This window comes from Scleropages formosus, chromosome 22 (genome assembly GCF_900964775.1).
Source record: "Scleropages formosus chromosome 22, fSclFor1.1, whole genome shotgun sequence".
NCBI lineage: Eukaryota > Metazoa > Chordata > Actinopteri > Osteoglossiformes > Osteoglossidae > Scleropages > Scleropages formosus.
In genome coordinates this window covers 24,024,962-24,095,672 of record NC_041827.1, presented here as the reverse complement: position 1 = coordinate 24,095,672, position 70,711 = coordinate 24,024,962, and the positions used below count along the sequence as shown (strand labels likewise).

General features: G+C 47.4%; 1 protein-coding gene across 1 annotated transcript; it reads left to right on the top strand.

The window, feature by feature from the left end:
• Nucleotides 1-43,702: 43,702 nt before the first annotated feature.
• LOC108923368 (leucine-rich repeat neuronal protein 1-like) lies at nt 43,703-45,875 on the top strand. Its single transcript, XM_018734048.2, has one exon. The coding sequence runs from the start codon at nt 43,703-43,705 to the stop codon at nt 45,842-45,844; it is 2,142 nt and encodes a 713-aa protein (XP_018589564.1). The 3' UTR covers nt 45,845-45,875.
• Nucleotides 45,876-70,711: the final 24,836 nt, after the last annotated feature.

The following is a 70,711-nucleotide window of genomic DNA, read 5'->3' as shown; positions in this document are numbered from 1 at the left end:
TATCACCATTTGAAGCAGGATACAGCACATCAGTAGCTGCATATAGGCTTTTCACTTATTAAACTAGTAAAAAATAACAAAAGAAAACATACACGTGTATCTGACAGGTCTGATTTAAGTGATGTTTGAAGTCGTGACGTGAACGTTTCAAGTCACTCCTTCTGGAAGATGGCCTGCGCTTTCCAATGGCCTTCAGGCCCACTTGTGCTCGCGGTCCGTCTCAATAAAGCGGCCGTTTGGCAGACGGTCCAACGTGCGGAGCGGTAAAGGTTCTCTTAAGGCGCAAAGTGTTGCCCCTAGGGCTCCTGTGTGCCGGCAGATGCAAACGTGGCCGCCGATCAATTCTTTCTGCAGTAACGTGTTTAGATCCAGTTGTGGATCAGTCCTACCGGCCGTCGAAACGCTCCCTTTCATGCAGTCTGCCTGCGCCGAGGCGTTAGGCACATAATTAAAACTGGGCTCTGTGATTAAAATCGACTCTCCCTAATAATTATTGCGGGATTGTCAGTATGAGGGTGTGAGTAGTGCGGATCACGCTAATGGATATTACCGAACTAATTAGTGAACGCTAATGGAAGGGAACTTTAACTGCGAGCTGTAAGCGCTTCCGTCATTCCGCCCCATCGCTCCGCGATGGACTGGCGTCCCGTCCTGGGTGTGTCCCCTTCCCCTCCAGCCCTGCGCCCTGCGCTGCTGGGTTTGGCTCCGGTTCGTCGCGACCCCCTTGGGACGAGCGGCTTCAGGCTGCGTGCGTGCGTGCGTGCGTGCGTGCGTGTGTGTGTGTTCCTCCTCACTTATAACTGAAATGTTACAATTAATCCACTACTTGGATAATGAAGAACTGTAATTGTACTGTACTTTAGCTCTACAGAAGGATTATATTATGTGGTCATCGGTCAACTGTCTTCTTTGTTTTTTAGATCTATTCGTTTTTTTTTTTTTTTTTTTTTCCCCTTATGCCTGTGCTCAGCACTCTGCGTCACTGCGTGAGAAGAGCTCTACAAATCGAATTGAGTCGGACCACATGTTACCAGCTTTCTCATCCCTGCGTTGTTACATCATTTGTAGTTTTGCTTTAGGTGATGCGGTATATTTCCAATATAAGCTGCGATATCAGGTGCTTCTACGGCATCGAAGTCGTCGACGTCCTTCGACAATGTCCTTCGGAGCAGCGCTTCTCAAACTTTTTTGGCGGTGACCCCAAACGCTACTCTATGCACTGTGTGCGGGTGTGTGACCGATCGGCTACTCGTGTGAGACGGACACACGTTCGCATGGGGGATGCGAGCTGCTAACTGTACTTTAGAATCGCTCGTCCGCATCCCGGCCTTTCTCTTGATCGCTGCATTTTCCTGCGAGACGTACCGTGTTTTGGAGAGAAGCGTCTGCTAGATGAACAAATGTCCATGTGCTTAGTCGCATAGTTTTATGGACTTAATTACCACAACATAACGATTTACCTGTAAATGACTTTATTACACGAGTATTTTCACATTTCCTGCCGCTACGCTGCTTCATTTCATGGACGAGCTCGACTGACTTTGACTTTTGATTTGAAATTGGCCCAGCATCTGCGGTATCACATTGACAGGAGTCCCAGTCGCTCATGGGCTCCAGGCAGGTCTGCTGCACGTATGAGTGCTGGACACGAACACCAGCGGACGCTCTGCCGTCCACACTCCCCTACTTTTATTACCGTTTCGGCAGGTCTCGGCACGTCACGGTGACCATCTCCCCGTGAGAGAGAAACTTTTTTTTAAAAGTGTCCTGCGAGCCTCAGGAACACCCACCCACCCCCCCACCCCATGGTTTCGGGAGCCACTGCTGGACGCTGCGTGAGTTACACCGCTCCCTTGGAAAACGTAATTTGGTTCTGTTTTCTTTATAATGGGAACCTCTTAAATATGCCATTGTCAGACTGCTGTAGGTTTTGCCATCACTGCAGAAGAAGAGAAAGCAGCAACGTTTTGACTTCATCTTGCGCCGGTGTCCTTGGTCCGGTTCGCGCCGTGGCATCAGGCGAGCGCTTTGCAATGACAACCAACCGGCAGCATCACGCTTTTTTCTCGCGCTGTCAACTTTGTCTTTGCACTTCGAGACACTTCAAACATTTCAAGGTTTGCTCCTTCTGAATTCCTGAGTTCTTTCCACCGAGCACAAGCCTTTTTCTCTTTGGCGTCTTTGCAGCTCTTCGGTTTCTTTGCTGACGCTTTATGGAGAACATCTTACGCTTCCACCCATCGACCGTGTACGCAGCTGAGTGTTTTCCTTGGACTTTAACCATCAGCTCTCAAGTTACAGCGTCCATAACTATGAGGCTGAGAGAAGGATCGCATCAGAACGATCTCGCCACGTGAAGATGAAGGAGCAGCAGGTTCGGCGGTACTGCTTACTTTTTGTTTGCACAAACTGTACTTCTCCCCTGACCCCACATGACCCTTGTCCTCCAAAGGGATATTCAGCATTGAGATTTCTAAAATATAGTTGGGCCCTATAGAAGCGTTTTATAGAATTTGAACTTTTCTTTGCCTTTGGTGGGTTGCTCGTTATTGGGTTATGGATTATTGCCGGTTTAAAGGAGTGCCAAATATTTTTCGTGTTACTGTCCTGTTTTTTAGTTTTACCGCACTGGAAAAAATGAGCTGAACACCTCAGGAAAGTGTCAACTATTGAAAAGCTCAATGCAAACAAAGGAAACTGAGAGACTGATTCGCTGATGGACTAAGCAGCTGCAGTGTTTCCAGGGCGTCCAGGCGAGTTCCTTGTACAGCGGAGGGAAATAAGCGACAAGCGAAGAACGCGGAGCCCGGAAAGTGCGACTCGTCGTCGTCGTCGTCGTCGTGCTTCGTGTCTCGTTGGGTTACCCTGTTTTTACAGCGCTTGATCGAGCGACCTGTCAGAGTTGGGCAAAGTTTCCTCAAGTTTTCTGTGAAATGAACAAGTTCCTGTGAATCTGTTTGCATTCAGTGTTTTAATGAACAATGTTGTTACACCTGAGAACTGAGTGGATGGAAAAGTTACGTCGCTGATCATAGCTGTGCTACTGAATCCCACAACGAACGTACATTTCCAGTGTGACTTCGCTATTTCACCGAATCTTTTGCTTTTATGGACTGAGCATGGCCTGTTTGGGTCCATAAGCGCCACTCGGATTCCCGTTTCGTGTCAAAATGCTATTTGGCCTCCAAGGGTCCTGCTAGAAATTATTTTGTCAGAAAGCAAAAAAAGGGCATTGGTGACGTTTTCATCCGACGCATCGTCTCTTGCTTCACGCGTGCGTTCTCCTGGGAAAGCGATCCTCCCCGCGTGGCCCTGGAAATATACTGGATACGTCTTCAGCTTAAAAATATAGTAAAAGTATAGTATGGCACTTTTACAAATCAACACATAAGGGAGACAAGCATCGTGCAGCACCTTCATCACATTTGTTAGAAAAAATGAAAAATTTATCATTCTGAGAGCAAAGATTCAGCAGAAATTGCCAGCTGCAAATGTCTCAGCTTTTCTTCCTTTCTTTCTTTCTTTCTTTTTCGGGCTGCTGTTTGTTATGGACTTTGTGCCTGTTATTGTGCTGTTTATCTTTTTTCTTTTTTTTTTAACCTACATTTACAATGTTGCAACAAAATATCTAACAAAGCAATCAAGCGGGACTTATTAACACTTAGTGAATCCTAGTGAAACACGCACGTTGCTAAGGCTGCCCGCCAATCAAAAATTCCTTGTTGAAGAGCAACACGCGCGCTGGCGGTCGAGCAGCGGAGCGGGCTGCGGGACGGAGCACGGGCTTCGCTGCCCCTTGTCCTCACTCGTGCTCTTTCACGCATTTGCTCCAGGGAAGCTCGCCTGCCGTTCCGTTGTCCTCGCTGCGAACGGTGCCGGCGCGTTCGGGGACGTAGGAGTCCGCGCGAGTCTAGAGGAACGCGGAGCAGCAGGTGTGGCACTTCTTCCTGTCCAAGTCACAGCGGCAGTCCCGCGCTTTCTCTCAATAATGCATCGTGTGCTCGGTAATGCAGCGCGTGCTTTATACGAGTGCCATCCCTCTGGGCTCTGAATTATTGAGTTACTCCCGCCTTCTTCCGGGAGCCTTGCGCTGCGGGCGCTCCCAGCTGCAGAAGGTGCCGGAAAGGGTTGCGCTTTGGTGCCGGCTCTTGCCCGGACTATCCTGGAGCATGCTGGAATGACCCCGGAGTAACCCTGGTGTACCCTAGAGTGCCCCGGAGCTGCGAGAACAGGGTTGCTCACGTCTCGCCCCGTGAGAAAGCCCGTGTTTCCAGTCTGTCTCAGAGAACCCCGGTGGTGGGGCTTACGGGAAACTCGAGACAGTTTGTTATGAGAACCAAGAGCGAAAGCAGCGGTTCTTCTAGACAGTTTTCTATCAACGTAGACACACACGCACACAATGGGAGGATATTTCACAGGGGAATTTCAAATTAATATCTCATGAATGGAATGACATGAACGTTTGCTTTCTGCATTGAGGAAGCACATTTCCCCGAGACTTAATTGTTCCACCGCTGAAGCGAAAACCCTGTTAAGCCTCCCTTTGAAGGAACCTTATTCAATTAGTAATCTGCTCTTCTCTCTGCTCACGTGGAACACGCTGGAAGCGTTTGCGTTTCGGCTGGTCCGGGGGAATGTCGTGCTACGACAGGCCTTTCGGAAGCCCCGTCGAAGTTTAAATTATTTACTTTAAATATCACAAGACAAGCAGTCCATTGATGGCCACTGACAGCAAAGAGCTGCGACTCAGGCTTGCAGGAGCTCCACGGGAATAATGACATTGAGAGGCACAGAAGAGGCCGTGGTGGGACATACCAGCTATTGGAAAGTTGCTGTTGAGGAGGCCTACTGCCTACATCAGCCAGAGCTCCAAAGCTGGAGAGTCCAAAGACGTGCTTTCTTGTGTGTGTGTGTGTGTGTCCGTGTGTGTGTGTGTGTGTGTGTGTGTGTGTGTGTTTCACTGGCGTGCAGATGTGTGGATCACTATGAACTAGCGTATCTAGCAGTGTTCAGTTCCAATAGTGTTCAGTGGAACTTATTGCTCCAAAAGGGAGCTGGGATTCAATGTTTTCAAGCAAGACCCTCAAATGCCAAGGGTCACAACCGCACCTGCATCACAACCAGCAGCACCGACTCCGATTAAGCAGCTGACGGCAATCGGAGAGGTCGGCTATGAAATCCTTCCCCGGCTTCCCTTCGCAGTCGCTTAATCTGTTTGACGCAACCGGCCCTCCTGCGATCGGCGGCTCTTCACCACGCTCCGTCTGTTCTCCGCTGTCTACCTCCCTCCTCGTTCCCTCGCCCGTCTCCTTGTCCCTTTTCCTGTCTACTACGGCATCGAGCCTCGCGACGTCCTCGACGACCACGTCCTCGGATTCTCCCCACGTACAACGTCTGCGCCTCGGACTCGCCGCGACTGTCCCTGACTACGAGTACCGCCTTGTCTCGGGAACCTTCGCAACAAATGGTCCTGCTACTGCATCCACAGCCGTGTCCCCGGTCTGCATGAAGTGATGCCGAGGGTGCGTTCAAGTTGTCACCTGTGGTTTTTGCGCCCTGCAAACATGTCAGAACAACTGTAAGGTAGTGGAAGTTTGCAATAAAAAATGACCAACTGTGAGGGAAAAAACCGACCTAAAGTGAAAATAGTTGTGTTTTTTTTTTTTTGGTTGGGGCCAATTCGAAAAGCCCCCACGCACCCGTTTAAGGTACCACTGAAATGTCCCCCCCTCAGAAGAAACTGCATGTCACACACAGGGACAGATACATGAATGCATCCCATCAACACACACACACGATACCGCACTTCTTCTGTGGCATTTCACCTGTCGGACTTCCCTTCCAGGAGGGGGACCTGGCTCATGCGTCGAGTCCAGGTTCAGATGAATGACAAGTGGAGAAGGAGGAAAGTACGAGCACATCGTTATTATTATTATTTTATTTATTTTTTATAGAGCGCTCTTCTCACGCAGTGACACAGAGCGCTTTAACAGACATAAGGCAAGAAAAACAGATACAGACAAAGAAGACGGTCAACTAATGGCTACCATAATGAAGAACTTATTACAGAGCTACAAGTATACCTACTGGAACAAAAACTTCCAACTGAAAGTTGAGGGAGGAAAAACCTCTGGGGGTCCAAGGGCCAGTGGTTGCCCACCCCTCCTGGGCATTCTAGAAAATAACAATTTGTAAGCCAGTGTTTAACAAGTAATTATAATGTTGGTGAATGGCATCTTGGATCATCCCCGACATCGTCGCTCTGGAACCTCCCTTACTGCTCTTTCCACATCTGCCCTCTTGATCCCTCAAACAGGAGTGCGGGATGTCTCATGAACCCACGAGGCGGATTGCCTGAGCAGCGAGCGTTCAGCTACTGATGAGATGTTAAGAGGCTCAACGAAATGCTTTAGAAGTGACTTTGTGTGGAACATCACGTTCCGATGCTTTGTGCTGCAGTACAAGTAGCGAACCGCTCGGCCTCCCGGGCAAAGGCCGTGTCGGGATTTCGCTACTGCGCTTCGCTCCGCCGTGGGCCGAGACCCTTTTCGTCAAAAGGTCACTCACTACGTTGAGCTTAATGAACGGAAGTTGACTAACAATGGGAAGGAAGCGGTGCAATACAAGCGGCACCGAAACCCTTTACAGTGAAGAGCTGAGATGTGCGTCGCTTTGGAGAAAAGCGTCAATAAATGTAAATGTAAGACCTGCTCCTAAGAATTGCTACCACTGGTTTTTTTGTCAGTCTTTGAAATATATTTAATACTATATTACTCAGTATAGGTTTTCCAGAGCAGCGCTGGCTTGAAGACAAACTAAATGCTCGATTGTGTGGCGCAGATTTCATTCCTTCGCTGTTATTTGCTGTCATTTGGCTGATGCTGACGCACTTGTCCGAGACAACTTGCACAGAAGGGCAATTTTTGAAGCAGTTTAGGTGAAGTACTTATTTGCTCAAGGGTATAAAAACTTTTCTGACACCGATTCGCTCAGTGGTACTATGGCGGGAAACATGATTTGAACCCAGGTTCTGGAATTCTACGGTGATGCGCGTAAGTGTTTCACCACCCAGTGCCCTGTTTGAGTGTTTCCCCTGAACCGATTGGTCCCGTGAACCGTGCAACCCTTCGCACTCCTCGCTTCTTTTCCGAAACGGTATCTTCAACGTGGGGATTATTGTGATGCAATCGCAGCACATTTACTCATTTAGCTTAGTGTTAAGAAACGTACAACAATTTAGTCATTTACACAGCTGTATCCCCACTTCTCCTCTCTGCATTGGCTTCCTATCGCTGCCCGCATCAACTCCAAGACTCCGGTTACGGCCTGCCAATCCGTCGACGGATCTGCTCCCCGATATCCACGAGACCCGGTCACTCGCTATGGCGCAACACATTATGTTCCTCCACCTCTGCTTGACTGGTGGTCCCCACAGGCGAAAGGTCGAAAGCACGGAGGTTTTTGGCCCTGGCGCCGATGTGGTGGAAAGACCACCCTCTCTCACTCAGAGCTGCTGAATCTCTCTCAACATTCAAGAAGAGTCTCGAAGCTCATCTCTTTCAGTCTGACTTCTCCCCGATGTACTATGTTATGCTTTTAATAATAAAGAGGAAACGGCCTATGTTGCGCTGCTCTTGTGATGCATACCGGTTTCTGCGGCAGTACGAGACAAATTGACTGTACTCACTCGCGTATCTGCATTCAAGTCTCTCCTTCTGTTGGTGTAATGCACTTTTATTGTTCTCACGGATGTGCTTTGTGTCGCTTTGGAAACAAGCGTCTGCTACATGAGTAACTGTAAATGGAGGTCATTAGGGTTAGCGGTGGATGTTCTGTAGGAAGTCTGTATTCCAGTACCCATGAGTAGTGTGATGAGTGAACATCCTTTCCCACAGTTCCTGTACTGACCAGAGGGATGGCAGTGGAAAGAGACAGAGCAGCAGAGGACTTTTCCTGGGAAATGACACAAATCACTGCGGACTGTACCGTGGCATCAGTTAACAAGCTTTTTCGACAGCGGTTCAATGGCTGTATAGAAATGAGGCCGTCGCCACCGTTGAGCGCAGCCAGCGGAGTCCGAGTTCCAACCTCTTCCTTTACCAGTCACATCTCGGGAGCTCTCCTCCAGCAGAAACAAGCTTTTCCCGCACCGCTGAGTGGATGTGAGCAGTTTTCCAGGTTCCTTTATTTCCAGCTGGAATTTGTGAACATATTGTGACAAACTCTTTAAAGTCTAGCAACGTTTTGGCGTACCATGAGTACGAAATGGTCCATTAAAAGCAACCACAGTAGGGTGCATCAGAATCGTACCAGACTTGTTGAACACAGCTTCATTACCTTTCGTTCATCAGATTTACATCTTTTTCTGCTTGAATTCTCTGTCCTCTTAAGGTGTGGCTCTTCTATGCCATTTATCAATTTTAGATGTCTTTTAGATGCTGTGCTAAGTTATGTTCCTCAGAAAACTACAACACATTAGTCAATCAGCTCATGGATTGATTGGTCTGTTTTAACAGTTGTCTGAAAAATATCATATTGAGCTCACATCTGCATTATCGATGAAAAATGACCCCCTTTCCTCTGAGGACAGTGTTTCACTGGACCAGCATCAGATCTGAATGTCAGATCATTGTTTCAACATTAAAAAGTAAAAGTCCACTGACAGCTGGTTAAACACTGTGAAAATGAAAACAATGAAAGGAGTGATTTTCAGCCTTGCATGGAGTGCGTCGAGAGGAAAACCGTTGCTGCCGGCGGCGATGAGTCTTAGAGGCGAACGTCTTTGTTTAGAAATGGTGAAAATCAATTTACGCTTCCAATACCTAGCTTTTACCAAGTGACAGATATTAGTGAATTGCTAATAGAATTACTTAAATGCTTATTTGCTGTTAATTTAAATTATGTTTTAACCCAATGGAAGTGATCACTAGCGTGTTAAGTGCTTTTACTTGACTCAAAAGCAGCTGGACAGTTTAAATGTTGGTATTTTATTTTTTGTTTTCTGAAATGAAAAACAAATGATCAGGACATGATCAAATGATCTTGAAATAATACATTTCTCCTTGTGCAAAATACAGCATTCTGCCCTGATCTCTGAGGAGTGCAACAGAACTGAGTCGGCACACAGGATGTAGGAGCCAATTGCAGGATCTTTTACTGAGCACGGAAGGGGCGAGGCAGGTCTTGGGGTCGAGGGCAGCTGAAGGTTCTGGTCCCTCAGCAGATGTCGTAACAAGGAGGATCCACAGGTGAGGTCAGAAGAATGAAGAAAGAGGTCGTAGCCATAGGAGACGAGGAGCTGGGCAGGGGAGTGAGGAGCAGAGAGGCAAGGAAGAGGACAGGTAAAGTTGGAGGAGGTTCGAGAGGCATGGATTGGTGCCCTTTATACCCCGCTGTGCTGATTGTGGCCAGGTGCTCATGTCTGGGGTGAGGTTGTGGGTGTGAGAGTGAGACAATAAAAATAAAACTTTACTGAAAAGTTATTTTTATCCCAGAAATGGATGAGCTTTAGAAACTCTTTGTACAGCAAAAACAGATGCATTCACTAACTTCTAAAATTTGTCCTTCTTTCGATTACATTCAGTTCAGTTTATGATCATAGAGAATATTAGCGGTCTTCGTAGCTTGGGTTGATGGTTGAGGTGTTCGATTGTTCACCGAGCTTGGCATTTAGGTTGCAAAAGCTTCATCACCAGTCGAGGTGACGACATCAGTGCGCAAGTTGTGTGATTTGTGTTGGATGCCTCCTCCTTTATATGTAGCTTGATGAGTGGGATTGCCTGAAGCTTGGACGTGATTGGTTGGTTTCACGTGACCTTGAGCATGAGCGGTTCAGAACTTGCCAACAAAGAGTGTATACGAACTTTTGTGCCTATGTCTACGCACATACTTCAAATTCAATGGACAGATTTACGAACAACTGAAAGGAATGCTAATGTGATCTGGATTCATTGCAGAAGCTGTCATGCAAAAACTGGAGAAAACTGCCATACCGAAGATCAAACCGAAGCTATGGGTACGATATGTCGACGACACTTTCGTAATTTTAAGACAATCTGAGACAGACGAAGCCTACAATACAATCGACAACATCTTTGAGGACATAAAGGTCACAATGGAGAAAGAAAATAACAACAATCTGGCTTTTCTCGATGTACTAGTCAGATGGACAATTGCAGGAACTTTGGAAACATCAGTCTACTGGAAACAAACACACACTGACTAAGTGCTCAACTTCCACAGCAATCACCCGAATTGTCACAAGAAAAGTTGCATCCGAATCCTATTTCGAAGAGCAAAAATACACTGCAGCACCGACACTCAGAACCAAAGAAGAAAATGGCTATCCACAAAACTTTTTTAAAAGATGCTTGCTTCACCAAGACAAGCAAACAAGCTCCCACGAACAGCCTAACAAAAGAGTAGCTCTCCCATATATAAGAAATGTATCGGAAATTGACAGCCAGATTACTCGGGCCACATGGAATTACAGTAACTCACAAGCCAACAGCCACTCTGCGAAGCATCATTTCAAAACCAAAGGAACAACTCAAGAACGAAGACAGAATGAAAGTAATCTACAAAATCAACTGCAATAACTGTAACGAATACTACGTCGGCCAAACCAGAAGAAAATTATCAACTCGGCTCCATGAACACAAGCTGGCCACCAGGAGTCATGACCCATTGTCCATGATATCCGTACACCAGGATCAAGACATACATTCAATATGGACAATGCAGAAATCTTATCCCAGGCACATACAAAACATTCGAGGGAGTTCATTGAGGCCTGGTACTCTTCAGTCAATTCCATAAACAAACATATTGATCTGGACCCCATCTACGAGCCAATACAATGCAAGGACCAATGAGGGCCTAACCGGTATCAAACCGGTTCCGATTTGAAACCAGCAACCGACCAATCAGAAGTCAGAAGAATTGCTCATCTCAAGGTCACATGAAACCAACCAATCACGTCCAAGCTTCAGGCGATCCCACCCATCAAACTACATATAAAGGAGAAAGCATCCAACACAAATCACACAATTTATGCACTGATGATGTCACCTCGACTGGTGATGAAATGTTTGCAAGCTAAATGCCAAGCTCGGCGAACAACCGAACACCTCAATTCAGTTTATTTTTACTGAGGGCTCTTCTCACACAGTGACACAGACTGCTGCACAAAGGCAAAAGACAAATAGACAGACAGCTGGCTATATATTAAATGACTACAGTATCCATGCGGTTATTAAAGCTGTAAGTCTGCTTACTGGCCACGGAGGAAAGGAACAAAAAACTCCCAACCGAAAGGCAAGGGAGAAAAAGACCTCTGGGGCTCCAAGTGCCGGTGATGGACCCAACACAGAGCCCTGAGGGACACCATACTGAACCTGACATTCTGATCAGTGGTAAGATGTCAAATAGGGTGAACATGTCTGTCAAGCACAGCTCAAGAACACTGTTGTTGGGAGCAAACGTTTGCTCTTCCACGTGTTGTCACCTTGTCACCCCTCTGGGTGGCAGGATGACCAAATTAATGGCTTGGTCTGGGGCAGTGACCCCCCCCCCATTTGTTTTATGGTCTGTGACAATACATCTTCCCAGGGTGAAAAGATTCAAGACACAGCCTTCCTGTCAAGGGAAATGCATGAAGAAACGGCAGTAACACAGGTCACACCAGACATACAGTAATGGTATGCAGCCTGCAGTGACATTCCCAAATCACACGTGGGAAACAGAATTTTTGTGCCGTTGTATGTAAATTCACTTCAGTTTTCCTGTAGAAGAGCAAGAGCTGGAGGGGGGTCCGGTGGTACAGTGGTGCAGTGGGTTTGGCCGGGTCCTGCTCTCTGGTGGGTCTGGGGTTCGAGTCCCGCTTGGGGTGCCTTGCGACGGACTGGTGTCCCGTCCCGGGTGTGGCCCCATCCCCTTCCAGCCTCGCACCCTGTGTTGCTGGGTTGGGCTCCAATCTCGCCCCCCCAGGACAAGCGGCTGCTGATACTGAACAGACAGACAGACTGATGGATGGATTGTCTTTGCTGGGTCAGCTGTTATAAGGTCCCATTGTTTGTCCTTGAAAACACAGGGACATATCCCCATGGACATGTTATGCGAGAGGGAGAAAGAGAAATTCGAAAAAGGTAAATTATGAGTGGCAATTTAAATTTCCCAACAGAGATCTGTTTTCTATATGGCAGGTGATTGCAGTCTGTAGGAATGACGACAGAGTGGAAACATGGGCTTATCTGTATGATTTTCCTCGCGTTGTTTCATTTCATCATTTATCCTCATTGCTGGATCAGCAGTTCGTCTGTCTAGGAGCTCGGTGCTGGGAAGGGATCTCAAGACGAGTTTGGTGCAGTCCTCGGGGACGTTTGTTGCCGGAGTCGAGTTGAGCAGATACTGGCCCAATTAGGCATCTTTTCCAGCCAATGACCAGAGGAATACAAAGTACAAATAGTTCTCCATACAGAACTCCAGAGAAGCTGAATTCTTGCCTGGATTAATACTAATGAGCACTTTGGCTTCTAGAAGCACAGAGGTGTTGTGTGCAATGAGGACCTGAGAACTTAGTTCATCTGCCAAGTACAAAAGTGGAGGTATTGGAAGGACAGTGAGTGAAAACAGCGTTTTTACATGTGGTACATGCGGTACATTAACTGTCGAATGTGACAATAAGACACTGTAGATCACAGTAAGAAATATTTATGACTTTTTTTGAAGACATTGAATGTTTTTAGAAATGTTTCATCATTTCAAAGCATCACTGAGTGCGAACAGAAACTTCTTCTCATAATAAACTGATGACATACAGCATGTCAAAATGCCAAAATTAAGGCACAGTCTATCATAGTATTATTGTAGTATTACTGTAGTATTATTGTCAGGTATAACTGCTTGTTAAAGAAATTATCCTGCCTTGCAGCTTCTTATCACCTGGAAAAAAGCGCTGACAGCTTGCAGCCCAGCCATTACAAATATATTTTATTTTTCGAGAAGCTCGACTGCTCAGGGAACGTGCAGAAAAGCTTGCCAATAATACAGATGTCGTCAGTCACGCCTATGTATTTCTCATGAGTGTGAAATGATCGTTATAAAGTCAAAGTGATGCGTTATTGTATGTATTACTAAGGTGAAGGGACCTCTTCGTACCCGAAGGCTCACGTGAACAAGCAGGACGTGTCCAAACGAGATGAAGAAACCACAGAGCTTGTGGACATCAGCACAACACTCACACACCGTTTCTTTCACTTTTTCCTCCGTCTGCTCTCCAGAACCTCTCTTTAACGTGCCTGATTTTACCAAGTGAGTCTCTCAAGGGTCTCCCTCTTCCCTTAGTGTTCTCGTTTTGGGTACCACTCCGTTCATCACGCTGAAGCATAAGTGTTGAAAGGAACGAAGACCTGACCAGGAAGCACTATTTTCCTCCTTTCCAGTGTTTTTATATACGGTCGATTAGAAGAACTGTATATTCCCTGTGTATCTTTCTAAATGCGTTTGCTGAGCGAACACTCTAATGCCTTAAACGTGTCGCAGTGGCTGTAGAACAGCAGCCTGACCTCATCCCGCGTCCCTCGGGACCTTCGGCGTTTCACTGAATCGGGTGGCAGTGACGGTGCAGCAACGCCTTCCCTGCATTCGCGCCGCTTTACCCTCGTTCTCGGCTCTGCGCCACACCTCTAAGTAGGCCGGAAGCACTTTTCCACTCAAAGAATAGTGTGTGTTGTCGGTACAGAACTTAGCGAGATTTTTTAGAGGCACACAAAGGGTCACCTGTGTTTCCGCGCACGGCTCCACTTGCGGACGGTCAGGTCGCCGTGCTTTCCATATTTCTACCTGTTTCAGGGTTGTGCCTTCGAACACGTCCCTGAACTCGGCTGCATTTTGGTTTCTCAAGCTCCTCATATCTCCTTCGGCTCTTTCTCTCATCCACATGACACATTTCGTACAGTCTATTTAACGAGAACCTGACAAATCAACACCTGAAGATGAGAAATTAATTTTCTTGCTCTGCAAACAGAGGTGATATGTTAAAAATACATGGGTGCTCTTATGACCCTGATAACTGAAAAAGCTTAATTCATCAAACAGTGAGTAAAGTAAGTAAAACCCTTTTGTTATCGAGCAAAAACTGATTTGGTACAAACCGAAGTTCATCACTGAAATGAAACTTAATTCTACTTGTGATAAGTGAGATTGGGCAGAACTGGTCCATGATTTAATTTCAGTTATGCCCATAACTGGAATGTGTTCACATGCAAATAAATCCAATAGCAGTAGTTTTTATTATGTCCATTCTCTGGGTATTAAAATCTCCAGCATAATTTATTCTCGCCAGTGGGGAAAGTGCACACGCTAAGTAGTGGGGAAATGAGTTCACGACATTAAGAACATAAGTGCACAAGTGTGTTTGTGGACTGCCGGGTAAAAGTCTTGTCCCATCTACGATTGTGTAACAGGAAATCGTAACTGTATTGCACTGGCAGTGTGTGATCGATCAGTGTATCTGTATAGTTAACCTGTAATATGCAGGTAATGAATAAAGCTGAAAGTGGTCGGAAACTGACAACCATCACGTACAGTCCATATGGGACGAATCGATCAACGATCTGGGCTGATTAGGAAGTTTTGCAAATTATGGGTATTTTCAGTCATTTTAAATTCACTTTGGATTTTGCAGGAAAACTGACTTATGAATGGGATTCCTGCCCCATCTGGGCTCATAATACGTCTGTATGGAGCCAAGACATTGAAGCAAATTTTTCTTTTTTTTTTTATTTCTTATTATTTTTCCTGAAAATGATCCATTTTCCCATACCTTTCATTCACATATCATTTCACATACATATCATTGCTTACAATATATTATCAGAAGTAAACAATACACAGTGTATGACATAATTTGTCCTGATTCAGCCTTTACATAAACAAAAGGTAAAATTTCATTAAGGTTGTGTAGACTTTTTCAAGTCAGTATATAAATCTTACACATTTGGCCTTATCTGCATTTTTGCTGCACGCACCAGTTTTGCTGCTTTGGGCTCCGCTGCTCCGAGCAGAGAGCAGCAGCAGCAGCAGCAGCTCTTTCTTGACCCCCATTGTCTCCGCTGTAATTAAATACCCCTCGGTCAGCAAGCGGCTCACTCTGCTCCTCATGGAGGTGGGAGGGCGGAGCGAGATCCAGGGGGCATCGCATCTCTCTATCCACCTCTCTGCTTTTCGTGGGATGTTTGAAACCAGAGAGATTTTCTGCCATTATCACTCCTCTGAGAAGAAGCTCGTAGATAAAGCTGTGGTTTCGTACATGGGAGCCAAAGCCTCTTCACTGTTATCCGAGAGAGCAAAAGGATTTCACTCGTTCCTCAGCAGACGGTAATTACGCTGAGGGATGTACCTACCACTGTGCTTCTCTAAGAACCAGTTACATCCTAATCACTATGTGATGACATCTTGTGTGTCTTTTTTATGCTCAAACTATCTGATGGCATAGAAAAAAAGCTTTACCTTGGCTTGATTTTTCTATGTCAGTCAAAAATAAATCACTGAGCTTCATCTGGCATCTCAGATTTCCTTGGCTTGGCAACAGTGTGGGACTAACAGTATGTTTTTCCTACCTTCCCTGGACTCTGTTGGGTGGACATTTGTTGGAGTAAGAAACAGGGGTAGGTTGAGGAGCCCATGTCTGCAATGCCAGTGCACTGTCATGCTGCTGAATGTGATTAATACCTGTATTCTGTCCCTGTGATTTGTTGGGCAGGTGGTTCATTTCCATGTACGTTTATTCGTTTAGCTGATGCTTTTCTCCAAAGCAACTTACAATGTTAAGGTCACAGTTGTTACATGCTTACAATTACTTACTCATTTAGACAGCTGGGTAATTTTTACTGGAGCAATTCAGGGTAAGTACCTTGCTCAACGGTACTACAGCAGGAGGGGGGGGATCAAACCTGCCACCTTTGGATCCAAAGGGAGTAGCTCTAACCCCTACACTACCAGCTGTTTTTGAACAGTAAACATCTGTTCACATCTCCTTTCTCCCTTTTCTGTGTCAGTAAAAGGCAGCTGTGTTACCACACTTGAGGACAAAGGGACTGGTACTGTGAAATTCTGCATGCTTGAAAAATGACACCTTGAAGGAGCCTCACGTGTGGTGCTAGTTCAAAAGCTGGTCCTTTCACTCGAAGTGTATCAGTTCACATCCCATGTCTGAGCGTGTTACTGTGCAGGGCATCACCCTGAAATCAACCACCTATGTATATGGGCTCATGGAAGTGCACGCTGTGCAAATTGCTTTCGGCTGCTTAGAAAACGTAACGACCTGAATGATAAATTACTGATCGAGGTGGAAGGGGAAGCTCCGAAACCCCACCAGCTTCCTGCAGTGTCGGTGAACAAACACACGCAATGGTAAAGTGCAGAGCATCCAGCCTTCAGCATGCGTGATGAAGACAAACGCACAGCTTTGCTTGCAGGAACAATTGTTGTACCGAAGATCGCTGTGGATCGACTCTGCTACAAGCGGTGAATTTGCCAGCGAAGCGACGCAGCTGAAAGCCTCCTCGGCGAAAGAAAGTCGTACAAAGAGCCGCAGCCTTTCCGGAACAAAGTCTACGTTGCGCACAGTGCGGCGTTTGCGCCACAGCTCCACAGGAACCTACGTGATCATGTCCCAGTATGTTACTGTTAGTATACTTTTCACTTTCTAAAACTACATGTCAAACAACATTTGGCTGTTGTTACTTTCAGTCTATGTGAGGCCAGTGCCACGAAGCACCGATTTCTTTACAGACGTGTTTATTTATGAATGTTTATGCGGCGTACATGGGAGGGTACTGATGTTTCCTGAGAGCAGAGCAGAGGAAGCGCTTGCCGATCTACATGGGCAACGCGGACAAACCGAACTACCCCGAGAATCGTCTATTATCTCTAGTCCGAATAATCTATTATCTCCCACGATGCTCCTGCTTCACACCGCTCCTGAGCTCTCTTCACAGCCCGTATCAGATTTGAAAGCCTGGCGTTTGCCCCCAGGGCTGTGAGGGGACTTAGCCTAGTACACCTGCAAGAGCATTTCGCCCACGTGCCCCTCAGGGCTTCTGCATTCAACATGCCCCAGTGCTCAGTGCTCAGTGCTAAAGGCAGTAAAGCGACTTCTCAGCCAGCTCTTGGCCCACACTGAAGGAATGAACTTCAAACCTTAATAAGCAGACTGTTTTCTGGAAACAGAAGCCTGAAGAACCTGCAGATCAAGCTGTTTCTGCTATTTGCCTTTTACATGCCTACTGTGGTAAAATTAGTGTGAAGGTCTAGATGTTGAAGCTGTTGTCTTGATTGTTTCAGTAAAGCACTTCATCCATCCTAACATATTTCAAGTCAATATATTTGGTTTTGTGTATTTCACCCTTAAGTTAATTAGGGCCTTTGATTATGTGGGGTTGTCATTGGTTAATCTCTTTACTGCATTTATGTTTTTTTTTATTTAATTACTGTATGTGTTGGTGATTTATTTTAAAATGGTTTGTGTCCTGAGTCCCAATATAGTTTTGTCTATACTTGTGAACACGGGGGTCTTCAAGAGGAGCCTACGGGGCAGGAGGCTGGGAGCACATCTGACCGTGAGAGGAGGGTCATTCCACATGTTTCATTCCACAGGGAAGAACGAGAATGAGCCAATGAGGGGAGGCACAACAGAGATAGTTGTGGATGAGGATATGAAAAGATGACAACCTCAAGGTATTTGGATGGGGATCAGGACGTCAGGGCAAGTCTTAAAGTGGGGGATATGTTTGTGGTTGTGGCTGATCATCTTGATGTAGGGATGAGGGACCCAGTGTAAGTAATGTATCTAGCAGTGTAAGCCACCGCAGTGAGTAAAGTGTGTGGGCTCATAACGCTACATAGAGTTCATTGGAAGTCGCTTTGGAGAGAATTGTCTGCTAAATAGATGTAAATGATCTGCCTGGTTGTTGTCATGATTCCGTCCTGGGAAATGAATCGTCGAACCCAAGAGCAGAGAGGAGGCGTAATCCAATGAGGGAAATCCAAAATCGTTGTTCGAGAAACAGGCAAGGGTCTCCGAGGAGCAAACGTCGTACGGGGAGAATCCAAGAGTCGTAGTCCGGTAAACAGGTGTGAAGTTGCAGTGAGCCAGGAAGTCGTGGAGATACAGGAAAAGATACTGGGAAACAAGGAGGGGGAGCATGGACGAAGACGAGGTCAAGGTAACCGGGAAGTCAGGAAAGTTAAGGCAAGAAGCGAGAGTGAGTAATAAGGCTGAACAAGGTTCCACATCTTGCTGCACTCCAAACTCCCCTTTTATGTGTGCGTCTGAAGATTAGTAGCAGGTGTTCCCTGTTGCGCAGAGGTGGAGGGTGTGACAGTTGTGGTTGTGGATGATCCTGTGCCTGTTCTGGCGGCGAGGTCTTTCTTCGTTTCAGTATCTACTGCCGTCCAAGACTCTGCTTTGATTCTTTTTCATTTTGCATTTCCTCTCTTGATCGGATCAGTGACATCAACCACTTCAGTCATTTATTGTTCCCAGTATCTAGGCAAATACCGACCAGTTTGGCTTAAACTAAAAGTGACCACAACCATATTGACGCCGCATGCAGACCTGTTTAACATTTATTTCCAACCTGGACTGAGATTATTTTGGGAAGTTTCAGTATTATCTTTATTTCAGGCTTCCTTAAATTTTACTTTATTTCATCTAGGGACTCTGTAATTGACATGACTGATTGAGCTTAAAGATTTCTTTTTTTAAATACTGCGTAGTCAGTTGCCACAGTTATTAACATCAGCTCTCATTAGATCTTGGCGTATTCGGGAAATGCAATTAAAATACTTTTGTGGGCAACTTGATGATAGAGAATGAAGTAATCAGTTTTGTCACTGCATGTATGTATTGGTCTATTACCCTGTCGCATCAAAAAAATCCATATTAATTTAACTCTCAGATCCTGTATATCATTATACTTAGTTTATAGGGGAAACGTTTGACTCCCTACCAGCACTGAGCCTTGCACAAGACTAATTGACCCCAAGAGTTTGTGTTGGGTGGGGGTTTGTGTTTCTGCTTCACATTATAACCTGACTGGCTGGGTGGAGGGATGAAATCGAGGACGAGAAGAATACTGCGATCCGACTTGTGATGATCAGCTATGGATATGCTTGCCTTGATTCTACATTTCTTCACAGCTCAGTTACAGTACGTACTGTGAGCGAGCGTGGAGCGGGCAAGTGGAGCTTCGGTAAAACACATCTAAGTGCAAGAGGCTCGAGCGAACCGATGAACTCATTAACTAGATTGCATGAGCGACCAGACCCTCAACAGAGAAGCCTTTTTCGCCACAGATGATTGATAGCGCTGTAATGCTGTTGAAGAGCATTCATGAGGCTCTCAAAGACAAATGCAGCAAGTGGGACATTTATGACACATCTGAAGTGTGCAAACGCTTTATTAAGAGTAATGGCAGTACATTGCTTTTGGAGAGAGGGCAAGCTGAACCAGAGCTTTATAGCAAAATTTACAGTCACTCGAAGAAAAGCCGTATATTTATTTTGTAACTTTGCACTGCTGCAGTGCCCTTGAGTAACGATCCAAATTTTTGCCAGTAAAATATCAGTAGTATAAATGGCTAAAGTCACTTTGTATAAAAGTGCTGAATTTTACGGCACCAATCAACAGAGTGTTTACTATTGAAGCTGACGGCTTTGAATGTTTTACAGCTCACCGTGTCCCAGGATGGTACTTGAACGCCTGATTAAAAAGGTAGCCTTGCATTACCACCTTCCAGCACTGGCGTATCACCAACAACAACACCTGTCCTAACACCTGTGAGCAGCGGCCACCCTTCGTAGGGATGACCGCCCGTGAGGAGCACGGTGTGAGGGCCACTGCTCACCTTCCCTTTCACCATCTCCTTAGGGAAGAAACTCGGGCTCAACGATTGGTAACATGTCCCTGGAGGAACGCTGGGCCGCCGTTCTTGTCTGCCTGCTCACACTCACAGTAAACATCTCAAGTGCTGGAGGGACGAGTAGCGATGCGTGTCCCACAGGAATAAACACAAGCTTAGACACTTCACTGCGTACATGCCGCATGGAGAACAGTGATCTGACCCCAGAGTGCTTTCAGCAACACTAAACTCCCAGAAAAAAAATGCCACTTTGAGGAATCGATAACTGCAAACTGATCCCTTAGTAATAGCAGAGCCGAGCTTGTTACTGGACAATGAAGATTTAGACGCCTGTGGACTGGAAAGAACTGACACTGGTTAGCTGACATATAATTATGAATTATGCACTGAAGGAAACATTTTAAAATCGGCTCACAAGCACTTCGGCTGCCACACTGTGCGCATTGAGTCCCGATGAGAGAACAAAGAGGAACCGGTTGTGTCAGTGCTCTGCGCTGACACAGCACTGGGACTCACCTGCTGCCCCCTGCCGCAGCCACCTGCCTGGTTCTCCAACACCCTGTTGGTGTCACGCTGCTGCTTGACTGATCTCATCCCAGCAGTCAGGTTAAACTGAGCTCCCGGCCTTCCGGCGACTTAGCAGCTGCCAGACTGGTGCAGCCAGGGCTCTTCCCGTGGGACCCAACGCATGTGGTTACCAGGCAAAAGTGCTTAAGATTTAAACAGCATGTTCCACTGTACATCTTCTCTAAATACATTCTTCTATCTACAGGAGTTTGCTGGGCTCAGAAAGATAGGGGAGATGAGAGCCACACACACACACACACTGTCTGAACCGCTTGTCCCATAAGGGGTCGTGGGGAACCGGAGCCTACCCGGCAGCACAGGGCGTGAGGCCGGAGGGGGAGGGGACACACCTAGGACGGGACGCCAGTCCGCCGCAAGGCACCCCAAGCGGGACTTGAACCCCAGATCAACTGGAGATCAGGACCCGGCCCAACCCACTGTACCGTCGCGCCCCCCCCCCCCCCCAAGCCACATACAATATTTTACAAACTACTCTACCACTGTCAACTTCTGCAATAAAATTTCCAACTGAAAATAATTCCAAAAATGTCAAGAGTGTTAAGATTTTATCAGATGGAGGCTTTTCTTGTGTAATGAACACTCTTTTTATGAGTGCCATGGTGCGGTTCCGAAAGGAAGTGGTTGGACTCAAGTGCGGAGTAAACAGGATTTTTACTTTGACAATCCAATCTCGTACTCGGTGGACAGGCGAGGGTCTCCGATGGGCAAAACTCGATAACAAGGGAATCCAAAGACAAGGTCAGTAAACAGGCGAGAGGTCGATAATCCAAAGATGTCACAGGGAGCAAAGGAAAGGGATAAGGGAACGGGACAATGGACGGAGAGGTAGGAAGACACAAAAGGTAGATCAAGGAGTTCGCTAGTAGGTAGGCTGAACAAGGTTCCGCACTAGCTCGTTGTCTTCCTCAGCCTTTTATGTGTCTGCCTGAGACTAGCTTCAGGTGTGCCTCGGCGCTCCGGCGGCGAGGGCGTGGCAATGAGAACTGGCAAAATGGTGGAAATTGATGTGGCCCAGAAGAGATTTGAGGCTAAATTGAGGCAACAGTCTTTCTTCATGGACTCTCAAAACTCCTCCCATGCCTGAGTACCTTCAGCCAACTCAGGAGATCCTGTAAAAATCCTCTTGTAGAAAAACCTCTTGTTCTGCTCAAGAGCTTCCCTCACCTCTGGCATTCACCAGCAAGTCCTGGTGTTGCCACCAAGGAATGTATCAACTGTCCTAAAACCACAGAATTTAAGCATCTTCATCCGTGCCTGAGGTTCTAAATATAGTCTATTCTGATTCATTGTCTCCATCGTCACTCAAGACAAGGGAGCAGTTCTCTTGGAGGTGGGAGTTGAGCTCATCTCACACTGAGCTACCACTGATCACCAGTCCTTTCCAGAAAACACAAATGTTTTGGTCAGTCTTTCCTGGTCATGAAGTCTAATTCACCACCAAGTGGAAAACACTGATTCTCCTTTAACCCAAGTATCTAGAACATACAGCCCCCATTTGAATGTCTGAACCTCAAAGTGAAGCTTTGACTTTTACTCCAATGTACTCTGTTACCAATTATAAAGAGCTTCTTTGAGTTTGAACAAAGCATTTCTTTTGGACAGTCTCTGAGTCATCTTCAAGTCCAGTAACAATTGACTCCTCGAACTCCGATGTGGCTACCTGTTGTTCCCAGTCGCACCCCTCCTGGAACCTCCATCATTTCCCCTGTGAATACTGAAGTCCCCCAGCATGTCTGTGGAGTCATCAGGCAGCACCCTCTCTTGTACACTGGCAACCTGTTGTAAGAAGGCTTCATACTCTGAAGAGCACATTGATAGAGTTGCAGAAACAAGAGTCCGAGATTTCCGCTCTCTGACTTTGAGCCACATTGAGGCCACCCTCTCATCCGTCAGGAGTAACAGATAGATAAGCCAACCATTAAGAATAACCACTAGGCTGCCGGATGGGTTGCAGGGGTCAGGATCCTATCCTGGATGCATAGGGAAGGAGGCAAGATGCATCTTACATGGGACACCAATCCTTGGCAAGGCAGTTACACACAGTTAGATGCACTGTAGGCAGTTCGGAGTCACCAGTTCACCTGAAAGCTGTCTATAGACTGTGGGAGGAAACCAGAGCACAGAGAGGAAACAAACAGGAACAAGGGGAGAACATCACCCTCCACACACACTGTCCACATACACTGAGATGGATGACCTCTTGAACTCACAAACAAGTAACTGTGAAGCAACAGCTGTGTCACAAAACCTTCCAAGAACAACAGATTAAAACAACTTAAAGAAAAAAGAAAAAACTGCAAGAAAAATGATGAGCCTAACAGGGGATTGGGGATGAAAAAAAGGAGAGTGCAAATTTAAGTAAGGAAAGATTTTTCAGCATGTGGTTCGAAAGACTGGATGTAAAGGCATCTGGAGCAGTTCTGATAACCTGGGATTGGATTTGAATGACATTTTCTCTCTTTTTAAATGATACGGTGAGCGTTTTGCATATTTGCTGAAAGTTGTGCGGCTCCAGAATGGGCTGTATAATAAACGGTCATTAAAAATGCGTTCTGTGGAAATTCACTTGCCGAGCAAGAATTCAGAAAGGAATCAGAGCCTTTTTGTGAAGAGAAGCCTACTTACCGTATATTCCTCCAGTTCCTCCAAGTTTTCACCCCGACAAGCATTCTCAGTCATTAGACTTTCCTGTCAGTCCTCTTCTTCCAATGACTGCTTATCATTTTGCTGGAGAAATAAGATTAAATAAAATAACTTTCCAGGCCTCCGCCAGATGAAGCAAAGCACATGAATACAGAACCAAAAAGAAAGGTCTGTTCTGAGGCCGAGGAGTACATTTCACGCGACTCCCATCAGAGATCAGAGTTGTGCAAACACAGTCTGGCTCCTTTTCCACTTCTCCCAAATACTAATGTGCAAAAAACATGCCAAGCTGCACGGCTGTGTAACATGAGAAAAACTGCTTCATTCTGAAAATGAAAGGGTTGCTGGATTATAAATGATCGGTAATGAAAAGCATGAAGACCCAGCTCCAGCGGTGAATGAGAGACGTAACGGCGAGGAAACGCAGCGTCTCAGCTGCCCTGCTCTTCAGCAGTAGCTCATGAGCTGCGCTGCATGTCACGCTGTATGTGATGGCATAATGTGCTTTCCCTGGCGCTCTTACCGCGGTATCAGAGCAATGCTGTGATAATACTGACTACTGACAATTGACCAAAAGCACCGATGCTTATTATTACACTCTGGTGAGAAAAGCAGAATTACTCCGTGTGACCTTTCCTTTTTATCCTGTCGCCTGCATGGGTCACTCCTTTGTGCCAGGCTGCCTCAGCGGACATACAGCGAACCCGCAGGAGTCCTCGTCTGAGCCCCACCGCAGGAGTCTGCGTGACGATACCAGGGTGTGTTTAGTGTGTTTAGTGTGTTTCGTCTTCAGTGTGATCTGTGTTCCACCTCACGCAGCTGCTGAGCCGTGAAGAACAGGGACAGGGTAATGTTCGCAGCCCTTTCGGGGACCAAAGCTTCGAATTCCCCCACCTGGTCCAGTAACCTTGAGGAAGGTAATTCCCCAACTTGCTCCGGTAAAAGATGAATTAAAAGCTGCAGAAATGGGTAAATCATCATAAGTTGCTTTGGAGAAAAGCGGCAGCTAAATAAATAAATGGAAATCAATGCCTCCTTCCACAAATGCTTCTCTGCGCTTTTTCTGGATGAATATTTATGGAGAAAAGTGAGATGAAGTACTAAGTAACAAAAGTGCAGCCACAGGTCCCTTCCAGCTGTTGGAACTTGAAAGCTTCCTCTGAAAATTCAACTTTTGTAAGCACTAGAGAAGCTCCTTAGCAGTACTGGAGTGCGGCAGGATTTGTTTATTCGCCTTCTCATGAGATCAGTGCAGCAGTGATCCCCCCCACTCCCCTAACCCCATCCCCACGGCCCCCTTTCTCAGCTGCTGGCTGCACAGAAAGGTACGAGAGAGAGAGAGAGAGAGAGAGAGAGAGAACGCCTCTCCGTGCGGGACTGTAGACGTGCGCAGAATGTGCCCCCCCCCCCCAGGAAGCCCCCATCCAGAGAAAAGGGACGAGCTAATCCGCTACGTCACACCTCCAGATCTGCCCAGCAACGACACGGTGTGTGAGCAGCAGAACAACCTTCCTGTGTGTGAACTTCCCCGACTCCCTTCCCCCACAAAGCCTTAAGCCCTCCGCGGCCCAGTAACTGGCTGAGCGACCGACCAACGACACCGGACCTCGCGAAGAAGGCTGGGCAGCTGACCTGGGACCACGAGAACAGATGCAGTTCCACGCGGGACCTTCTCTCAACTGGGAGGGAAGGAGGGAAGCCTGGTGTGTCATAGCTGCACTCGCAGGGATCAGCGTAACAGTGTTTGCAGTATGAACTGCTCTTACATTTACATTCATTCGTTCGTTCATTCATTCATTGATTCAGCAACACTTTTCTCCAGAGCGACTTACACTGTTAGGCTACTTACAGTTATTTACCAACTTATACAGCTGCCTCTTTTTTACTGGAACTCTTTCAGAGCAGGTTCCCCGCTCAAAGGTACGATAGCAGGACGTGGGATTCGAACTTGCAACTTTCAGATCCAAAGGCTGCAGCTCGGACCATCGGTGTGATGTCTAATGTGGAAAGTTTTTCTTCAGCATTGACAAAAAGTCATTATTTTTTATTATATTTATATAGCACCAGCTCACGTTAGCCACACTGAACCAGGACACTTGGGTTCTGAACTTTCTACTGAAGCAACCGCTGGTAATACCAGTAATAACTGGCATACATACAGTCAATCAGGACACAATGGGTATTAGTTTTCTATCGGCAGTCAAAAGCAGACAGAATCAAATATGTTGCCAACTTGGATTTTTCCAGGGACAAAAGGCTTGTACCGCGGTAAAAGTATATTGTGTGTAACTAGCTGGTGCGTTTCATGTTGGATCTGTAAAGAATCTGAAAGCTGGGACAGGTCCACTGGGACTGGTCCACACCCATAACATTGTGGAACTGAGAAGAACATCAATAACCTAAATGTAAGACCCAGAATCCAGGGGTTGAAATATCAGGCGCTGATTTTAGGCTTATAGTTTTTCCCTCCATTTTTCTGGGACGAGAACCTATTATTCTCCCAAAACCCCAATCTGTCCTCCATTACCGGCCATGATGGAATGCTTAACGAAGACGAACGGAGGAAACGTCTCAATGTGGGCAGTTCCTGCGTTTCCTCTGCTTTAGAAGGCATACAGAGACACGTCTTATTCAGAGGTTCCTACACGGAAGGGTAGCGCCATGTTTCGGCGACAACGTCTATGATCTGAAAATGCACCATTATTACAGCATCTTGCTGACACAGCGGCATACGGTTTTACTTCATTTATTTATCAGGATGCACTTCGGCTGAAGTGTTGTGCAAAGCTCAGAGCTGCAGGAGCTTGCAGGGACCCCCGGGAATCGACGCGGTTAATTTTAACGAAACTCCTTCTCTACTAGATGTCCTGGGAGACAAGACTGCTGTGTTGTCTGATAAAAGGTGGGACGAATGAGCCGTAGCAACGAGTGCGTATCGGAGTACGTGCGTGTTTGTGCGGCTCCGTTCCTGTGTGCGTAAACAGGCAAAGAGGATCGGTCCAAGCCGCGAACCCGACACGACCGCGGCCGTCTGCTGCTGCCAACTTGCGGTATCGTCGGGTCCGTGCGGCCCGGCTGACGCTCAGCGGCACTGACAGCCTGACTGCCGGCCATCGCGGAGCCTGGGCTCTCCCCCCTCCGTCGCTCCCACAACCACTGAAGCACACACATGCGGTTTGCTGCTCTTTAACAGTCCCTCTCCTGTGGATTTCTTTTAATCCTGGACGAAATGCTGCCTAGGAGAGGCCGCCCCCCCCTTCAGTTACCATTTACATTCGCTCACATCCGCCAGCCACTTGTCCCGGTCAGGGGCCCGGCAGTCCCGAGCCGATCCCAGAATGACCGGGCGCAAGGCCGGGGCTCTTCACACCCCAGACGAGGTGCCGGTCCGTTGCACCGTTTTACAGTTGCGGTGTTAATCTACACCCAGTGATTTAGCCATTCAAACAGCCGGGCGATTTTTACTGCAGCAACGTGGGGTTAGTACCTGGCTTTGTACTGTATATTATACGTAAATCTTTTTAGGAATATTCATATTCATCATTCAGTCTGTGTATATTGTATGTTACGTATGTCGTCGCCACACTCCGGCCTGCGCTCTGCACTGCCCTGTATTTGCCCTTGAAACGAAATTTCGCTCCCCTGTATGTGTGACTCACCTGTAGCTGGAATGACGATGAAGTTCACTTTGCCTTTGAGAGGTGACCCCGTCCCACCCGTGATGTCGCTCCGGTGTTGCCTGCCCAGCAGTGCTTTCCTCACCTCACGCACCCCTGGGCACTGGCAGAAAGGTCGCAACAGATCGGTCGCTGCAAACAGACCTCGGTGGCGGGCGGAAACGGGTGACGACCCTCAGACCCTCATTCTGTTTCTCAACCGCTTCCCGCAAATTAGAAGGACATCAAATGAAAGAGAAAAAGATTTAGATGCTTCACATTTTATCCGGAAGAAGGCAATGTGAGACAGGATGGCTCATTTACTGCAATCATTGGATGTTATAACTATGAAAGAGCCCAATTAAAGTTTAGTGTGAAAGAAGCCAATGACGCCGTTGTCATCGTGCCAGAAAGTTTACAGTAACGGGAGACTGAAAGACTCGCTGACTGCTGCTCCAAAGTGGCTTTTTCTTCTCATCATGAGCACTGCTCTCCAGCCACTAAATTTCAGTGCAGACTGACGATCTCCCCGTCTGTCTATGAGAGAGCGAAGTGCTCCTCCCAAAAGACTCGCAGATATCTGGGTAGCGCAGCACGTTTTGTGGAACCCGAGGCCATTTAGGTGACGACCCTGGCAAAACAACATTATTTCATGAGCACAGTGCGAGATGGAGCCACACTTGAGTCACTCTACCCAACAAGTGCCTCACCTCCTAAACCTCCAGCAATCCCATGGCTGCCATGGCTTGCGTGTGTATGTGTGTGTGTGTGTGTGTGTGTGTGTGTGTGTGTGTGTGTGTGAAAGGGTAAATAAAGCGTACAAGACAAAGAGCCAACAAGCAAACTGTACACAAGTGGACAAAGTGGACAGAGTGCAAAGGGTCCTGAAGGACAAAGAAAAACCCAACTAACTGAACCCTTGTGGAAAAGTCACTTTGTATCTGAGACCAGGAAAGAAAAAGAATTAAAAGAAGCAAAAAATATCAATAAGAAAGTAGAGGGAGAACAAGAGGAAGAACACTTGATGCACTGACACCCTGACACACTGATGCCCCAACGCACTGACTCCTTGATACACTGATTGACACTGACACGATACACCAGAGCACTCTGACCTGCCAACCTGCGGTGGTTTCGGCGAACAGCCGAGGAACAACAGTGACCTGTGTGAAGTCCATTGGCTCTGATTGTTTCGCGGTACGTTACCATGACTCCCCTGTTTGAGGCCCTTCAGGCCACAGTGAGAGGACCTTTTAGACGCTACACCTGGAGCGAGAGGACGAGAAGGACCCGCGATCCCAGTTGGAGAGTTTTGATCTCCGCCTGCAGTCTGAATCCCTTCTCCCAGTTCGAAAATTGTTACAGTTTAACAAAAATATTTTTGTTCACTTCTTCTTGTCCCACAGAAAGAGGCCATTTGTTACAAAGGGGTTTTTTCAGCAGAGCATAATATGAACCCTACTATATAAAGTTCATCTGCAAAGCTCAATGCGTTTGTTCGTAATAAGCAGAAGGTTCATGTTAAAGAAGAAAAATCTGCAGTGCAGTGCAATGGCCTTTCAGTGAAAAAGCTTGCTTTGGGAAAGCAGAAAAGGAAAAAATGCGATATAAAGAGACGACAGCGAAGGCACACAGCGCTAATTCAGAAGAAGTGAAAAAAATCACGTTAAGGACAAAAATGTACGACTGCACTGCCGTGGCTGATATAGAGAGACGACCCTGACTGGACTGCAATCCGCCCTTGGAGTGCTAGTGGGTTGGGGGCCAGGGAGGCAAGAGGTGGAGGAGAAAGTGCTCGGCCTCGCGATCTGCAGAAAAGGGCAGATAAAGCAGCTGCGCTGCCCCTGAGGATGCAGCTCCAGAGGAGATGGTTACAAAGACAATGTGCGACAATCTGCGGGGACCGCCATGTAAAAACACAGCACTTCTGCTGGGTCTTTGACTGGAAACATGATACCAGGAGGATGTGAGGGAAAGGTACATCTACCACCCAGAGCAGAGCCAGAGCAAAGTGCATGATACTCAGCCTGCTGAGTAACACTGCAGCTCTGCAGCCTCGAGGATATTTACTAGGAAATCAATGCAACCTAGAAGGTTCTTGGTGAAAGTGGCTGAAAGGCAGAGCCATTGTCTCATGGCCTTTGTCTTCACAGGCTCACTAACCAGATTTTCTTTCTGCACCTCCTCATACTTGTCTCCCTCCACCCAGTATCACACACACACATTGTCTGAACCGCTTGTCCCATATGGCATTGGGGGGAACCGGAGCCTACCCGGCAACACAGGGCATAAGGCCAGAGGGGGAGGGGACACACCCAGGACAGGGCGCCAGTCCGTCACAAGGCACCCCAAGCGGGACTCGAACCCCAGACCCACTGGAGAGCAAGACCCGGTCCAACCCACTGCAGCACCGCACCTCCTATCCACCCATTATCAATAACCACTTATTCTGTTAGGGTCCCTGTGGTCCGAAGCCTATCCTAAAAGCATGGGGTGGAAGGGAAGGTGCGCTGTACATTGGACTCCGGTCCATTGCAGGGCAATCACACACATTCATTGACTTATTCATTTGGCAGAAGCTTTTCTCCAAATAGGAGTGCTGTGCAGTGATTAATAACTAATATTTAACTGATACCTTTGTCCAAAGGGACCTAGTTGCACTGAACTCCCTATAATCATTCACTCATAACTTGCTTTGGAGGTCAGTCTGGTTTCAGTTACAACAACAAATAGTTTTGTTTCAACGATGTCTTGCTCAACAGTGCTTCAGTTTCCTGGGCAGATGTTCATCACCCTTCTCATGCCAGCAGGTTTCCCTCTGATCTCCAGCAGCAGGACAGACATACAGACGTGCAGCCAGGACCGCGCTCTCCGAGCTGGGAGGGACGAGCACGAGGAGGTGGTGATGAACGGAACATGGAGCGAAATCGTGCCCTCGCACTGTGATGCCAGACTCCTCCAGGTCCCGTGTTGCAGGCCACTCCATGGGGACCTCGTGACTCACGCTACACGTCATAAAAAGCCTTCCCATACAGGTACATCACCGTTTTCCGGAGAACATCGCAGCTCCGCCAGTGAAGCATTTACGCATCCTTCGATATCGGACATATTCCATCGGGCACATCGGACATGAGAACTTCAGCAGCTCGCCAAGACATTGTTAATATTATGTATCGCGTGCTCAGAAAAGGCAGAAGAAATAGCACCGGTGCTGTTTTTTTCATCAAAGTAATGGGCGTACAAATAAATGGAAATTCATTCTGTGACATGCAGAAGCCATCGTGGTAATACCATGTAAATTCATGTGGTAGGTTTGCATGTAATTCAGGTTGAAATCCCACTCCTGCTGTAGCACCATTGGCCAAGGTCCTTACCTAGAACTGATATGGTAAAAACACCCTACTGTGTAAATGGGCAAAATTATAAGTAAATTGATTATCTTGCATTATAGGTGAGGGGGTGTGGTAGCGCAGTGGGTTGGACCAGGTCCTGCTCACTGCTGGGTCTGGGGTTCGAGTCCTGTTTCAGGTGCCTTGTAACGGACTGGTGTTCTGTCCTGGGTGTGTCCCCTACCCCCCCCCAGCCTTCTGCCCTGTGTTGCTGGGTCAGGCTCTGGCTCCCTGCAACCCTATAGGGGACAAGCAGTTCAGACTGTGTGTGTGTGTATTATAGGTGTCCTTGGACTGATGTCAACTGTACAATTAAAACAGAGGTTACATCAACTCTGACAGGCTTCATTTAACACTGCAGAGAGTTTTCTTTAACTTTACTCATTAAACTCGGTACAAGAATCGTCACACATAGAAACATACATGCCAACCATTGCTTTGATGAACAAAAGTGACAATCTGCGGTTCTTCACCAAGTTCTCATAACAAAGGAGATCATAGCATGAAACAATATATAAAACTGAGCTTTTACTAAAATGTAAAACTAATTTCAAAAGATCCATTTCCAGAAATACATAATGAAGAAAGCACAATAATTAAACGACATATAAATTTACATTTATTAATTTTTCAGACTCTTTTCTCCAAGGCGCCGTACAGCTCAGAGAAAATACTTGAGAGCATCACATTAGCAGAAGGAGACACTTGGATGCAGAGGTGTGATTCAAGTACAGTGAATTTGTCACATTTTACCATGTGAACCAGTGCTCATCACACCAGATGTGGCAGAAAGGTTTACTCTCTCTGATACTGATTCTATACATTGTAATACTTGTAAACAGTGTATCACAGAGCATTTTTCAAAGCTGCTACACCAGAGAAAACCCTGGACACGGCTCTTAATGACAGGAACCCCTTTCCCTCCCCCGGTGTCCTTCAGCCCCTTCCTGTACATCGCAGGCCCCTTTATGGTTGCACACTTAATGAAATTTCCCAGAATTCCCGTAGCCGATGTGTTCCCGTTACCGGCTCGTTACAATGTTACCATGTCTCGTGACCACTGTTACTGTTCCATAACTTGTGGTTCTTTTATATACTGTACTGTCATGTGAAAGTGACATTTTCACTTTTACATCTCGGGTAGCTTATCACTTTAACGAGATAACGTAGATTAATGTAGTTTGTTATACGGCTATTTTTGTATATGAAGGTTTCAGTGTGTTCTGGGTCTTTTGAACTTTGATGTGTTTAAAATATTTCATTAAGAGTTTCTTTCCGTGAAGCTCACGTTGCGTTGTTTCTCACACTTTTGGGGTTAAATTATGTTCTCTCCGAGCTGGGAATTGTACGAATGATCTCCGCATCATCAAAGCTCACAACTCGGACAGATTCCGTGAAAATTTGTTCTTCAAAGACCTGAAAATGTTTGTTTTTCTTTTTTCATTCATTGTCCTGTTTGGGGGACAGTCCGGTCACAACAGAAGGTGCGAACGCGACCAGTTTCTTTCACAGAGTTGCGGCTCAGGCACCGCGGATCCATCATCATGATCATCATCATCATCATCATGTGTCCTTCGCCTCGCAGCAGCCGCAGGTACTTCTCATACCAAACAAAGCGAGTACCGTGGTACTCTGTCAGTAAAACACACGTACAATTGTGCCACCCAGGAAGCCCGACCCCAAAGCGGGCGACGCGCCGCCACCCCCACCCCCACCGAACCCCAGCCCGCAACGCGACGCGCGATCCCCCGACGCCTCGTCTTTGTTCCCCTCACAACAACAGCCGCCCGGAGCAGATGGTGCTGCGCTCGCTCTCGCGCTCGCGCTCGCTCGGACGACACGAGTGACGGACACCAGGCAGCGACCAATCGGCGGCCGAGACCTGGAAGAGCAGCTCGAGCCGCCCCAGTGCCGCCGCCGCCGCCGCCGCCGCCACCAGTCCCCCGCGGAGCAGAGGAGCGCGCGCGCTGCACCCGTGCCAGGTGGGAGTCTGCGAGCGCGAGGGAGGAGGAGGAGGGGGGGCGCTGCGCGTGCTCAGCCGGGCCGCAGTCTGCGCGTCCTTCTTCTTGTGTGGGAAAGAACCCGGCGCGTTCATCTTCACGCGGATGTAACCAACAATCATGTTTCATTGTTTCATTATATTGTTTTTGTTATGATGAGTTGATTAACGGGCGCGTTTCCGTTTCCACACCGACCTACCGGCGGCTGGAGCAGAGAGGAGCGCGGCGGCGGACGGGGTGGGTGTGCGTGTGTGTGTGTGTGTGCGTGTGTGGAGCCGGGTCCGGTGTGTGTCTGTTCCCGGTGAAAAAGGACACGTCGCGTGAGTCTGTGTGCGCGCGTGGACGACGTGTCGTGAGAAGTGATGACTGGCAGCGTTTCGCTCTTACCTCTCTTACACACACACACACGCACATCTGTGGCGTGGCTGTGTGTGTGTGTGTGTGTGTGTGTGTGAGGATCATGACACCTGCGCGTGTTTTTAATCGCATCGGTGCGACTCGAGTGTGTGTCTCACTCACTCACTCACTCACTGCGTGTGTGTTTTACCTTCGGCTTCGCTGTAGTGATGAAACTAGAAGTACTGATGAAACGAGCGACTTGTGTCACCTTGGTGTCGCTGGAAGGACGCAGCGGAGAGACGCGCTGTGGGGGGGGGGGGACAGTCAGTGACAGTGTCCGCGGACACCAGCCTCCCCCCTCCCCCTCCCCCTCCCTCTCCCTCCCGCTGCTTCTTCCATATTCCATATTCCATATTCCATAGTCCATAATCTGTATTCCGTCCCCTCAATGAAAGCGAAGGCAGAAAGAAGAGCGAACTCTGTTACTGTACTTTTACTGTCCTGTCACTCTACTTTTACTGTGCCGATAACTGTAAACTAAAGTCGTGCCTGCAGGTAAATATATTATATAGTGTAAGTAGTGTGGTGAAATGGTCAGTTTTGGAATTTTGTGAATTTAGGGACATGAATCCCTGGGCTTCTATCGTTCTGGGGAAAAGCAAGTGAAACGTCAGGACATAATGACTTGTGTGTGAAGTGTACAGTTCCGTAGCGTGTGTGTGTGTGTGTGTGTGCGCGTGTGTGTTCGCTGCTTGATTTCCTGCAGATTCATTGCTATTTGAACATGCTGATGTTCTCTCTTCTTGGGCTCCACAAGCCAAAGAACACGTGGTCGCTGGAGATGAGCCTCATGGCTGAGAGGTGTGTGTCAAAGGTGAAGCTGTGTGAGCTGGTGCAGAGCTCCTGAGGAGGGTGGGGGTTGGGGGTTGGGGGTTGGGGGGGGGGCATGATCCTGCGCTGCGCACGCGACCGGACCCCCATCTGCATCCCGATGTGCGACTCTGCCTCCAGATGTGTCAGCCCCTTCGCTGCGCAACGCCCCGAAGCAGAGAGAGGGTGTACAGCGGGTCACGCAAAGTTAAGGGAGACGACAGAGGACGTGTGTGTGCGCGTGCGTGCGTGTGCGAAGAGGCGCTGGGATGGGGACGCACCGTTTCCCCTCGTCATGCAGCTTTTGAATTTGCGCGCCAACTCACACGTACACAGCCCATTTCCGTTTTCGTGTATGTCAGAGACAAGACTATGAACGCGTTACAGTCATTCTTTTATCTCGCACTTTTCTTCAGAGCCACTTACAAGGTCAAGTTACCATTATTTACCCGTTTATACAGCTGGATAACTTTGCCGGAGCAATTTAGGCTAAGTACCTTGTTGAGAGGTACTACAGCCGGAGGTGTGTGGGCTTCAAACCTGCGGCCTTTGGGTCCGAAGGCAGTAGCTCCGAGCACCAGGCTCCCCGCCGTCTCCCTTCTCTCCAGACCAACTTACATCTCAGAGAAAAATACAATGAGTGCATGACAGCAACGGAAGGGGAGTTTTTATTAGACATTATTTATCTGACACCTTTGTCCATGGTGACTTAGAGTGTTGGATCGTCAACTTTACACTGATTTACCCTTTTTCGCAGCAGGGCATTCTTACTGCGTCGATTCAGGGCAAGTACCTCGTTCAAGGGTACTACAGCAGGAGCGGGGTTCCAAACAGGGACTGATGGCACTGGGAAGGGAAGAGCACTAACTGGGACAGTTAGTTGCCGAAAACGAGGCTCTTAGTGCTCTTGTTTCTGTGTACGGTACCGTGTTTTCCTACAAAGACGGTGTAGAGATCGAGTCGGTACGGCAGGCCTAAAGCGGTTTGCTCACTCGCACTCAACTGGCACATCTCTCCAGACCGGCTCGCAGAGATTAGGCCCGTTTGTACAGCTTGGTGATATTTTTTTCTGGACCAGCTTCTCATGGGGGAGAACGTCACACAGGGGTCCTACAGCAGGTCGTGGGATTGAAACCCTGGTACCACAAGTGCAAGGCATCGCAGCTCGAACCATTGCGGCACCTGCTGCCACTGTATGTGTCGAGTACATCATCTTGCAGACAGACTGAAATGTGTGTGTAACGATAGTTAACTTACTTCGTACTTCAACTTTTCGGCTCACTGCATGTACTGCATTTCCAGGTTGGATCTGGGTTACAAACACCAGCTGCAGCACTTCCAGATCTTTTGTGGAACTGGGGACGAAGAAGATGAAGATGCGCGATCGCCGCTGAGCGAGGGAATGGAGACTGTACTTGTTTGGCGTGTCGTGCGCAAGTAAGTCCGGCTGCGATGAGGTTCTTGGGATTATGCAACGCGGGCGATCGCCCTAGGGGTCTGGGCACCCTGCTTAGGGGCGCTGGGTGCCGTATGGACTTCGCTTCCTTCCTCAGGATGATGAGGGACCAAGACGACAGAAGCAGCGGCTCCGATAAACCCATGATGGTAGCCATTGGGGGCCAGGTGGAGCGAGGCAGCGAGGCAGCGAGGCAGCGCGGCAGCGAACGTGTCCCTGCTGAAATGCCACCTTTACATGCAAACAAGTGTTGTGAGAAAATATTGTGTCCATCATGTACACAATGCAGTACAGACTGTCACCTGGTTATTTAGCTGCTTAGCAGTTTTTTGTTTTTTCCATCCTTTTTCCAGTTTGGAAATCGTTACTGGAGCAGTTTAGTTTCATTCGGTCACTTCGAGCTCCGACGCTTGCTTTCGTATCGAGACTTCAGTCGTGGCCCTGTGGTCCCGTTGGTGTGTTTCAGGCTCGTGCCACATGTAGTGACCGTTGGAGACAGTCGATGGCAAGATCTGAGCCCTGGCATAATAACCTTTACTCCATCGCTAGTGTGCCACTGCTTTGTCCAAGTCCTAGTGAGGCCTCCTGGATTGTTAGAGTGTGAATAATTTATTGATGACATTTCAACCTCAGCGGGGAAACAGCAGCGTTGCGCTGAGTTAGGAAACCCAACTATGGCCAATAGGTTCCTTTCGGCTAAACACTGAAGTCTTTCTGGGCGTTACTTAAGTAGTTTGTTTTTTATTTCTCGATTTAAAGGAAATATTTACTTGGGCGAACCGAGTGGTTTTCAGCAGGGTCATTTACACTAGTAAAAGCCTGGTTACAGTCATGAAAACCCTTGTATTGCTGTAAAGTGGCATTGGGCAGAATAAAGGGACCCTGTGGACGGGGAGGCGACCCAGCAGCCGGGGCCACAGCACGGGGCTCCGCTCAGAGCGGTCAGGCTCCGCTCAGGCTCCGTGGTCCAGCTTGGTTCTCTCCGCCGCCTGAAAAAAGTCGTGGTCCACATAGCAGTGAAGCGCAACAGCCCGTCTCCATGGCGACCGGAGAGAAGTACCGGAATGCTGCACAGTTGAAGATGCAGATATACTAGTAATCACATTTTACACCCCTGCAAGCCCCGCGGAGCAGCCCGCAGTACCGCGCACGAGAGCGGTAAAACACGGTGCATGTGGGAGAGAAGTATGTGGCTGTAAAGCCCCTCTCGTCGTGGTCATCTTGCAGAAAATGCGAAGGCGTACTTTTCTACATTCAAACTTTTTACCGTAGTGATCGAAAGAAAGGCTCCACGTGCACTTGGCGCTCGGATACGGTTCGGGAATGACTCATACAGCAGACACTGAACGCACGGATTTCCAGAACTGAGATCAGATGGAATTTTCTGGAAAAAATACGCTGCAGAGAAGGGCCACGATCTTGAGATAGGAATGTAGTTTGTGGTTTGAAAACCTCGACTCGTGTCTGGAAGGCCGCAGGTTTACAGATCTTTCAGTGAAGTCGTACTTAACCTCAATTTCTTTTATTATCCCATTTAAAACCCCAGTGTTTGACTAAAAGCTCTTTTAGCTCTTTGTTTAAGCCACTTTGGATAAAAGCTTCTTGTAGGCAATGAGCAAATCTGACCTCCCACGAGGTGAGAAGGACAAAGAAGGAATAAGAAGGACAGATTAACTTGTTTTGGGACATTTGTTGGCCCAGTAGTGCTGTCATACTTTTTTCTGTATCTTTCACTTTACTCACGGCTTCTGTAGTGGTTCCTTGAGTGAAGAGCAGAAGAAGTGAGTTGAAGCCTAATATGAGACGCTCCCGCGGTACAAATGAACACCGACGTTGGTCTGGGAGCTCCTGAGTTTTTGGACGTGGCGCTGATGTGCTTTTGTGTTCCGCGCCGAATAGACATCCAGGGAGCCGTAGCTCTTAAATATCACTCTCCTTTCACGTTGATGCACGTGAGCACCTTTAATACGTTATTTACTACAGTTTCTGAAGGGTAAAAATGATTAAGCCACCAAAGTTAAGAAATAATTCATTGTAAAAATCTGAATTATGAAAATTCCAGCTCGTGGCACAGGTCAAAATTGAACTATTTGAAATGATTAGTCAAGCTCCCTGCGATAGGCTGGTGTCTCGCCTGCGGTGTATCCTGCCTTGGCCTAGTATCCCTGCTTCCGGGACAGGTTCCGGTCCAGCGCGACCCTGTGAATGACGAACGCATCTCTCGAAAGAGGCTCAAGTTCCAGCGAGAGACCCAGTCTCCGGGCTGCTGGGGTGGGCGACGCCTCCCGGGACCCTGACGCTCGAAGCTCAATATTTTGGGCTCATTTCTGATGGGGGCTTGAGCGCCAAAGCAGGCCTGTCTCGGGAGGTTCCGTGTCTCCGAAGCACGCCTTCTCTCCTTTTTTTACCGTACGTGTGTGAATCGGTGAATCATGATTTATCGCTTCCGTCAGTGTCGGCGCTTTGCCAACATTAGTCCTGGGCGGAAAACCCGATGGAGGAAATAAACGCCGCCGCCTTCCCGCCTTCCCGCCTTCCCGCCTCCTGCACGACGGATGAGGAAAATTACTGGGGATGCCCCGGGGACCCTCCTGTAAATAAGGGGTGCCAACCAGGAGATTCCAGCTTGGGGAGAATCTCTCATATCCACCTTTCCGTCCAACTTGGTTGTTGCACAGACCAGGGCTCTTCCCGGGTCTCCTTCAGCACGTCGCCGGACGCCTTGTGGGATGTGTTTGTGGCGCTTTTATTTGCTCGGCATCGCGTCAGTCGGCATGAATGGTTCACGTGCAGTGTGACAAACCATCGTGTGCCACAAAGAGCTCGTGTCGGACGGACGGTGACGGCGGGAGGGAGAACACACACACATGCACGCACGCTGCTGAGCGCTGCTGCGATGAAGTGGACATGGGTATGATGTGCGTGATGTGTGTGTTGCGAGTGCTCAGAGTACGTGCGTTTCCAGAGGTCGTCGTTTTCGTTTTTACATTCGCCAGGAGCAGTAAAAAGTCAGAGTCTGTGCACACGGGGTCGGGGGTGCTGAGCTGAGCGAACGTGGAGCCCCCGCATCAACGCACAAACCGGCCATTTTTCAAAAGTACTTCATGCATTTTCTCATCTTTACATAATGACACCCAACGTACACTTTGATTCCTACGGCTCAGGCCACACGTCTACGTAGAGAAAGAAAGAATTGCTTATTCAGCCTCATGACAGTTTTCCCTCCCTTTTGCGTTCCTACACTGTATTTGTAACAGAGCGTCGGGGATTATTTTCTACTTCGCTCAACATCCAACCTTCAAAGTCCACGAGCAGCAGTCACGTTCACTCTGAAATAGACTGACAATACGAAACAAGTCTGAACGTCAACGGAACGTAAACAAAAGTCGTTGTTTTGCGTAAAACTAAGACCCTCGATGTGAACAAAAACCAGTCTTGGCAATTTTCATTATGCTTGTGCAAAATGTCTCTTACGCAGTTGAGCTTCGCTCACTGCGTCAAATATTGGCCGTAATTGTGAACGTGTTGCTCTGGTTTTACTGCTCTTTACAGAAAAGTCGCAGTTGAACTCGAGCTCCGCATGTCACCTCTTAACGGAATTAAGCAGAGCTTCCATTTCTCTTCGTGGAGTTCCTTCCAGACGACGCACGAGGCTCAAGTGGCGTTACGGCTCTTAGGAGTCTTTCTGAGACGATTATCATCTCAGAATTTTCATTCCTCCGAACGGAGGTGCTCACCTGGGCGGCGTTTTAGAGAAAAATGGACACTTGAATCCGAGATTAACCTAAATATTGGGAAAGTGGAGCGTGTCACAGATACTTGGCTGCTTGGCTGCAACGAAAGGAGAATTGAAAATATTTATGGAGGATTGGAATTTGTTTCGGTAGGTTATTGTGCCATTGTTGTGCATAATTATCGTTCCTTATTTATTATATATTAAAAGTGGGATGATTTTCTAATAGATTAATTTCTCCAGGGAACTACACTGAACTTTGGTGCTTATGAATTTAACACTTAAAATGATGTTGTCAATATCAGATATATCACTTAAATGTTAAAAGTGTTGCACTGATAAGTAATTCACGCAATTTTTATCTAACATATTTTCCCTAAAATCCAGATTCACTTTTGGACTTCTGCTGAATTTGAACATTAATCCCAGCAAATGACATCTTTACCTTTTTCATTTTATGACACACATTTTGTGATGCACCTGGACGCATTGCCAGCCTGGGGTGTTTTGGCTCTTCCAGCATCAGACACCTACCTTTACCTTCTGACTCACTTGGGGTTGATGAGACCCAGGCCTCAGTCCAGGTATCCCTACCCTGAATCCGCGGCTCTCGTGTCACCCTTAGTAACAGCTTCAATAGCCTTCGCCCTCTGGCTGCCTCCGGTACCCGACACACTGAGCCCTGAGCCCTGAGCCCTGAGCCCTGGACAGTGACTACATTACACTTGTCTTCTTGCGAAGCCCTTGTAGCCCACTTCAATGGACACACACCTTGACCCCTAAACTTGTGAGCAGCACTGTTCCACAAGCTCCTTATACTTCATCTTCTGCCTCTCATCAACCTCCCCCATGTGTTCTTCCCCTGGGATTGTCTGCTGCAACAAGGTGACTTGTCTAGAAGCTGCAGACAAGCATGACTTCTGGCCAGGAAAGTGCCTCTGTTGTAGTGACTTGAAATCTAAGTTGCCTGCTTGTGTTGACCTTCAGCTGTCAGTTCTGTGGCGTCACCAGGAGCCCTGAACTGTCACCTAGGACCTTGGATTAGCAATCAGTTATTCATGACTAATGTATGATATTCTGCTCAGGATGGGTGTTAAAAAGCTGACAGTCAGTCACCTCTCCAGGGAAACACTGATTACATGGATGAGTTGCTTTTGTCTTGGAATCATGTAGGACCATAGTCACAGTGCTCTCTGTTTTCAAAAATGCTTCCCCAACAAATGTTCTTTCTATTTCCTTGCTGTTTAGATCATACATTTGCTTGGTATGCATTTTGTTGGCCCCCCCCCGGTTGCCAAGGAAGCAAACTGAGTATTAGCACAGAACCCCCTCACCCCATCCTGCATAGCCAGTGTCTTACAGCAAATGTACATTGCGGTAAACTGTCATCAGTGAAATTTCATGGCGTGATCAGGGAGAAAAGGAGGTAAAATGAAGGAACTCCAAGTGTGCAGTGTACCTAATGAGTTCATTCATCTTTCCCTTGTTTAAAGCAAATATACGTATTTCTCTTGGCTGAATAGAGAATTTTCCTTACAGAAGCAGCACTGCGTCCCGTGTTTGTGGCCCTTACAGTGACTGTGTGGTCACATACAGTAAGATGAAGCTGTAGATGACTGAAAGACCAATGATGAATGAAGGAACGAGAGCATAAACATTACGTTTCATCTCCCACAACAGGGATGGTTCGTATCAGGACCCCAGTGGTCTGGGGCTTCTTTTCTTTCTTTCCCAGCTCTTTATTGCTACATTGAAGTTTTTATTTGCAAGTTACTCAACCTGATGTTTCAGGTGTAAATCAGTTCTGAAATTTGTTCTCAGTCACCACATTTCTTAGAGAACTTTGCAGGACTCCAGTCGTCAAGGACCACAGCTGCCCTGTCACTGGTCCAGAAAACTTTTCAACAAACAGCCACCAGGTCTCCCTACTGCACCTGTAGAGTGTAGCTTCGGCTCTTCAGTATTCGTGCATCACTGTGAACGAGTTGAGGTAAACCCAGTAAAAACTTGGGTCAGGGCCCCAGCAAAGATGTGTGCTTTGCATAAGGGAGACAACGGTGATTATCGTTCATTAAACGATTATCCATTCACGTCATTAAAGTATGTGCAGACTGAGCACGGTAACACACGCTACTTTTGTCTTCGTCATATTTACGATTTAACGACAGACGTTACTGTAACTAACCTTGTTGGTGCGGCCGTGACTTTTTCGCCTCTTTTTGTTGACGGCCAGGTTAGGGAGAAATTGGCTTCGTCGTTACGCCGACAGCCCTGAAGCCTCTTGAACAAGGTCAGCCGTAAAGACCACGTGCTGCTCTTACAGCGACTCGTGTGCCGAACTGTTGTGCCACAAACACGGATCACCGACTCAAGAACCATGCGGCCCGGCTGTCAGCATAACAGCAGAGGGTCTGTCAGCTCTTATTGCTGTTGAGGAAGCCCAAGGGAAGCGCGGCGCGATGAAGACGGGTGCTGGGGGCCGTTAGTGAGATGCAGTGCCACGAACACGTTTCTCCGGGTTCACCAGCAGCGCCCCGTTAGGAAATGCACCGGGACGTTCTCCGTGTGGCCTGTTGGCAGAGCTCACTCCACGTTGCTCCAGTGGCTCACAATCAGGGCAACGGGCACAGCGTTTCTTTCCTGGTTGGGACCTCTCTCTATGGGTTGTTTTGGACAAAGGCGTCAGCGAGCAAAACCATGAAAATCACCATCATAAAAGAGAGTAAAGAGTGTAAGTCGATAAATACATAATGTGACTAATGTGTTAACAACATTGACTTTAATTAATGATTATGCCTTACGTCGTTATTTCTTGTGTTGTGGCATTAATTTTGTTCCAATGTGCCATGGAGCTCATCAGTAAATAGCTGGTCATGTACTGGGGGTCACGTGAACATCTGCAGTAAATCGCACTCTTACCGCAGTAACGGTGCAATTCCACGCCGCCTCTCCTGCTGTAGCCCAGAGCACTTTGAGAATCATGGAACTTCCTGTGTTTTTGCACTTGGTCCTTTGGAGGACATTGATTGCAGCCTTCATTTTTGCATTTACGTGACATTTTATTTATGTAGCAGACGCTTTTCTCCAAAGCGACTTCCAGTGAACTCTGTTCGCGATGTGTTCCAACTCTTCTCAGGATGCACTGCTGAAAGGGGCCTTCTTTCACTTGTGTTCACCTGTCCTTTCGGTACCTTCTCATCTCTTGACCCACAGTGGAGCCAAATATGAAGTAAACAGCCATGGATTATATTTGCTGCAAACATGTCCGTAGAACAGTTGAATTGAACGGAAAAGTCATGAGTTAAAATGAACGTTGTGTGCAGTTTGCTTTATGGGCAATAAAATAGCATAATAGGACATAACAGCCTAAATACGGGGCCCTTACTGATGTCAGGGGGCCCTACAGGATTTAGAGCTCTGTGTCGAAAAATGACAAACTAAAAAAGTTCCTTCGCAAAGAGTGTAAAAAATCCCTAGGCTTTTATTTCTGTAGATATGTGCTGTAAACTTTTTCAGTTGTTCCCACTCTTGTTCTCTGTGCACAAGCGAAAAAAAAAAAAAAAAAACTCATGACTGAGCAATGAGCTTCTGCCACAGGCACAAATATTTCTGTTCTCTCACCTGGGGCCCAAATGAAGCAGAAGGTGCAGTTACTTCCTTCTTTCATGTGAAATGTTGTCTTGAATCATCGTTTCTGCAGCGGATCATAATATACCAATTTGGAGTGCATCATAAAACTTCATCTGTCCATTAAAAATTCCTTTATTCCAACCACCGCCTCTCTCATTGTGTGAAATATAAACTGTCTGCTTCAGACACTTGAATTAGAAAACATGAAATACCTGAGAAAGAACACGAGCGCGTCTCCGGAAGCTTCATTTACCTTGCGATGAGTACGAAGTTGTTTCGTGTGGTACGGGAGCGGCGACGAAACCCCTGTGGGTGAAGCGGATGGTCTCCAGTGCTTTTTGTTTCCACGTAAATGGATTAGAGAGCCGTCAAGGAGAGGGATCACGCGTTCGTGCTGTTTAAATAACGACTCGATTGTCAATAAGCATCTTGTGGTTACAGTAATAAGAAAATATTCGGAAAGATGCGACGTTTGATGTTCTCAAGTTTTTTATGGCCCCCAGTGTAAAGGGTTTTTGCCTTTAAAAATGACGTCATAGAAGGATTTGCTGTAAACGGAATATAAGAAATATGTGAGCATTTTAACAAGATTCAACTCACATCCTTCAAGTCTGAATTTCTGTTCGGTGTTTTTTATGTGTATTTTTCCACCGCATTATTCATTTCCGAATTGAAGTTCAAGTTATTTTTTGTCTTAATTTGTAAATTATACGGCTCTGAATCTCATCCTCTGCTAATGATGGAAAAGCAAATGATCTTCGTTTTGTGCTCGGCTCCCAGGATTGACTGTTTGCCCATATAATCATTGTCCAGTCCTGCCTTTCAGCACCAGTGGACATTCTGAGCTCAGTCTGCATGTCACACCTCTTTTATTCTCGTACTATCAACCGGTGAATGAAAGTTGAGTTTACACTCCTCTATGAGTTCGTGTGTCTTCTGCAGAATGTTGTACTTCTTTCCAGTCTGCGTTGTTCTGCTGACTTTGCCAGTTTTCATATTGCTTTGTACTTTTCTCTTTGCCTACGAGTGAAATCCAGCGACAGCTGTTTTACTCTTTGCACTTCTGCCAACAGTTCTGACAGCCGTAGCAGCACTCAAGCATTTTCCCGACAACTAACGTGTCCCCTTCGTTTTCAGCCCAACGCTCCTGATACCAAAACCTCTCGGTTACGATCTCTTGTCCACAATGCAATGTAGATGTAAAAATGTGGTCAGACAGCATCTAATCTTTCTGTTTCAGGTCTGCTCAGAAGTCTGGACGTTGTTGAGAGGAGCACCAGTGGAACCCTGGAGCACAGCAAGTGCGAGTCTCTGAAACTTCACCTCCGAAGGAAGTTACAGATACTTCATCTGGATGGAAGGAGTTTACAGATCGGTTTTCTCTCGTTGATGACAGTCTCACAGCAGGCCTTCAAGTCTCCTGTTTCCCATTTTCTGGTCTGTGACCTGTTCAGGTAGATGGGAGGAAAAGGCATGGAGAGGGGTGCTCTACTGAGCCAGCTGTGCTTCGGCCTGCTTCTGTCATGCGCGGGTCTGCCTTCAGCGTGGAGTGCCGGATGTCCACAGCTTTGTGTGTGCGAGACACGTCCCTGGTTTACCCCACAGTCCACCTACAGGGAAGCCACCACGGTGGACTGCAACGACCTGCGACTCACCCGCATCCCCAGCAACCTGTCCGGTGACACACAGGTGCTGCTGCTGCAGAGCAACTACATCGCCAGGACTGGGGATGAGCTGGAGCAGCTCTTCAATCTTACCGAGCTGGACCTTTCCCAGAACAACTTCAGTAGCATCAAGGATGTGGGCCTCACCAACATGTCCCAGCTCACCACGTTGCACCTTGAGGAGAACCAGATCTCTCACCTGTCGGATTACTGCCTGCAAGACCTTTCCAACCTCCAAGAGCTCTATATCAACCACAACCAGATAAACAGTATCTCTCCCAATGCTTTCTCTGGCTTGCAGAACCTTCTGCGGCTTCACCTCAACTCTAACAGGTTGAAGATTATTGACAGCCGGTGGTTTGAGTCCACTCCCAACCTTGAGATCCTCATGATTGGAGAAAACCCTGTCGTTGGTATTACGGACTTGAACTTCAAGCCTCTGATTAACCTGAGAAGCTTAGTGCTGGCTGGAATGGACTTGACTGATATTCCCGGTGATGCCTTTATGGGACTAGACAACCTGGAAAGTCTGTCATTTTATGACAACAAGCTGATCGGAGTGCCGCAGCTGGCTTTACAGAAACTTCCCAATTTAAAATTCTTGGATTTGAACAAAAACCCAGTGCACAAGATTCAGGAGGGAGACTTCAGGAACATGTTTCGACTCAAAGAGCTTGGAGTCAACAACATGGCTGAACTCGTTTCCATTGACCGCTATGCGCTGGATAACCTCCCGGAACTTACTAAACTTGAGGCCACTAACAACCCTAAACTCTCATACGTTCACCGCTTGGCCTTCAGGGACGTGACATCCTTGGAGAGTCTCATGCTAAACAACAATGCACTGAATGGAGTTTACCAGGCCACTGTGGAGTCACTGCCCAACCTGCGGGAAATAAGCATCCACAGCAACCCTTTGCGCTGCGACTGCATCATCCAGTGGATGAACCCCAACAGGACAAACATCCGCTTCATGGAGCCGCTCTCCATGTTTTGTGCTACGCCACCCGAGTTTAGGGGCCAGCAAGTTCGGGAGGTGCTGCTACAGGACAGCTCAGACCATTGCCTGCCCATGATCACTCATGACACGTTTCCCAACCACCTTAACCTGGAGATCGGCGTGACTGTCAGCCTGGACTGCCGTGCCATGGCTGAACCTGAGCCTGAGATCTACTGGGTGACACCACTGGGGAGCAAGATAACGGTAGACACCCTGTCTAGTAAGTATGAGCTGAGCAGCGAGGGTACCCTGCATATTGCACATGTACAGGTGGAAGACTCGGGCCGGTACACCTGTGTGGCTCAGAACACGGAAGGAGCCGACACACGGGTGTCCTCTGTCCGTGTCAACGGGACCCTCATGGGTGGAGCGCAGCTCATGAACATTTACGTCAAGCAGACGGAATCCCACTCCATCCTGGTGTCCTGGAAAGTCAACTCAAACGTCATGACTTCCAACCTAAAATGGTCATCGGCCACGATGAAGATTGACAACCCACACATCACCTACACGGCCAGGGTCCCTGTGGATGTCCACGAGTACAACCTGACTCACCTGCAGCCTGCTACTGAGTACGAGGTGTGTCTCACTGTGTCCAACATCCACCAGCACACACAGAAGTCTTGCGTCAACGTGACCACCAAGAGTGCTTCATTCACCGTGGAGGTGTCGGACCAGGGCACCAGCACTGCCTTGGCCGCCGTCATGGGCACCATGTTTGCTCTCATTAGCCTGGCATCCATCGCAGTGTACATTGCCAAGAGGTTAAAGAGGAAGAACTACCACCACTCCTTGAAGAAGTACATGCAGAAAACCTCCTCCATACCCCTAAATGAGCTCTACCCTCCCCTCATTAATTTGTGGGAGGCAGATAGCGAGAAGGACAAAGAGGGGTCCGCGGAGACCAAGCCCACCCAGGTTGACACAACGAGAAGCTACTACATGTGGTAAAGACCAGGCAGCTTTGCTTTTTGGAGCACAAAGGCACGCTTTTTAATTGTTTTCTTTTCTGTGATTTCAGAGTCATAGAAGGGGAGAGTTTTTATAGCATATTGTATTACTTTTTTCTCTTCGCCATGATTTTAATTCCAAAGGGCAGCTTTTCAAGCTTCACAGATATTTTTGTTGCTGTGCTTTGTTTTAGTGACGCGGAACTGCGCAGCGTACGTATGATTTTGGCATCTACTGGGATCAGCAAAGGCTTCAGCAAGCTCTTAATGCCTTACTCTTTGGGTTACTTTGCAGTATTCGTAGCGATCGCAACGTTTCTTTTTTCTTCCATAAAACAGTTCAGCCGTTGTGCACTGAAACATACACTAACTAAGTCCATGGACTTGAAAATAAGATGACCAAGTGAAATTAGACTTGATATGATGTCTACTGAATACCATTAGCAGTTGTGCTGTAATGTTGTATCAACTATCATCAGAACTTTTTGAATTTTAACAAAAACTTTACTTTAGAACATAGTTTGCAGATAAGGACTGTAAACAACCAATAGAAATGTGAATGTTTAAAGACAATACAGATAAGTAGTAAAAGAAGCTTTTTTTATTATTCTTAATTATTTTTTATTTGCTAGAGTCTGTTAATGAACACTTAATTTTTTGTGATCTAAACACGCAAATTATGTATATTAAGGAACAGACCGAAATAAATTACAACTTTGCTCTAGTATTTTTTATAGAAGAATTTTCGGGTCCAGTGTCATTATTAAATTTATAAACTTACTTACGAGAAAGTATCTCTTGAGTTTGATGCAAAGTGCAGGAGTAAACCTAGACCAAAATGTGCTTGTCCGGTTATTACTTGTGCGCGTGTGCGTGTGAGTGTGTCCCGATGAGTGTGTGAGTTTTCTAGGCTAACGATGAAAATGTTCAATTGCAAAAAGGGAAATTTGATAGCACTGCTGGAAACCCTGATGCTTTTGTGGATCTGTAGGATGTAGGATGGGCTGCAGGATCTCTGTTCTTTTGGCCAACTTCTTAAAGCCATTTTGAGGAACGTTCTCCTTTACTTCTCCGTTTTATGTTGGGTCAAGGATATAGTTGCTTTTTCTTCATTTTTTTCCCCATCTCTGTCTCTGCCCACTCAGTCCTGAATATGAGCTTCTAATTGGAGGCAGCTGCAGTAAAAAAAAAAAAAAAAAAGCCATAGTGAGGAGCAGAAACCCTTGAGTCCAGGTGCTGAAGCTCTCCTCCTTTAGGCCCTAATTATCCCATGAAAAGCCTGTGAGGAGCTGCTGATCATGCATGTCCAAAAGCGGCCACGGCACATTCTCCCCTGACAGCTACTCAAAAGCAGAGCTTGGCCATGCACCAGAGCCCCGCAGCATGGATGCAGGCAGCACGAGGCCTTGCAGGTGTTTAGGAGATGCGCTGCATCTAGCTTGGCCAACGTGTCTTTTCCTTAAGTTCAAGTGCGAAACGTTTTGATCGATGGAAATAAGTGCCCTCCTTTGGAGATCATCGTGTATCAGGGATGGCTGGAACTCTGGGCAACCTGAGCAATTACAACGCAGTAAAGGCTGAAGGAGCTGTGTTTGGGCAAAGCTGCCCTAATTCCCCAGTTCTGCACCTGTCGCATGAAGTTTTCACTGAAGCCTCTGTTGATTGTATGGAGGGATTTTGTTTTCTTGAAGGTGAAATTATGGAAGTCGTCACTTTCGTTACTCCTTTGTATTTGCTTTGTCGTGGAAAACACAGAAGAGAGAGAAAAGGATGGGACGCTTCATTTTTAATTCACGATGTTGCTTTTTGCAAGCATGTCACCGAGCATTTATACTTGGTTTAGTCACCATGCTTCTTTGCACCTTCTCTTGTCATTTCACCCTCCAGCAGCTCTGGTCCCAGAAAATGTCCCCATATTTATGTCATGCTGTCTTCAAAGCAGTGCCCCCCCACCCCCCACAATCAGTTAAAAAAATCACTTGAGGTCCATATCCGCAGACAATGTGCTCTTCAGGCCGATGCGTTTGAGCTCCTCGGAGGCTTCGGTCAGGGCCTCACATCTGCAGACTTGTGGAGCTCCAGCACACCTGCAGAATTCCACAGCAACGTTCATATCCCAGCTTCCTTTACATTTAAACTGCGCTGAGTCACGCTGCGCCCCTTGAATTGCGATGTGTGCAAATGATGTGCTCGCTCGACACGGTGAAGCACAGAAAGCCCAGGAAGCATAGACATGGTGTGTGTTCAGCTCCCCTCAATCCTGCACGTGCGAAGGACACAGGAGCCTAAGAGCAAAGGAACGGACCCGAGTGGCCAAATACGCACCTGGTCTTCAAGCCGGACACGAACACGTAACGGGCATATTGATTGTTTTCGCACCGACAGAACTAAGCGATGGTGTCCGGACGAAAGCAGACATTTAACAAGAACTTCACGGCGAGCGAGTCGTCGTGTACCTCGCTACATGTGTACGCTGTATACACGATGCGCGGTGCAGCAGCCACCCAAAGTATGTGTAAGGAGTGACTGGTACAGGCGGACGCGGTGCGTGCTGGGTCAGGGCTCTGCGGTGTGGTGGCGGTCGGGCGGTGAAGGGCCACGTCTCCAGTCCTTGAACTGTCTGGGTGGAAAGTTGATGAGCAGCTGGGATGGTGTAACAGGGAGCCATGTAGAAAAAAGTGAGTACCGTCGTGCTCTAGGCTCTAGTAAGGATCGGCTCTGGCTCTGCTGGGGCGGCCGGGTGCCACTGCTCTCGTTTTTCTCTTTTTTTCCTCAAGCTCCAACCGTTGAAAGTGTGGCGGCAGAGTCAAGCAGAGCGAGGAGGTAACGTGACTCCCGCGGGTCCGACTGACCCCAACGTGTCATGTTCGCCGACTGCTCCGGGGGGGCTTGCTCTTACTCGTCAGAGCAGTTCCGTACGCGCTCCGTTTCGACTGATGCTGCGGGCATTTGCAGCCCGGTGATGCGCTTCTCCACTCGCTCTCCTTTGGGTGCACATTTATACCAGCGCAGCTCCTTTGGGGGAGTTTATACCACTGCATTTGCACCACCGCATTTATTCATTCCACTGCATCTCCCTGGATCTGCTCTCAATTTCATTTGTACATTTCAGCTGGATCGCTGGAAAGAAAGAGAAGGTGAGACGCTCTCAGTCCGTGGTGCGCGCTGCAGGCTGGATACACCTTTTTCCTGACACTGCGGCAGTTTAACTCCCAGGGGAATAAGCAATTATGTCTTTTTTTTCTGCTCTTGGCTCACTCTTAAATCTAGTGATGAGTGCGGCTTTTCTGCAATTAGCAGTCATGGATTCACTAAATACACTCGCGTCGTCTCTGTGCGAAAAGCAGAGATGCTGTAAACGCTCGTGAGTTTCACGGGAGGAGAAACGTGTTCATCCCTATTGTCTTGCAAAAAGAAAAAGAGAGAAAGAAAAAAGCTGAGATTTTCCCGCCGCTGTTGTTACGCTGCTCTGCTGCCCGTGGTGAACTGCGGTCACAACCGTGTGCTGATGTCGCCGCACTCCTCACATCCTTAATCCAACTCGCAGGTTCGGAAGAATCCGGAACGCTGGCGGAGGAGCCGCTCGCTCGGGAAGCCGGAGAGGCCGCGTTGCTGATGGCTGCCGGAGGAATCCAGGCCTCCTGGGCGAACGGGTGCCGCTCGCTCGGCAACGTGGCAGGTCCTCGCTTTTCCACATTTAGCACGTGCGCTTTTGAAGCTCCCATCTTTGAACTTGAATGGTTTTAATGAACGGGGGGTGATGTGGGTCCTGCTCTCCGGTGGGTCCGGGGTTCGAGTCCCGCATAGGGTGCCTTGCGGTGGACTGGCGTCCCGCCCGGGGTGTGTCCCCTGCCCCTCCGGCCTTGTGCCCTGCGTTTCCAGGTTAGGCTCCGGTTCGCCGCGACCCCGCTTGGGACGAGCGGTTTCGGCCAGTGTGCGTGGCAGAGCTGAATGGCGGCAGAGGGGGGTCCGACATGGATGCCTCTGACGAACGTGCGCTGCGGTAAAGGAGTCGCACACACACCGCTGACAACCCAATGACTTTTTCTTTCTCGTCCTTTTCCTGCTGATGAGCCTTTCGTTCTTCTCTCTTTACGCATTGTCATCGGTGGACCGACCGAGCTTTGGCAAATGAACGTTTCCAGTTGGCGCGGACGGCTCCTTCGTGCCACACGGGTGCAGGGGATCCTCGGCAGAACCCGCGTGAAGTCACAGAGTCGAGGGCCGAGACCCTCGAGGAGATTGCGCCGCGACTCGGGTTGCTCTTTGCGTCGCGCTGCGACAAGTTCCAAGGCGTCTCACACACACACTGATGGTTCCTCTTGACGCGGTTCGGTGCCGTCGCCATGGAAGTCCGGTCACGCTGATGATTCTGCTTCTCTGTGCAGGACCCGCTGTTGCTCTCCTGTCGTCGTCGTCGTGTCTCTCGGTACAATCTGAGTGCAACGGCTCGTTTTTTTCCCTTCGACAACCTTAACTGCAACATTTCCCGCTGAGCAGAGACACGCAGAGACACAAGGTCTTGCAGCACGTCCACAGTTACATGTCGCTCAGGTGTGTTCTTTAAGCGCACGGGTACGCTGTGTGACCGTCCACTGAAGGCAACAGCAGTGGAACTGCAGTGTCATCTGTTTCACCTTTCACTTGACTTCCGTGGCGCATTTATTGTTGTAACCACAAGAAGCGTACAGTGTTCTGAGAAACTGCAATGAACGCGATGGAGATCAACGTGCCCTTCGCCCATCTCTCCTTTTCCATCCCCACCGATACCGATTCACTTATTTGGCTCAACTTAACCCTTCTCTCAGAAGGTTGGCTCTTGATTATTTGTGCAAAGTGTTTTGGGAGTTTCTGAAAAACATGACATGCTGCACAACTGCACTTAAATATGGCGACTTATTCTCTTAAGCTTCATGCTATTATTCTGACTGTTTTGTACGTGTCCCGAACTTTCTTTCTTGCAGCGACATAAACCAGCAGAGACTGCAGCGCGAAACATCACTGCTATTATTATTACTCGTTATGTAACTTCATAAATAAAATAACGAATGGGAGAGATTATGGCTGCAGCTGGCATCGTACTGAGTTGCTGCGACACACACCGGTACAGCTCCCCCCCCGCAACACCTGGCTCCTTATGACCACCAGTCACCCTTCTTGTTTCGTCCAGCCACCAAGGATACCTGTCATAATAAAAGCCTGAATGAACTGAGGGTCTCGTCACAGAAATTGCTCCTCACGGCGTTATAGGTGCTGTCAGCTCGAACTCCGCGTGGCGAAAGTTCTTGTTAAGATGCAAACCCCCCGACGGGCCGAAATTCGTGCGGCACGAATCGTGGCCACTTTAAAGCGGAGCTCCCGGAGCACCGAAAGGGTCGCCCGCCCCCCACCCCCCGTGACGGCAAACGTCGGTTCAGGCCGACAAGTGAGACGAAACGTCTTCCGGTTCATTAAAAATCCTGGCGGAGCGCAGGAGACGCGGCGAGGGAGGCCGCGTGGGAGCTTGGAAAGGGACACCTGCTCATGTTTTGGCCTCTTCGATTTCCTCCGTGAGGCAGAGGCAGCCCTCGAACCCGGCGCCAAGCTGCACGGCGCTTCCGTGCGAAAGCCTGCCAGTCAGCTGCTCGTGGCCCCCACCCCCCCGCCACGTGAAAATACGTTCCATCACGATTGCCGTTCTCTCCAGCGCTGTTCCGCCTCGGAAACCCGAGACCCGGAGTTGCCGCCACGAAGAGAAACGGGAGCGGGAGCGGATAACGTGTTCGCTCGTTTTCTCGAAGCGGCTGGATGCTTCAGGAAAAGCTCTTCCCTTTTTCTTCTCTGCTTTACATTCATTCATTCATTCATTCATTCATTCATTCATTTAGCTGCTTACGGTTTCAATCTACTTACAGTTATGTACCCATTTGTACAGCTGGTAACTCTTTGGTGTAACTTCAGGCGAATCCTTTGCTCGAGGCTTCAGCAGGAGGTGGAATTCAAAGCAGCAACCGCCACATCCAAAAGTGACGCATCTCGCCGCTGTGCTACGCGCTTGGGCGATGTCTCGAGCTCTTCGTCGGGTTCGCGCGTCCTTGCGGATACATTACGTTATTAAACAATTAATAAACGCCTCCCTCCTAAACTTGCATCGGATTGCTGGTGCTGTCGGGAGTACACGTGACATGGTAAACAGGCCTGTGCAGCAGGGTGTGAGAGATGCAGGGATGTTTAAACTGGCTGCTGGAAGATAAGTGTCCCTGTCCCACGTGAAGCGTCCGCTGAGCAATTCGCTGCCCAGAAAAGAAGGCTAGAGCTGGAACGGCCACTGGCCGTATCGCTGCGCTGAGCGATCCAGCAGAGCCTAACAAGACACCTCGGGGCTCTGATACCGTCGCTGCGTTCTTGATCACGGCTAATTGGCTCTCCGGGGAGCCACGCGTCAGCGGACGAGAGAGACGGCGGGCCGTCGGACCGTAGCGTTTTCCCCCTTTGCCATTGTGCGAAAGTTTCCACAACGCCCCATTAGCACCGTTACACGCATCCAAGTTCCATTCCTTCACTTGCGATGGTGCGTCTTTCCTCGGTGTGTGGCCATGAGATCTTTTTTGCATGTGGAAAGCTGGGACTGGGATGCTGAGGTTATCGTACAGCTGGGTTCTACTAAGAACCAAGTTTTCATGCAGTCAGTTTATTTATAAAGGAATACAAAGTTAGCAAGTGTAGCTTGTCTTGCTCTGGATTGAGTCTTTAAAGACTGCACAGCAGGGTAGAGTTACGGTGATCCGAGCCGAGCTGAGATTAACCGGACCGATCCCAGGGCTTGTCGGCCCTGGGCACCTTCCTTGTGAAATGTGCGAAAAGAGGGGAAAGCGCCAGTTGAACAGCACTGACCGACATGCTGCACTTTAAGCTACTGCTGATGGAGAAGCGAAAAAAAATCACTTAGGAAATGGCTAAAAAATTTTGGAATAATTTATTTGACAGGAAATTTAGATGTTTCAGTTGCATTAAAATTCTCTCCTTGTTTTCCTTCATTTTTCGACTGAAAACGGAGGGCAAAGGAGATTCCACTGAACTGAAACATGCCTTTGGATAAAAGGTCTTCAAACAACAGGATTGTATCGATAGTCCATTATGCATAAGAGAAGCTACAGCATATTCGCTAAGTCAGCATCTCTGTTAAAATACGGAGCTTAACTGCTGTCCTGTGCGATTGGCAAGGTTGCCTTTTAACTTGGGGAAACTGCGGATGCACATCATGCACTGTGTCCTTTCCTTTCCTTTCCCTTTTCCTTTTCCATACGCTGTGGGAACCTACGGTAACCGAAGCCCAGGTCTCCTGACAGGTATTTCCTAAGGGCAGTACCAGTTTCAGCAGATTGCTGCTCTCACTTCCAAGGCTCTTGTTCCTTGCTGCACCTAAACGGGCAGATGCTGCAAGAGGCTGCTTACATGCGCAGTGATGTGATCATCGCTGATGGTGCAACTGTCTGACATTTCAATTGCATCTTAATCCAGTGTGAAAAAATATAGACATCCATTTTTCAGTGAGTCATCTCAAGACACAATAGATGAGAGCGAAGAATGTCACAGAATGTCACAGATCCTTTGGGGAGAATCTGAAGGGACGCAACTGGACGAAAGAGATGCTCTTGGCTCTTTCCCGGGTCTGAGGGCCTCTTCTCGCCGTTTTTATGCTGTCAAGTCACACAGAGCGAATATTTTAGTTCCACATTTAAGATCTTGCCGAGTGTCCAATACCCCACGTGAACATTCCCAAACTATCACCATGTGATGCTGCAGATTGATTCTCCGTTATGGGCTCGGTGCGTAAAAGTCAAATGGATCTTGGTTATCCCTTCAAAATCACAGAAAGTCGTCCCGTACAGCACTTCAATTTCATGCTTCATCTGTACTCGATTCACTTTTTAACAGAAGTTGATCAAGAAAATAAGGCAAATCCAACCCTCATGCAGTGGTTTACAGATGCTGTAAATATGTGACCTCATCGTGTCCTGCACCGCTTCGGCCGTCACAGCTCACTGCTGTCCTGAGTGCTCTGTGTGCTCACGATAGTTTTCTTACATCAGCGATACTGAAAAAGAATAATGTGCTGCTGTGTTTGGGCTACATTTGGGCAAAACGTTTCTGATCTGTCAGCGTGTTCATGTCGCCAGGCAGCCAAAAGCCAGTGCTGCGTTCAGGCGGGTGGAGACCTCACGCCGTACTCCGTTCAGGTCGGCTGCACCTTGGCTTGGAGCGGTAGTTTTGGGAGCTCTACCACAAGCCTGCGCAGGGAAGATGAGGTCGCCTCTCTGCTCGGCAAAAAAAACACGTCCCGTTCCTGCGGGCTTGTTTCCCTGGCAACCGTGCCCGGTTGCGCCTCGTGAGGCTCGCGGCGGCATGCGAGACGAGCCCCCGGGCACTGAGATGGAAGCACCGCCAACAGGGTATTCTTCCTCCCCAGGGCGAGGAACCACAAACACACCCCGGGCCCCAGACAGGCGGCAGAGAGAACAGGTAGCGGTCCGTGTCCTTTTCCTTCAGACGCTGCTCTTCGTTCCCCCTCCGCATGAGCTTCCCCGAGCGAGCGTCACTAAGCGGTCACCGTGTGATTCGCCGGCCTGCTGTACAAAGCAGGCTGGTTCGTGGTCCGGCGGAACCCAATGACAGCCAGTGAGTTGCCCTTGCCTTTCGGTGTAAAATGACCCCCTGATTGCCATCCGTCACGGCCGATAGAACGGGGGCGCGTTTGCTGCCGGCGGCTGCGTTTTGCGATCATCCCGGGATAGGAGTGCGGCGCATTGTCCGGAGGCGGTCCGAGCGCGGGCCAACTGAACGGTAACGTCGAGATCGTCGTGGAAATTACTCCAGTGCCGCTGCTCCGAACAGATGGGTTAATGGGGCACGCCTGCGTTCTGTGTCTTTCGACTGCGGCGCAACCCTCCCCCACCCGGCCACCCAGCCCCAACATGCCCTCCGGTGGGTGCTTGACACACGCCGGGTGTGAACGATCAGTTCTCTGGCTGCAGGTCCTCACGGCGGCAACACCATCACTCTCTAAACAGCCCATGGCTGCCAGCGCCGGCACGACGGAATTAATCGAAACGTAATCTTTGCGCACAGTGTGTGGAGCAGTGAGCCCAGCCAGGCCCTGACACACTCCATTAGCTGCGACTTAACTTGACTTTCCCTAATGTTTATTCTGATGAAGCGAGAAAAAGCTAATGAGATCCTGAGGTTCAGACCAAGAACAAAGGTGTGCGCTCCCCTCTATCGTTCCTGCCTTGGCCACTTGCTAGAAAGATACCCTCGTCCAAGGTGACAAAGTGCATCGGTTCTCTTCCATGAGGCCTTGAATCCCACAGTCTTTGTGTTTAGTTAATATCTCATTCACATTGAAAATAACTGCTGTTTTCTTTTTTAATGTAGCAGCTCAGGTCACTCTTATTCGAACGAAGAGGATCATCGGGTAACGTAGTGGTTTGAGTCTCCCCCTTTTACTTGAAGGACTTGGGTTCAAACCGGCCCCTACCGTCAGACCCGTGACCGAGGTCCTTACGCTGATCTGACACTGTTGAAATGACTCAGCTGTTTAATCATTGTTCTAGACGACCTAACATTATTAGTCACTTTAGTGAAAAGCACTAAATAGAGATACTTTAAAAAGCCATTTCAGTGGTGCCTAAATTGATGTTGCCCCTTCGTGTTTGGAAGCCCCCCTTAAAATGTACAGTGCCTTGCAAAAGTATTCAGGCCCCTTGAAAGTTAGCACCATTTTCTGCATTTCAGAAGATACATACACATATGATTGCAACAAGTGTGCTTATTAAAGATTAATAAATTATATCTTTTAATATTTTTCAAAAGATTTTTTAAAATAAAAACTGATAAAACGCTGCTCGCATAAGTATTCACGCCCCACGGAAACCGTTATACATGGCTAACGAAAGCCGTAGTACTGCACGCACTTCTGCTCCAACCACCGTTAACGTCTGCAACATGACGAGTGCGAAGAGTTCAATTTCCTGATAAAGAGTGCCTGATCGATGGCTTCGACGGCTTTGCGGTGGATGCCTTTTCTCATTGTGTTCAAAACACAACATTTCACGCTCCTGAGTCCTCCCAAGAAATACTTGCTCCCAGCCATGTGCCCAGGCTTAACAACAGCACTTTGTCCGCGCCTGTGGCTAAAGACCTGAGCACCCGGAAGAGCAGAAATGCTTCCACTGAAAATCCCACAAGAAATGCCAGCTGCTTAATTGATCGCCTTGTGGTTTAGTAAAAGATACACATTTTTTACCAGGGTGCCCTCATTACTAAACACCCATGAGCACAAGGACTCTCAGTGATAAGTGCCTTTATTTATGGATATTAATCAAAGAGGCCAAGGGGAAGGAAGGTTTTAAAGTGACTCTGCTCTAATATGAAAAGAACCATTAGTGTGGGCAGGGAAATGAGCAGAACGATGTGAAATCTGCTCCTCAGAACCCTGCTGCTGGAACGCAGACGGAAATTTCTTTCCCATGAAGACGAAACGTATGTCAATAGCAAGAAGCATGACAGATGTCAAAATAGCAACAGGCTTTTTATTAAAGTCTCTCACGTTCCATTTGATTCTCAGCTCAGCCTCAAAGTTGTCAATGAATCTGTTTGCTTTAATGAAGGAAGTCATTTTCTAACTAAAGAAATCATTTTGACCTTTATGAAAACAAAATGATCAACATTCAATTTGCAGAAAAAATTGCAGTTTTTTCCCATGAAAATGTTGCAGAGGAGCATAATAAATCATGATTTTTTTCAATAATAGTGTGTAAAATGATGATAGCAAAGCAAAGAGTGTGTCTGAAACCCTGGGGAAACGCTCTTATATAAGAGTGGTGTAGCAGATGAGGAAAAGTACTGGTAATGCAGACCGGGTAGGTTTAAGTGCCATGGCAGGTAAAAATACAGCAACAATGAAAAAGGTTTAGGCTGCAGGAGCAGCAGGCAGGGCAGTGATTACAGGCACACAGTTATTACCACATGAAGCCCCAGAAGATGCCCTGGTGAGTTGCATAACTGGAATTACTCCAGTAAGGATATCGTGATGTACAAATGTGTGTTCTGTGCTGTTTTTGAAAAAAGCATCAGCTAGGCGCTAAAATACTTATATTGTTAGTATTCAGGTTTTGTTGTAGTTTTTGCATTCAACCATGTCCTTTTTAAGTCCTTCACTTTGTCTTCAGCAATCGTATTTTAAGAGACCTTTCTACAATAGCACTCACACTGACCTAGAGAGTCTGCTTCCTGGAAGTCTGCCAAATAATCACTCTTGAATGCATTTCCATGGTAACGGTGATTTTCTCCATCTACTGTATCAGAGGGATTTTTATTTACAGGTAGCTGATCTGAGAATCCAGCCAATAATCTGCCTTCAATCACAGGTGTATTGATGTTCAACATACTGAGCGTCACATGAAGCTTTTATGCCCTGGAAATGTTACTCATAATAACATGAGAGTCTGCAGAGGAGCATTTGGAAAAGACTGATCTGCGTCATAAATGATATTGCCTGATCTGAAGATGCTTGTACAGCCGGAAAAGTTACTCTGCTATAACTGAGGAAGCGGAAGAATCATTCTTTTCTTTTTCGACCTGCAAAGCTCATTGTGCTTCGGCGTTTCTCATTATAGTGCGGATCCAAAATGTTCTCCCAATACCTTAAGTGCTATGGAGTTCGCAGTACGTGGATCTCTTTCAGCTTCCATGTTTTCATGCTTAGACTATGAAGAAATAAACATTGTCTGATAAAAGGAAGAAACTTAAACTCACAAAAATGGCTCCTAAGGCAGTTTCTTGCAATAATTTCTGCAGTAACTACATGATCAATGATCCATCATCCTTCAGAGAGCCAAGCACATTCCCTCCAGAGAGACAACGCCAAGAATGACAGCGCTAACATTCATTTGGATTCCTGTTAAAAATGCACTAATTAGAGGAATCAGACATTTTGCTGTGGATTACAGGAATCAGACATCTCACACTGTCCCTTTGCCTTGGAATTAAATTGATATCCCGTGTCTGCAGCACACGGATGAAACCCTGTTGGCAGAAGTTCCCGCCGAAATGAGACCAGCGTGACTCGCGGATGCGTCTTATTACAGTCACCGTGTTTTGCCACCCGCTCGCTAGCCTGGGGCCGTTTTTCTCTTTTAAAAATTGCACATCACCAGTTACGCCATCGCTGCTCAGCTCCCCGAAGGCCGCTGGTTGCACCATTCACTGTCTTCTAACTCCAGTACCTTCACATTTTGCAGTAACACTTTGGTCCAGATAATCCAGCAGTGTCTCCATGCAGCAAACTTTTCATTTCAAAGCTCTCATTGCAGGTTTGTTTTTTCATTACTGTCGCGCAACTTTGAGAAATCCAGTCAACAAAGGACTGTTCTGGTGAGGAACAGCTGAATACATGTAGTGTATTCAGCACATCTATGTAGCAGTTCGAAATCTATTTAGATATTTAGCAAACCTAAATCTACGTACGAGCGAGCGGAGAGGAAATCCGAAGAGGTTGGCAGAGACGCCAAGGAGAGCGCTCTTCGCTGCGTGTGTGGATTGGCTGCCTGGTTGCCCTGGCAGCCTCTTCGGGACCAAGGACGGCTCAGGGCTCCCTGCGGCACCACGGAGAGCAGCCACACACCTGACGACTTGCTCAGGTTGTGAACCCAGCCAACCAACAGAAAGCAGGACATGAGACAGAGACCAGTGAAACACTTATCTGTGCACTCTGCCCTTGTTTTTGCAGCCCACAGCAGAGTCGCTTTCTTCAGGCTCGAGGTTCATCGGGGACGTTGCCCTGCAGCTCATTTACTCCGCTGAGCAAAACCACGTCCTGCCTGCTTCAGCTGGTAAGCGCTGTGATTTCTTTCCCACACTCCATCCATGCATGCCAGCGTATCAATATATTTATTTGGATTCCTCAGGCTTTTACATGCAACTGTCATCTGAGTCTTATTAGAGGCTTCATTGTCATTTCACAACATTCCTCCGGGACCATGGTGCCACATAAAAAACCATTCACTTCCACTTCTGCAGGTACAGTGACATGGGATACTTGCCAAGTCTAAAAGAATTACAGTAAATTCTGTGCTAGTAAATGAAAGTTGCCAAAACAGATGATCACCAAAAGGAGCTTTGCTCGTTCACGTGTAACATGACTAAGATAACAACGCAGAGTGGAACAGCTCTTTCCTTCTTTCTACATTATGCCACTGCTTGGTTTTTCACACAATGCTGGTAAAGATATTGTTCTCTGAAGATCACCACTCTGCAAATGTCACATGATAAATACAGGCATCATTGTCAATACAACTACATGCCTCCTGTAATCATTGTGTTCTTGTTCCATCTCCTGCTGGATTTCTGGCACCTATCAGTGCCAAATACAGTCTGGCAAACCAGCGGGCACAAGAAGACACACAAAACTTGGCCATTCTAAGCATGGATATAAATTGGACCTAATGTTACCATTTCTATAGCTTCAATAGCCAAAATATCCTCTGTAGAACCAAGCAAGATGTTGCAGAAATTAGGAGTTAACATGGAAAGTGTGTTTACAAAGCTGGGTGGTTTAAGTTGAAGCAGTCCAGGGTAAGTACTGTGCTCGGGGGGTATTGTAGTAGAAGATGTGGTTTGACCCCGTGTCCTTAGAAAGCAAAGGCAGAAATACTGACCACCTCACCAGCTGCTGCAGCTGGGAAGATCTAAATCTGGGAAAAGGGGTCCTGGGGTGTTGAAGCATTGCCTGCTGTTTCCCACATTATACCACAGAGCAGCAGGCAGCTTGGAAGCTGCATCGCCATGGACCAATGTTTGCTGTTGTATATATATATATAAAACCACAAGAAACGTTCTGAAGAGTTCTTCTGTGTTTTGCAATAACTGTCCAAACTGTATCGCAATTGGTTCCATTTGTTATTAAATGTATTTTAGGAGAAATAAGCAGTAACTTTAATGGCCACGTTATCAAACTGGATATAAACCATGGAAGATTTTAAACTAAGAAATTGCTACTATATTATCGCTTCAGGCAAGAGTTTGCCCAGTACGGCCTAGTAATATTGAGAATGGTCAGCGAGTGGATTATGTTAGCAGCAATAAAGGTCTCCGAGCATCCACATGTCCAGGTGGATTGCACATAAATCGCCTGCATGAGGGGTACTTTCAAGGTAAAACTGCATTTGCAAGAGACTTCAGGGAAAACCAAGATGCACAATTTATTGCGGCACTGTTCATTAGCTCTTAAATGCATATTGAATAGTGTGCGCTAATTGTAGTATTGGAATGATTTCTCGCAGGGCCTAATTAAGGCCCTCTGTTGTCTTGTCGTGTCTCCTTAGATGTAGCAGCAACAGAAACAAATTCATCAAATGTTCATCTCTCATCAGCTTTGTGTGATTTCAGGCATAATTTATAGCCATCAAAGAAGAACACAATAATTTAAGGAAATGTTTGCAACAATATATATCAGCGTTACAATAGAGGCTACTGAGTTGATAAATGCTGTATTTTGTGGTACAACAATGTAGCGCAGAAGTAAGTATGTGCTGTTCATGACTTCCTGATGTACCTTTAAATGGCCACCAACTTTCAAAGTGATCGACGTCCTTCTGCTTGTGCTCGCAGTTCCTTCAGTAACAGCATTGCTCCAGCATATGCTTATTTAATTCACTATTAGGCCTTACCGTGCTTTCCTTATTACTGCAAGGCTATAGAGTGGTAAGCAGGGAACAATCTCAGTGACGTAATCAAATGATGGGAGAGCAGGTGATCCAGTGCTTCATCTCTGGAATCAAATTGTCTTACAGGAATTTAAACTGACTACAAAGTTCAGAGAAATTCTGGAGTTTCACTGTTGTAAAAATCCTCACAATAAAATAAGACGTCATAAGACACAGTAGAGAATGTGTGACAAAAACAACAAGGTGGAAGTAGTGTCACTGTGTTGTTTTTACTCCATGTCACACGTGCGCCTCTCTTGTGCCATCGCTTCTCGGCTCGTGCTGTAAAACAGCTGATATCACTCTTCCTGTTTTGCTCAGCTCTCCTCGATTGATTGATTGATTGATTGATTGATTGATTGATTGATGGATGGATGGATGGATGGATGGATGGATGATGGAGGGCTGTAGCTCCACGCTCTCTGGCCATTGAGGGCTGTTGTGTAAAAGACACTACAGTAAAGGCAACGAGATCCACCTTCAGCGAGTTCCCATGTGTTGTACATACAAGCGTCTTCTTCCCTGCACTGGCGAGGCAGTACAGTCCGAGACCCATCAATCTCCCCACACTAACTGCTTTATGCACTCAACATTCTGTCATCCTTCCTTATTTGCCTGAAAAATTCATGGGAAGGAGGCAGCCATTAAGGGTCGTCATCCTTTATCATTTGTTTATGCCCCGTATCCTGAGGACGGGCTAGAAGAGGACGGCATCAGCCAGGGTCGACAGAACAGTATCTACTGAGCAGGAGAGCATCATGGTGAGGGGCTCCAAGACTCTACACAAGGTCTGCTGTAAGGTTGTTCAAAAAAGGGTGACACAGCGAATTCATTGATTACAGGTGACATTTGTCTCTTTCCACCTCTCTGGCATTTATAAAAACTCAAGCAGCCTTCCTCGCTGCGAGTCATAAAAATGAGATGTATATGGAATGAGATGAGATGAGATGAGACGGACTGAACGTCACTTTGGAGAAAAGTGTCTGCAAAAAAAAAAATGCAAATGTGGAAAGGAGGGAGTGAAGGAGGGAACAGTCTGTTAGCTATTCCAGCTCTTCTTACACTTGATCATAAACTTTGCTGTTAGCGTTCAGGTGTACAGTGCACCATTAGTGTAGGAGCTGCACTGAGGTGGTGCTTCACAGTAAACCTGAGTCAATAAACTATGAATGAGCCATCGGTCACTTTTATTTGTTACACCAAATGGTGTTCAGTGCATCGAAGGAAGACTACTGCCCCATGGGAGAAACCTGACAATGGCACTTCGACCCCAAACTGTCAGAAAGACCCCCGGGACAGAGCTGGGCATGGGTCCAAGTGCCGAGTTTAATGACGGAGGGACGCATGGAGATCGGTGTCATTGGGCAGAAACGGGTTGGGTCCGGAAGGAGGTTTGGTGGGCGCCTACGTGCAGGGTCGAAGCCTCGGTGGGGAATTGGCAATCTGACTAAGCCGCGCTCTTGGGACAAACGGGGTCGAAGCCGAGCAGGAATTCTGTGGAACGGCAGAAGGGCTCCGTACCCTGGTCATGGAGCGGTAATGAGCACGAAACATGCTTTAAGGTTGCTGATGTGATGCATTTTTTCTGTTTTTCTCTGGGATGTACATCGCTTTGGAGAAAAGTCTCTGCTGAGGGAACGGATGTAAACGTAAATTTAAGGCACATGTGTTCCGGGGAGATTCCGCAGCTTCCCGGCGGTGCCCCCCCAACCCCCCTCCATTCATACTTAATCGAAATCTTGTTCAGTGCGCTGCCCTCCCCTCCGGGACGTACGTGCGGGACATGTGACACATACCAGTGTAGTAAAGCAAGAACGTTACACTAGTGCAAATAAAGAGGGGACAGGAGACAACGTGGCTCCAAGGTTTTCACCTTCCTGTCAGGTAAAACATCTCCCATCACTGCGCTTGTCCGTTACATGTGGAATTTATGCTGATCTCTTGAGCGCATCTGTTAACTTTCTACCAGTGCGATCCATATTTGCATGTCTAGAAATCTTTTCACATTGCCTTGGAAAGAAGCAGTTAATTGCCACCATCTTCAGTACCTTTGACAACATACATTTAACAACGAGACGTTTTTCCTCTGTTCTCGGGTCCAGCCTGTGTTTCGCACCAGCTGTTGTCGAATCCCCACAGTCACCTGATTTATTTCAGTTTAATAATCCATATGTTAGTGTTTTCACCACTGTTGTTTGTGATGAGCAGCTGTGTGTAGTACCTAGTATTTTATTCTGCTCTTCTGTCGTCCCATGTCAGCAAACCCGATTCTCAGGCGTACGTGGCACATGAACCAGTCGGTCCAATATTTTTCGCCGTACTGCGGTCCATTGCTTTGCCCTCCGCTTGCTGGTTCATGCTACGCTTGCTGCGCTCGGCCTTATTTAACACACCATCCATTTCGAAATCCTTTTACACATTTACCGTGGCCCTCGGTAAAAGCGATGTGGCGAAGACACGAGGTGCACGTGGGGCGTGGTAACTACACACACACTGAAGCTCTGCACAGGCTCAAGCTCAAGGAAAAAGGTGCCTACTCAAAGCACCTGAGAGCATAAACTGCATGTGTAGATCCCTGCTTGCGACCAGTGTGGAACCAGAGCTCCAAGATAAGCTGTGGTTTGCTCTAAACGAGGGGGAGCGCGTGAGAACTGCTGCTTGGCCTCTCTGTGTCTTTGAGAGCTGCAGAGTACAGCTGGTGGCATCGGAAATGCTGAAGTCTCTGGTAGCCGGCGCAACCGCAGAGACGGAACGGCTGCCGTCGTGTCCTCGCTGACCAGAGAGGAAACGGAAGCTAATTATGCCAGTTATTATATCCGTTGCCATAGCAACAGAGCCAAATGCTCACGATGTGGTTCCCATTTTATCGGCGCAGGTGATCCAGGATATCCGAAAACCGGCCCAGATGGATCGACCCGACTTGCCCTCGTTGGCAGCCTCCCACAATGCTTCGCTTCCTTTCGTCCTCAGCCGCTTTGGCTCTGCGGCCGTTTCCCAAAGAGCTCCTCCGTGCCGCCGTTCCAGATGAGAGTAACATGAAAGCGCCGCAGCTGCCGGGGCCGAGCGGTGGGGGGGTGGGTTCGGCCAAGATAAACTCGGCTGTCGGGGGGATGTGGGGCTGAGCAGCGAGATAGCATCGCAGGGGACTGTGCGCAGAATGCAAGATGAGCCCCGAAGCTCTAATGAGGGAACTTTACAACGTGATCAATAAGGCAGGACGCGAGGATGAGGACCTGTGGAGCTGGAGCTTCATGCATTAATAAAGGGAGGCCGTTGAAAATTGCAGTAATGATAAGTGCGCCGTTACACTGCACATGGGGACGGCTCCGTTAGACGTTGAGCCCCATTTCAGAGAGGAAAAGTTTTCGCTCTGCTTGACATTGCGGCTTGTGGGACGTGTGCAAGTTCAGTTTTAGTTAAACCCGTGAAAGGCGCAACTCATTGCGCCACTAAGTCTGAAAATACGCTTTGCTTCACTGTTGCAGACAAATATCAGTGGGATTTTTCGAAAAATGTAAGAGCATCATTTATTAGGAGGGCATTTTGTGCCCATGTGTTCGTACATATGCTGCAATTTTTTTAAATTGTCACAGTTCAAAAATAAAATAAGGGGTCTCTCATCAAAGTATCTCCAGGTGGGTTTGGCTCAGTGCTCGACTGTGTCACAGCTTCCAATTCCCAGATGTGTTTCGCTGAACCCAGTTTTTGTTTTCTGTTACGATTTTTATGTGAGATGTTGACTGCTTGCCCTTCATACAATGACGGCGGGAGGGAAGGAGGTCCCTCTTCCAAGAAGCACATGAACTGTGAGAAGCAGTTATTTCGTCCTTCTTGCTCAACGGAACTTCAAGTCATCGCAAGCTTTTCATTTCTTTCAACACCCTCTTTTTACCATGATTTCTGTAAGCTCCCTCAGGCCTTCTAGGCCCAAGTTCTCCTGAGCTGCACAAAGAACCTGCCGAGCCAGTGTGTCTTTCTGCAACCCATTCATGACGAGGAAGACCCATCTGTCTCCGAACATTTTCCGAAGCTGCATAAAGGTGAGCCTTTCAATCGCAGCCCCTTTTCCACACATTTCATTTCCTACCTTCTCATTTACACTTAACAGGCCCTGTCTGTCGGGCTTCTATACTTAAAAGCTCATTTCTAAGAATGACTTTCCCACTCAGGGGATCTGAGAGCCCACTGGTCTCAGGAAGATGTCTTCCTCCGTGTTTGCAATGGCCAGGTAATAATATGTAGAGAAACGCAAGTCAAAGACAATCAATTAAAAACAAGAACAGAATACAGACAATTAATTGATTCCAGCTTGATTTGGCACAATTGTATTTTATTTCATTTCGCCGTAGATCAAACTTTGCTGTTGCTACATTTCTTCATGTGCCGCATGGGCTTTCGTTACATTTCATCGTGGGCCAAACCTTCTCATGACACACTTCCCTCTTGTGTTTCTACCGCTAATAGGTGCTTACCACGTTTGAAAGTGCAAGAGTGAAACAGGAACAATGGAAGCGTGAAAGAGAGAACGAAAAGCCAAACACAATCCGTTTTTTGTTTATTTTTCATTTATTATCTCTCCACACACCACGAAAACCGCGAGCACCACGTTCGGCTCGGCTGGTTCCCACAAATGGAATTGTTGTACTTATTGATTTTCGCCGCGGCTCCGTGACGTCGGAGAGGACCGGCTGCGGAGAGCCTGGGAAACCTGAGAGGCCGTAGGGGACTTGGAGGAGTCGAGGAAGCGCGCGTCTCTGAGCTCCGGCACAAGGCGAGGTTCCCCGAGCCCAGCAGTCGCTATAAACGGTGACACAACGGTCACACGGAACGGCAACGGAACAGCGACTCTGCACTCTCTTCTGACTCCTAATGCGACACACTCTTGTGCAGCGTGAATCACAGAGCGACCAAATGCCTTGAACGGACGTGGAAATCGGCACTGAACTACTGCGTGGCCTTATGTGGGTTAGCACTGGGGCAGGGTGACACACACACACACACACACACACACACACACAGAGAGAGAGAGAGAGAGCTGCGCTCAGACAGCAGCAAAGTGTAACACACTTATGTCAATCTCTTTCTGAGGACGTACCTTGGTGGGATTCAAACCTTGCAAGGTTCCATCACAAAATGTAGGATCCCTTTCAGAACCCATTGCATTTGTACCGTTCACGTAGGGAGAAGGAAAACACTGCTTCTCCCTTTCTTCAATCTTCCCTTTTTTCCCCTAGAAAAATGTTTAAAAACACACAGTAAGTCCTTCACTTACATTTTCTTTACAGTTCGTAGCTGGTGATTCCTCCAGAGTAACTTTCTCTTTTATTGTCCTTATAATCATCTACAACCATTTCTACAGCTGGGTCATTTTTACCACAGTAAGTCCAGGGAGGGTTAGAGCAGAAGGGGGGATTTGAACCCAAGTCCTTCAGGTGCAGTACAGCTGCTCTAATCCACGCTGCTCCGTGCTCATTAAAGCTACACGTGGTTGTATAAGGTTGTAATGTCACATAATATTTCAAAAAAACAGAGGGAAAATCGGGAGAGTGACACACAGAGACAAACATACAAAGTCCTTAGTATTAGTTATGGAGCAGGCAACACTGAGGAGGGTTTGCCGTGAGCTCGAGAGCTGCTTTATCCGCATGCGCCGTGGGGGAAGCGTTAGCCATGTCGTTGCATCGACTGCACATTGTTTACACGTTGCAAGTTGGACAAGCGTTCCCGCAAGCCAGTGGTAAATGTACCACGAAATATGGGCAACACGACAGTTTGCTCTTTCGGACACGAAAAGCTGCCCATCAGCTTAGGATCCTGCCAGCTGGACAGAAAGGCGGAGTCGGCGCCGCACAAACACCTGCACCACTCTGTAAATTGTGTTGTATCGAGTGCAATTTGTCAGGCATCGATTTCTAATTTGTCAGCCTGTTACCGAGTCACAGCAGCGGAGTCGTTGGCTCCTGCGACCCGCCGCGTAGCAGAGCAGCAGCGCTTGTGTTCGTCAGCCGCGGAATGGCACGCGGGGGAGCGAGGCCCACGCTTGCGCTCGACACGTGTGGAACAGGTACTTCGGGAGGCTGTAGGAGCCATGAAGGGAACATAATTGGCTCATTATTAAACTAATGACATTTACGCTTTTCACATAAGGGTTATAAATACGATGCTAAAAAAATATTCCAGCTGGAAATCTCTGCGTTCGTTAACCATTTAACGTACGTGTTCCGTGTGGAAAGTATAAATAGGAAATAAATCCGTATTGCACTTCATGTCCCCTCTCTAATCCAGAAATCGTTGCATTAAGAACATTCAAAGGATTAAAAAGAAGGAATCGTGACTCGATCAGAAACCAAAGTGCCTCTTTCTTGACCACTTTCAACATGTGCTTGTGCACAGTGCCCTGAAGACAGTGGCGACTTCAGTGTCATTTTTTAGGTGGATGGTTAGACTGTATATCTCAGTCATGTGAAATTCTGACTGGTGCAAAAAAAGCCCCAGCATAAAACCGAGAAGAGTTGAACTGATCTGAAATTGGATGGATGGAATGGAGGGAACCTTAAGATGAACCTTTAGAATTTCTTCCATGCTAAAGTGAACTCCCAAATCATTCCACTCCTACAGCCTTTCTGTGCTTTTACTGCCTGAATGTATTGATTTATAATTTACAGTATATATTGAGTTTTAGTTCTGCAATGGACTGGCGTCCTGTGACTCACATCTGGGATGGGCTCCGGGCAACAGGGACCCTCAGTTAGGACAAGGAGCCATCAGCAGTGGGGGAGCATGAGTGAGTGAGTGACAGGTTAGGAGATCATTGCTCCACACGTGAGTCACTCAGCAGACATCAGCAGCTCTCTTCAATTACATTTACATTGACATTTATTCATTTAGCAGACGCTTTTGTCCAAAGCGACATACATTTCAGCAAAAGTACAATTTATGCATTACATTGAGAGAAGGAGACATAGCTGCAGACATGAAAGTCTCAAGCAAACCTAGTTTGTTACCTACCACTTGCTGCACCGAGGTTCATCGTTCAAGTAGGTGCATAAAACACAGGATAGACAAATCCCAATACCCACACCATTTTTTTATAATTTTTTTATTTTTATTAAATATTATAAGATACACAAATGAGCAGTACAATACCAGAGTAATGGCTGAATAAAGGTTGTATCTGGGGATGCTTCTGGAGTTACGATGCGTGAACAGTTACACCATAGACGATCTGAAGAGATCTTGGGCAAAGTGGATCTGGAAAAGGTGGGTTTTCAGACCCTTCTTGAAAACAGGCAGAGTTTCCGCAGTTCTGAGTGACGGGATAGTCATTCCACCACAACGGACCCAGAACCGAGAACCTCCGAGCTTTACTTTTCGTGCGCGGGACCACCAAGCGAGCAGAAGTAGATGAGCGAAGGGGCCTGGCTGGGGTGTACCGGTTGATCAAGTCCTGTAATAGCCGGGAGCAGTTCTATTGATGCATTTGTACACAGTAACCAGGGTTTTGAATTTGATACGGGCAGCTATAGGAAGCCAGTGCAGAGAGGTGAGTAGAGGAGATGCATGGGAGTGCTTTGGCAAATCAAACACAACTCGTGCAGCAGCATTCTGTAGAAGCTGCAGAGGTTTGATGGCATTAGCAGGAAGGCCACACAGAAGAGAGTTGCAGCAGTCCAGACGGGAAGTCACCATGGCCTGGACAAGTAGTTGGGCGGACTCAGTAGTGAGGTGGGGGCGGGTCCTACGAATATTATGCAGGATGTATCTGCAGAACTGGGTTGTGGCTTTGATATGTTGAGAGAATGACAGACTCGCATCAATCGTTACTCCCAGACTCTTAGCAAAGGAACTAGGCGAAATGAGTGAGTTGTCCAGTTTGATAAAGAGGTTGTGACAGGAAGACAGGTTAGCTGGGAGGTAAAGAATCTCTGTTTTGGAGACGTTGAGTTGGAAGTGGTGATCATACATCCATGAAGAGATGTCCGACAGGCAGGCAGCAATGCATACGGAGATGTCTGATGCACCAGGTGGAAAGGAGAGGAAGAGCTGGGTATCATCAGCATAGCAGTGGTATTTGAATCCATAGGGGGCTATGACCGGACCGAGGGAGGAGGTGTAGATGGAGAAAAGAAGAGGACCCAATACCGAGCCCTGCGGAACACCGGCTGAGAGAGGCAGAGGAGAAGAATGAGAGCAACGCCAGACCACTTGATAGGATCTGTCAGAGAGGTAGGACTCAAACCATCTCTTCATTACAGATTGTTTAAAATGATGCAGTTGAGGAGGGAAAACACCCTGAGAGAGTGAATGGGAAAAATATAAGCTCACACACTTTTGGACTTTCAAATGTTTACTGCCTTACGCTGAACATGTAGCTCTACTGCAGCCCTGAAACTTTCAAATGAACATAGCAAGGCTACACCAGGGGCAGCTTCATCTACACCCAGTTCATTTACACCCAGTTCATCTACAAATGCCATGTACTAATAGAAACACCAGCTAAGGCGATTTTCTAACTCCTCGTGGCAATGAAAGCATTAAGAGCCTAGAAGGAACTCGGTGCTCCGTCCCCAATGAACCTTCTTCACTTTGTGAAGCAGCTCAGATGGTTCCCTTGCAGCAACGTGTGAACATTGCTCACATTCCACTGATATGTCATGTTGCTCTAGAAGTGATGTCCAACATGAAACCAGTCCTCTCCAGTTCCCACAAACACTTGGCGGAGTTCTTTGTTCAGTCGAGGACAGTTTGTGTTTCATTTATTTTCTGCAAAAATTGCTGCCAAAAAGTGTTATCACTGACATGCATAAATATGAAAGCACTGCCCACCTGTGCTTTGAAACAAGGGCTTTTACTTGTTTTGCTGCTGTCACTCACACACACACACACACACACACACACACACACACACACACACACACACACACACACACACACACACACACACACAGAGTACAATTATTACAGTGAAACACTACAAGAACGCAGAGCAATTCTCCTCCAAGGTACAGGCCTACAGAACAATTTGCCAGCAGCCTGGGAACAGCGTTATTACCACCTTATCGACGGTGTCATATACAGACTTGTGTTTGAAATGTCAGTCCATTACAATTGGCTCAGACCTGAAAAATGCCTCTACAAAAATATAACCATTTGTCTTTTTTTTACAGCCGCATTTGTCAGAAGATCGACCAGGGTATAAAACATGTGGGGGGGGCAAGGGACACTCAAACGTCATTATTCATACCAGCAGGCTGGCAGTGATTTAGAGCATTAAAAAAAGAAGAAATAAAAGTGTCAGAGGTAGAGCTCACAGAATGTGCTGGGACGTTCAGTTTTCTTCTGCCGTGTTTAACGTGTTCTAACATGTCTAACATCACAGAATGCTGGCTCACGCTGACACTTAAAATAATATGCAACATGCAGGAGGGACTGAGAATGCTCAGTATAAAGAGTCTGGATTATTGAGGCCAGGTATCAATTCCCAGGTCAAAGGTCTGAAGGTCACTTTGATGATCAACTTTCTTAACATTGAGAAAGGTTCAAATATAGTGGCACTGACGTATTCATGTGCTTACAGTGCAGGAGATAAACCAACAAAGTACATCTTCATTTATCTGATGCTTTTGCCAAAGCGACTTATAATGTTAGTCTACTTACTCTAATTATTTACCCATCTGGGTAATTTTACTGGAGTAATTTAGGGGTAAATACTTTGCTCAACTGTACCGCAGCTGAAGGTGGGATTCAAACCTGCAAATTTTGGGACCAAAGACAGCAGCTCTACATACTACACTCCCTGCTGCCCATACTATTTGCCCATTTGCCCATTTGCTACCAGCTGCCTAATATATTCTGAGAATTGAATTTCGAAAGGGATATTTGATAGCCTAGGAAAAATAAGTAAAACTGGGAAATTTTTGGTCGGGAACCCTAGAAAACCTCTATTAATCTTTGTATTAGAAATATGATGACTAAATATATTTCCTGCTGTACATTGTGTCTTAACTTTTAAACTTAGGAGTCCATCCTGTCATGGCAGCGCCAGTAAAGCATAGGTTTGAAACCGGCTTAGCGTGTGTGCGTTGCCCCAAAACCAGCTTTCACTCTTTCGAGCCACGTCCATC

Bases quoted from the DNA above. Each gene is read 5' to 3' on its own strand.
- LOC108923368 (XM_018734048.2), top strand. From the start codon at position 43,703: ATGGAGAGGGGTGCTCTACTGAGCCAGCTGTGCTTCGGCCTGCTTCTG.